This window comes from Nomascus leucogenys, chromosome 8, assembly GCF_006542625.1.
Source record: "Nomascus leucogenys isolate Asia chromosome 8, Asia_NLE_v1, whole genome shotgun sequence".
NCBI classification, from domain to species: Eukaryota; Metazoa; Chordata; class Mammalia; order Primates; family Hylobatidae; genus Nomascus; species Nomascus leucogenys.
The window spans coordinates 111,747,515-111,818,178 of NC_044388.1; the positions used below are offsets into that span (position 1 = coordinate 111,747,515).

At 53.7% G+C, this 70,664-nt stretch overlaps 1 protein-coding gene across 1 annotated transcript; it reads right to left on the bottom strand.

Moving 5' to 3' along the window:
• Positions 1-21,517: 21,517 nt before the first annotated feature.
• On the bottom strand, positions 21,518-50,027 carry UBAC1 (UBA domain containing 1). The gene is made up of 10 exons (XM_003279635.4): positions 49,656-50,027; positions 43,997-44,117; positions 42,369-42,442; positions 36,519-36,626; positions 34,998-35,100; positions 34,624-34,732; positions 33,763-33,985; positions 28,414-28,500; positions 26,482-26,620; positions 21,518-22,066 (listed from the first exon to the last, which is right to left on the bottom strand). The coding sequence occupies exons 1-10, from the start codon at positions 49,791-49,793 to the stop codon at positions 21,951-21,953; spliced, it is 1,218 nt and encodes a 405-aa protein (XP_003279683.1). The 5' UTR covers positions 49,794-50,027; the 3' UTR covers positions 21,518-21,950.
• Between the last annotated feature and the right edge of the window lie 20,637 nt (positions 50,028-70,664).

Here is a 70,664-nt window from a genome sequence, read left to right on the forward strand (position 1 = left end):
CTTCTGCTTCAGCCTCCCGAGTAGCTGGGACTACAGGCACACACTGCCACACCCAGCTAATTTTGTATTTTTAGTAGAGATGGGGTTTTACCATGTTGGCCAGGCTGGTCTTGAACTCCTGACCTCCAGTAATCCACCCCCCTCAGCCTCCCAAAATGCTGGGATTATAGGCGTGAGCTACCACGCCCAGCCGAGGAAGTATCTTCTCTTTCTAGTTTGTTGAGTGTGTTTATCATGAAAAGGTGTCGGATTTGGTTAAATGATTTTTCCACATCCATTGAGATGATCGTGTGTTTTTTTTCCTTGTTCTAGTAATGTGGTGTGTTACATTAATTGACTTTCAGATATTGAAAGGACACTTATCCCCTGCGTTCAGATAAATTCCAGTTGGTCATGAAGTATCTGTCTTCCTGGATTCAGTTTAATACAATTTTGTTGAGTGATTTTTTTAATCCATATTCATCATAGATACTGGTCTGAAGTTTTCTTGTGGTGTCTGTGTCTGGTTTTGGTATCGGTATCAGTGTCCTACTGGCCTCATAAAATGAGTTGGAAGTGTTCCTCTTCTTTTTTTTTTTTAAGATGGGTGTTCACTATATCATCCAGGCTGGTCACCAATTCCTGGCTTCAACTGATCCTCCCACCTCAAGCCTCCTGAGTAGCTGGGATCACAGGCACAAGCCACTGGACCCAGCTTTAATTGTTTAAGTGTTTGATAGAATTCATTATTGAAGCCATTTGGGTCTGGGCTTTTTTGATTACTTATTTTGATTACTAATTCAGTCTCTATTTGTTGTAGGTCTATTCAGATCGTCTGTTTGTGTCTTTAGAGGAATTTGTCCATTTTATTTAAGTTACAGTGTTTTGGGCGTAAGCAATTTTAAGGAGAAAGTTATCCTTAACCAAGATGGGAAAGGTCAGGGCAGGGTGGTGCAGGGATTTTACCCCCCACTGGGTCCTTTCCGCAAACTCCCCCTAATGTAATACCCGTGGAGTTCGGGCTGTGGCTTTGGCTGTGTTGAGTCACCACAGAGAGAGGCTTTAGAGCTGTGAGACAGGAAGAGGCACCAAGGAGCCATTGCTCAGGTGGAGGAGAAGTGGAGGCATGGTGCTTGGGCCTAGGGGCAGCACTTGGGAGTAGCCAGCCTGAAAGGTGAGAAGCCAGGAGAGGGGTCCCCAGCTTATGGCCTGGAAGCTGACTCAGATTTGGCGAGTGCAGGTTTTGTGGAATGGTGGTGTATTAGTCCGTTTTCACGGTGCTAATAAGGATACACCCAAGACTGGGCAATTTACAAAAGAAAGAGGTTTAATGACTTACGCTTCCACATGGCCGGGGAGGCCTCACAATCATGGTGGAAGGCAAGGAGGAGCAAGTCACGTCTTACGTGGATGGCGGCAGGCAAAGAGCGAGATTGGGCAGGGAAACTCCCCCTAATATGATACTGTCAGATCTCATGAGACTTACTCGCTATCACCAGAACAGCATGGGAAAGACCTGCCCCATGATTCAGTTACCTCCCACCAGGTCCCTCCCACAACACGTGGAAATTCAAGATGAGATTTGGGTGGGGACAAAAGACAGGCAGGAGTTCCGAGGATGAGTATTTGCATTCTGTCCCTGAGTTTGCTGTAAAGGAGGGCAGCGAGACAGAGGCATGGGGTGTGGAATGGCGTGTTTAAGATGGGAGTGATGACAGGTGCCCGTTGGAGTGATGCAGTAGACAGGCTCTGATGATGGGGAGCAGGCGTCATGTGCCCTTGAGCAGGAGCCCAGCAGAGAGACCCTTTTTCCTCCTGCAGCAGCAGAAGAGAAGGCAGCAAGGTGCAGGACTGAAGGAGGGCTGGGCTGGATGGGAGCCTGGCTGGTTTTCCCCTGGTGGCCCTATGATTGGTTAAGGGTAGGGCAGAGGCATGGCAGGTTGGAGGCACAGAAGGCCCAGGATAGTTATCTGGGCTGGATGTGGGGCAGTATTCTCGCCTCTCTGGGGACATCCCTTAAGTGGACAGGAAGGCCGGGTGGTTCAGGTGTATGTCCACTCACCAAGAACATAGGATGAAGGTGGGGCCTAGACAGTGGCTGTTTTGACCAGGGCAGAACAGTTGAGGGCATGTGTGAGGGTCCATGCTAATGCCAGACCTCAGTGGGGAGTGGGGAGAGAGGAGAGTCCAGGGACCAGAGGTCCCCCTAGGCCTAAAGAACAAACCACAAGGAGAAGAGGAAGAAGTCTCTATGTCATCAAAGTTTCATTATCAGGGCTGCTATAATGCTTCTCATTGCTTATTAAAACCCAATTCTGCAAGACCAGCCTAGCCAACATGGTGAAACCCTGTCTCTACTAAAAATACAAAAATTAGCTGGGCATGGTGGCACGTGCCTGTAGTCCCAACTACTCAGGAGGCTGAGGCAGGAGAATTGCTTAAACCTGGGAGGCAGAGGTTGCAGTGAGCCAAGATCGTGCCACTGTACTCCAGCCTGGGAGACAGAGGGAGACTCTGTCTCAAAAAAAAAAAAAACCAAAAAAAGAAAAAAAAAAACAACTAATTCTGGCCCAGCATGGTAGTTCACACCTGTAATCCCAGACTTTGGGAGGCCAAGGCAGAAGGATCGCTTGAGCCCAGGCATTCAAGACCATTCTGGGCAACAAAATAAGACCCCACCTCTACAAAAAATAAAAAAATGGAAGAAAGCAATAGTGTGCACCTGGGGTCCCAGCTACTCAGGAGGCTGAGATAGGAGGATCACTTGAGCCCAGAAGGTCAAGGTTGCAGTGAGCCGGGATTGTGCTGCTGCACTCCAGCCTGGGTGACAAAACAAGACCCTCTGACTAAAAAAAAAAGAAAAAGAGAAAAATATTTTTGTTAGAGCAAAACAGGCTGAACTTTTTTTTGTTTTTTTTTTGTTTGTTTTTTTGTTTTTTTTGAGACAGAGTCTCACTCTGTTGCCCAGGCTGGAGTGCAGTGGCACGATTTCGGCTCACTGTAAGCTCTGTCTCCCGAGTTCACGCCATTCTCCTGCCTCAGCCTCCTGAGTAGCTGGGACTACAGGCGCCCACCACCACACCTGGCTAATTTTTTGTATTTTTAGTTGAGACGGGGTTTCACCATGTTAGCCAGGATGGTCTCCATCTCCTGACTTCGTGATCCGCCCGTCTTGGCCTCCCAAAGTGCTGGGATTACAGGCGTGAGCCACTGCGCCCAGCCCTTTTTTTCGTTTTTAATGTTAAGACGAGGTTACAGCATTATTAGATATAATGAAGGTAGATGGAAGGTGCTCAGAACTCTCCTACAAGCATAGCAGCTCCTTAGGCACAGCTCCAGTAACTCCAGGGCCCAGCCTTCTGGGGAGGAGTTGGATGGGCACATTCCTTCAGGGGCTCCCACCTGCCCACAGAGAGCACAAGAGGAGAATTCATCCTGTTTGCCCTGCTTTTCCCCTCTTGTTCCTAGACACATCCTGAGGGTCCCACCAAGTGGACATTGGCTTATTCTACAAGCAACAGGATGAGGCCCCTGGACTCCTCACTGGCGAAATAGTGCAGTGACAGCAACGCCCCCCCTCCCCCAAAGATGTCCACATCTTAATTCCTGGAACCTGTGAATGTGTGACCTTACCTGGTGTCTTAGTTCATTTGTGCCACTATAACAAAATACCACAGACTGGCTAATTTATAAAAAAATGTATTTCTCATGGTTCTGAAGGCTGGAAAGTCCAAGATCAAGGCACTGGCATGTCCTCTGTCTGGTGAGGGCACTTCATTACTGTTTCCTCTGGAGGGAAGAATGCTGTGTCCTCACAAGGTGGGATGGACAGAGGGACAAGAAAAGGCCAAACTCCACAGGAAGCCTCTTTTATAAGAGGAGCCCTCGTGACTTAGTCCTAAGTGGCCCCACCTCTTCTTTCACCACACTGGGGACCAAGTTTGTTGTTAGTTAACCTAAATGACAAACAGAGGAGCTCTCTAAAGAGATATTTATTCAGGAATAGGTCTTTGCAACGGGAACACGCATATTACGGTAACTGCATGTTCAAGGAAGACAAAAGTTTTAAAGGAAAAAAGGAGGAAGATCACATAATCGTTTTGAAATGATTACCCTTGGCTACAAAGATTAATAGCAAGGGAGACACCAGTCCAAGTTTGGAAGGTAGCTGCTGAGCAGGTATCCTTGCAGAAGTATTTTCTTGTGTAAGATTTCAGTGGCCTTGGCCAGGTGTGGTGGCCCATGCCTATAATCCTAGTACTTTGGGAGGCTGAGGTGGGTCAATCACTTGAGGTCAGGAGTTCAAGACCAGCCTGGCTAACATGGTGAAACTCTGTCTTCACTAAAAATACAAAAATTAGCCAGGCATGGTGGTGCACACCTGTAATCCCAGCTACTTGCGAGGCTGAGGCAGGAGAATCACTTGAACCCAGGAGGTGGAGGTTGCAGTGAGCCAAGATTGCACCACTGCACTCCAGCCTGGGTGACAGAGCAAGACTTGGGCTCAAAAAAAAAAATTCAATGGCCTTTGTGCAAGGTTGTGGTTTTTGCAGTCTTTTGTGATAGTTTTTGTTATCAGGCATACAGACCCTCTCTTCATGGCCTTCCCTAGCTCTATTTGTTAGGGTTTTCTTAACATTAGTCACTGTTTTGATTCTGACAACTTTCAGTTTCAACATGAATTTTGGAGGGGATGACATCTTTTAAATCATCATACCTGATAAAAGGGACTTTGGAGATGGGATTAAGTGAAGGGCCTTGAGATGGGGTGTTATCCTGCACTATCCAGGTAGCGCAGTCATAAGAGGAGGCAGGAGCTTCACAGTTGGACAGAAGATGTGACCACAGAAGCAGGGGTCAGAGGAGAGAAGATGCTGGCTTTGAAGGCAGAGGAAGGGGCCACAAGCCAAGGAATGTGGAGACCCCTAGAAGCTGGAAAAGGCAGGGACAGATTCCCCCCTACCCTAGAGCCTCCAGAAGGAGCCAGCCTGCCAACACCTTGACTTTACCTCAGTGAGATAATTTAGACTTCCGACCTCAGAACTGTAAGAGAATAAATGCTTGTGTTTTGACCACTGAATTTGTGGTAATTTGCCACAGCAGCTGCAGGAAACGTATACACATGGTGACTAATTACTGAGTTCCTTCCCCAAACACACTCAGGAGCATGGAACTACCACAGCCTCCTAGTGGAAGCACAGGTCCTGCAGAGAGGCCATGCCTGTGCACCCCAGGAGCCAAGGCCACCCTCCTGCACAGGGCACCACCCCTTGCACCTGCACACTCCAGCCTCCACATAGCCCTTGGTCAGGGCTGGGTACACCAGGGAATGTTTCAAAGTAAAACGTCCCTTACTGTGGTCATTCTCAGCATTTTTTTCCTGGAAAGATATGACAGAATACGTTCATGTGTGACATGGGCCCATGGGGGTGTTTGGGATAGTTACCATATCCAGCACACCGAGAAGGTTGATACTGAGAACTGGGACAGGAAAAAATACCATCTTTATCATCACTGGCCTTTAACCAAAATTTAACATTTTCCTGAATTATGAATCTAGGCAACCAACTGCTGCAGTAGCATCAGCAGTGTCTGGGACTCCCACCTCCTACAGAAGTCGTGGATGTCTCACATCACATCACCATTGCTGCAGATGCCACAGAATACCATTCTGCTCATCACTGCTTCAAAATTACCATAACTCCTAGACCAACTGCTTGATTACATTATTAATGCATTCATAAAGAAGCACATGCAGTATGCAGTACTGTACCACCATTTAAAATTTGTGATGAAAGTATTTTAATTTCATTTTTAATCTTGTAGGCATTTTAAAAGCATTATCTGAATCTCAAAGAAAAGTCCAAGACCTGATGGTTTCCTGGTGAATTCTACCAAACGTGTAAAGAAGAACTAATACCAGCCCTTCTCAAACATTTCCAAAAAACTGAAGAGAAGGGAACACTTCTTAACTCATTCTGTGAGGCCAGCATTACCCTGGTACCAAAGCCAGACATACACATGACAAGAAAAGAAAACTACAGACCAATATTCCTTATGAATACTGATGCAAAAAACCTCAACAAAGTACTGGCAAACTTCAGCAGCATATTGAAAGGATTATACACTATGACCAAGGGGATTTATTCCTGGAATTCAAGGATGGCTCAGCATACAAAAAAAAAATCAGCGTAATACACTATACTAACAGAATGAAGGGAAAAACTACATGATCATCTCAATTGATGCAGAAAAAGCATTTGACAAAACTCAACACCCTTTCATGATAAAACCACTCAACAGATTAGGACTAGACGGAAACTACCTCAACATAATAAAAGCCATTTATGCATAGATGCCCACATCTAACACTGCTCAGTGATGAAAGGCTGAAAACTTTTCCTGTAAAATCAGAAGAGGCTGGGTGTGGTGGCTCACGCCTGTAATCCCAGCACTTCAGGAGGCCAAGGCGAGCAGATCACCTGAGGCTGGGAGTTCAAGACCAGCCTGAGCAACATGGAGAAACCATGTCTCTACTAAAAATAGAAAACTAGCCAGGCGTGGTGGTGCACACCTGTAATCCCAGCTACTCGGGAGGCTGCGACAGGAGAATCGCTTGAACCCAGGAGGCAGAGGTTGTGGTGAGCCAAGATCGCACCATTGCACTCCAGCCTGAGCAACAAGAGCAAAACTCCATCTCAAAAAAATTAAAATCAGGAATAAGGCAAAAATATCCACTTTTGTCCCTTCTATTAAGATCTAGCCAGAGCAATTAGGCAAGAAAAATAAAAGGCATCCAAATGAAAGAGGGAGAAGTAAAATTATCTCTGTTTACAGATTATATAATCCTATATGAAGAAAATCCTAAAGATTCCACAAAAGATCTGTTAGAACTAATGAATTAATTCAGCAAAGCAGTAGGATACAAAGAACAATCTGAAAAGGAAATTATGAAAACAATTCCACGTACAATAGCATAAAAAGAATAAAACAAGAATTAAGGAGGTGAAAGACTGGTACAATGAAAGCTCCAAAACATTGCTGAAAGAAATTAAAGAAGACACAGATAAATGGAGAGACATTTTGTGTTCATGGGCTAGAAGACAATATGGTTAAGATGTCAGTACTACCCAAAGCAATCTACAGATTTAATGCAGTCCCTATAAAATCCCAATGACATTTTTTGCAGGAACAGAAAAACATCTTAAAATTCATTTGGAATCTCAAGGGACCCTGACTAGCCAAAACAGTCTGAAAGAGAAAAAAGTTTAAGGACTTTCACTTCCTGATCTCAAAACTTTCTGCACAGCTGTAGTAAGCAATGTGACACTGGCATAAAGACAGACAGACAAACCAATGGAATAGAATAGCGAGCCCAGAAACAAACCCTTGCATACATGGCCAAATGATTTTTAATAAGGGTGCCAAGACCATTCAGTGGGGAAAGGACAGTCTTTTTCAGCAAATGGTGCTGGGCATACTGGATATCCACACACAGAAAAATAAATAAACTTTGGCCCTTATCTTACCACAGATAGATTCAAAATGGATCCAAGAGCTAAATGTAAGATCCAAAACTATAAAATTCTAAGAAGAAAATAAAGGGCAAAGCCAGGCATAGTGGCTCATGCCTGTAATGCCAGCACTTTGGGAGTCTGAGAAACGAGGACCCACCCCCGAGGCTGGGTGTGGTGGCTCACGCCTATAATCCCAGCACTTTGGGAGGCCGAGGCGGGTGGATCACGAGGTCAAGAGATCGAGACCATCCTGGCCAAAGTGGTGAAACCCCGTCTCTACTAAATATACAAAAATTGGCTGGGCGTGGTGGCATGTGCTGGTAGTCCCAGCTACTCAGGAGGCTGAGGCAGGAGAATCACTTAAACCCAGGAGGTAGGTAGAGGTTGCAGTGAGCCGAGATTGCGCCACTGCACTCCAGCCTGGCAACAGCGAGATTCCATCTCAAAAAATAAGAAGGGAGGACCTCTTGAGCCCAGGAGTTTGAAACCAACCTGAGCAACAGAGAGGGAGACCCCGTCTCTACAATAAATTTTAAAATTAGCCAGGTGTGGTGGTGCACACCTGTAGTCCCAGTTACTCAGGAGGCTGAGGTGGAAGGATCACTTGAGTCCGGGAGTTTGAGGCTGCAGTGAGCCATGATTAAACCACTGCACTCCATCCTGGATGACAGAGCAAGACCCTGTAGCAAAAAAAAAAAGAAAAATACAGGGCGAAAGCTTCGTAACACTGAATTTGACAATGATTTCTTGGATATGACACCAAAGGCCCAGGCAACAAAAGAAACGATAAATTGGACATCATGAAAATCAAAACACTGCTTGCATTAAAAGACACTGTCAGCAGAAGCTGGACATGGTGGCTCATGCCTGTAATCCTAGCACTTTGGGAGGCCGAGGCTGGTGGATCACTTGACCTCAGGAGTTGGAGACCAGCCTGGGCAACATGCTGAAACCCCATCTCTACAAAAAAACACGAAAATTAGCCGGGGGTGGTGGCTCATTCCTATAGTCCCAGCTGCTTGCAGAGCTGAGGCAAGAGGATTGCTTCAGCCCAGGAGACAGAGGTTGCAGTGAGCCAAGATTGTGCCCCTGCACTCCAGCCTGGGTGACAGAGTGAGACTGTCTCAAAAAAAAAAAAAAAAAAAAAAAAATCAGAGTACAAAGACAACCTACAAAATGGGAGAAAATATTTGCAAATATTGTATCTGAAAAGGGATTAATATTCAGAACTCTTAAAACTCAAAAACAGAAAACCAAACAACGTGGTTAAAAAATGAGCAACAGACTTGCATAGATGCTTCTCCAAAAAAGATACACAGGTGGCCAAGAAGCACGTGAAAAGATGCTCAACATCACTAGTCAGTAGGGAAACGCAAACCAAAAACCACGAGAGACCCCCTCCCAGCCACTGGAATGGCTGCTACCAAAAAACTAGAAAATAGCAAGCACCAGGGAGGATGTAGAGAAACGAGAAGCCCTGTGCACTGTTGCTGGGAATGTAAAATGGTGCAGCCACTGTGAAAAACAGCATGGAAGTTCTTCAGACAAACAGAATTACCATGGGACCCTGTAATTGAAAGGGTCCCTAAGGGGTGTTTGGACACCCCGGTTCATGGCAGCTTATTCCACTTGGGTGGAAACAGCTGAAGTGTCTGTGGACAGATAATGGATAAGGAAAATATGGCCTCGCCACACTAGAAAATACTACTCAGCCCTAAAAAGGAAGAAAACTCTGACCCACGCTACAATACAGATGAGCCTTGAGAACATTATGCAGAGTGAAATGAGCCAGTCACGAAAGGACACATCCTGTGGTTCCACTCATTGGCAGTCCCGAGTCATCAGGTTCATAGAGACAAGAAGTAGAAAGGTGGCTGCCAGGCTGGGGAGGGGACGGAAGTGAGTGTTTCATGGGGACAGAGTGGGCAGATGGAGAGAGCTGTGGATGGAGGGAGGTGATGGTCCTGCATTGCTGTGATTGCTTAATGCCACTGACCTGCATACCTGCAATGCACTCCAATCTCTGCACTCCGGCAGGTGCCCCATGGTGCCAGGCCCCCATCATCTTGGAATGCACAGCACAGCGGTGTCTCACCAGGATCGGATCCACTGAGGGTTGGAGCCTCAGCTCAGGCCCTGCACGTGTCTCCACACCATACACACCTCCCCCACTCTTCCCCATTAGCCCCCTTCTCGCTCCACCCATGCTATCTGACCCCTTCTCCCCCAGGTTCTGCAAGAGCGGGTGTGGTGGGCCCACTTGCAGTCCGAGCTTCTGGGGAAGTGGCAGGGGCTGCTGGAACCCAGGAAATCACAGCTCACTGGGCATCTTGAACCTACCAAAAAACACCCTCAGCAGAAAATGAGCAGGAAGGATGTCGGCAGAGCCCCTGTGGACTCTTCCACGAGGAAGGACTCTCATGCTGACTTGCAAGGAGGCGCCCCAGAAACCCCCAGTCCCAGGAGTGACATGGGAAGGGTAGTTCAGAGGCAGGTTTCTGACCCCTCTGGCCTCCATCAGAGCCACCACAAAAACTCCATCTGTTAAATAAAAACGGACTGAAGCCATGGTGCACTCCTGTAATCCCAAAAGGCCGAGGTGGGAGGATCGCTTGAACCAGGAGCTCAAGACCAGTCTGGGCAACATAGCAAGACCCCACCTCTACAAAAAAATTAGCTGGGTGTGGCAGCGTGTGCCCATGGTCCCAGCTACCCAGGAGGCTGAGGCAGGAGGATTGCTTTGGCCCACTGGGATGTTCTGCCAGGAGGGGGTAGTTTAGAGCCTGTGAGCCACGGCAGTGAGCACTGCGAGCAGGAACACTGGGGGGCTGGGGTTGGGGTGGGCTCCACGAGCGCTGAAAGCTGAGCTATCCCAGGGACCTGGGAGGTGCCCCTGCAGCTGCTGAGTTTTTCTCTGGATGCGCACCATGTCTATGAACCCTAAGGATGGGTCCTCACTTTGCTGGGAGCCTCGGAGGCTAGGGGCACCATCCCCAATCCCTCGGGGCAGGCTCAGATCCTGGCACACTGACATTGCCAGCCACTCCTGGGCACTTGCTGTGTGCCGACCCAGGACTAGGAGCTGCACCTGGGCCCCAAGATGTCCCCTACTTTGCAAATGTGAAAACTTGAGTCTCAGAGACTTAGGGACATTGGCCTCTGAATCTCAGGGCTGCTTCTCCTGAGGCCTGAACCAGGCCTGGCACTGTCTGCTGGGTGCGGGCCCAGCCCTGGGAGGACCCAGCAGGGGTGCTCACAGACCTCCCATCCCACGGCTAACCCACCATTGGGGAGGAAACCTGTGGACACTTCCACTGAAAAATGTCACTCTCTACAAGTATGCAAGGGAGTCAGACCATCTCCCATCAGACCTGGATACCCACCGAACATCACAGCCCCTAACACTCCGGCCAGGTCGCTCCAGGCTGGCACAGGTGGCACCCAGCCAGGCACACTTAAAGCAGGGCTTCCTGGCCATAACACATTATCACTCCCCCAAGGAGGAAATGCTAATTTAATTAAGTGAATTAAATGCTAATTTAATTAAGTGAATTAAATTCAATTTCTCCCTTGTGAGAGAAATTAAATAGTAAGGAATGCGATTTTACCAGGTAGGGGTGAGCTTTGAACGACCACGCCATGGGATAGCTAAGAGGTCTGTGCCACCCGAGACCTGGTGAACACCCGAGTTTCAGCCTCACGCACGTTCCTTCCCCAAGAGCAGCTGCGCGCTGTTCTCCCACTGGAGCAGCTGTCTGCTCTTGGTGCTCCCAGACACCTCCTGGGTTTGCCCGTCCACTGGGCTCTGTCCTCTCTCACACTTCTCGGCCGGCCATCGGGCTCCTGGGACAGGCGAGCCCAGGACACCCCTGGGCCTCCCTCCACAGAGGTGCTCTCTGAGGCCGCCTCGGGCTCCCCGGCTCTGGCCCCACTTACCTGTCATGCTGCGTGGATCATCCCCCGGTGTTCCATGACTGCTGGTGGTCAGCGACCTGAGAAGTGGGGCGAGTGGGCGCTGTTTCCTTATGCATCAGGAATCTGGGGGCCCTGCAGAGAGGTGCCATCATCCTCACCAGCCCCAGGTTCCCATCTCCGTGGGGGGAGGTAGAGGGACAAATGGGATACCCTGGTGTGGATTGTGGCACATGGACTCAGTCCCTGTCACCCTAGTCCAACATGGTCAGGTGCCAGCCCTTTCTGGAACCCTGGCCTCTGGTCACCCCACCCTCCTGGGTGACCTGATCCCCAAGCATTTCAGCCCCAGCTGCTGGGGAAGGCAAAATGCACCATCACCCACACATCCCCTCCCCTCCTTCCTAACCCTAACCCTAACCGAACACCTGCCTCCTGGGGCTCTTCCCCCTGAGTCTGCCTGCCTCCCCTTTGCTCCCGTGCCCCCAGCTCACCTTCTGCTCTGGGTGGTGACCCGGGTGAGGCCTTCTGGCCCTCACAGCCTCTGGGCGGCCCCAGACCAGCCTTGCAGATGCCCCTGGGCATGGACAGAGGAGTGGGGAGCGATGAGACACGAAACCCTGGCCCCGTGGCCTGGCTGAGCTCTGCGCCCTTTGCCTCCTCAGTGGCCCCAGGATGGCCCAGCTGGTAGCCCAGATATCCCCAGCGGGCCAGCGCATCAGACCCTCCCTGGGCAACAAGCTCACACAAGCGTCGTAAAGGTGGCAGTGTTCCGCCCTGGACCCAGGCCTTCCAAATCGGGCCCTGCACCCCCTCAGGAGGGGCACAGGACTTTTCCCCACCTGGCCCCCCGCCTAGTTGGAAGTCAGGGCAGGGTGAGCCCATGCTCCTGGGCATCTGGCCTGCAGGCTGACACTTGCTCACCTCACTGTAAGGAGGTCATTTCTTTTATTATTAAAAAAATAATAGAGACAGGGTCTCATGTTGCCCAGCCTGGTCTCGAACTCCTGGACTCAAGCAATCCTGCCACCTCGGTCTCCCAAAGCACTGGGATTACAGGTGTGAGCCTCCGTGCCCAGCCTTTCTTTTTTTTTTTTTTTAATTTTTGTAAAGAGGTAATTTCAACATATTACCATCTCCCCTAATGACAGTGGTTCGTTTTGTTTTTTAGGTTTTTGTTTTTTGTTTTTGAGTCTTGCTCTGTTGCCAGGCTGGAGTGCAGTGGCCCGATCTCGGCTCAGTGCAACCTCCACCTCCGAGGTTCTAGCGATTCTGCTGTCTCAGCCTCCCAAGTAGCTGGGATTATGGGTGCCTGCCACCATGCCCAGCTCATGTTTATATTTTTAGTAGAGACAGTGTTTTACCATGTTGGCCAGGCTGGTCTTAAACTCCTGACCTCAGGTGATCTGCCTGCCTCAGTCTCCCAAAGCGCTGGGATTACAGGCATGAGCCACCCCACACAGACTCTCCTTTTTGAAATGGAGTTTCCCTCTTGTTGCCCAGGTTGAAGTGCAGTGGTGTGATCTTGGCTCACTGCAACCTTCATTTCCTGGGTTCAAGTGATTCTCCTGCCTCAGCCTCTGGAGTAGCTGGGATTACAGGGGCCCGCCAAACTCCTGACCTCGTGATCTGCCTGCCTCGGCCTCCCAAAGTGCTGAGATTACAGGCATGAGCCACCAATCCCGGCCTTTTTTTTTTTTTTAGACGAGTCTGGCTCTGTTGTCCAGGCTGGAGTGCAGTGGCGTGATCTCCGCTCACTGCAGCCTCTGCCTCCCAGGTTCAAGCGATTCTCCTGCCTCAGCCTCCCGAGTAGCTGGGATTACAGGAGCACGCCACCACACCTGGCTAATTTATTTTTTTTTTTATTTTTTATTTTTTTGTATTTTTAGTAGATGCGGGGTTTCACCATGTTGGCCAGGATGGTCTCCATCTCCTGACCTTGTGATCTGCCTGCCTCGGCCTCCCAAAGTGATGGGATTACAGGCGTGAGCCACTGCACCCGGCCAACTTTCTTTTTTTTATTTTTGTAAAGGTAATTTCAACATATTACCACTTCTCCTAATAATAGTGTTTTAACAAATATTAGGCAGTTTCATTTTTGCTTTGAGTTGTGCTTTTAAAAGTACTAAATTAGGTCGCTGGAGATCAAAACATTTACCATTTAGCAGGCAGGGCCTGTCCAGAGCGCCAGTCGGGAAAACAGGCTAAACAGCTGGCTTTAGGACTTCCCTCGTTCCCTCCTCTCCCTCCAGTCCTGGGGACGGAGGTCTGGCGTGGGGGTCAGGGTGGCCTCCGCCCACTCCTGCATGGGAGTGCTGCACAGCCCACTCCCCTGCGACCCCCAGGCTGGGCTCCAGGAGTCAGAGGGGAGCCCCGGATGGGGGATCTCCACGCCCCAGCCCTTCCGGGTCAGGCTAGTTACCTCCCGCGGCGCAGCATGCATCCCTGTCTCCACTGACTTGCAAGGCTAAAAATGTGCAGAACCCAAACCAAAATGTGCCTGCCCATTATGTTTAAGATACCACTGTTACAGATGCATTACTGTCTGGCACGGTGGCTCACACCTGTAATTCCAGCACTTTGGGAGGCTGAGGCGGGTGGATCACGAGGTCAGGAGATCGAGACCAACATGGTGAAACACCCCCACCCCGTCTCTACTAAAAATACAAAAATAAGCTGGGTGCGGTGGCTCACACCTGTAATCCCAGCACTTTAGGAGGCCGAGGCAGGCAGATCACGAGGTCAGGAGATCGAGACCATCCTGGCTAACACAGTGAAACCCCATCTCCGCTGAAAATACAAAAAATTAGCCGGGCGTGGTGGCCGGCACCTGTAGTCCCAGCTACTTGGGAGGCTGAGGCAGGAGAATGGTGGGAACCCAGGAGGCGGAGCTTGCAGTGAGCAGAGATCGCGCCACTGCACTCCAAGCTGGGCAACAGAGTGAGACTCCATCTCAAAAAAAAAAAAAAAAAAAAAAAATTAGCTGGGCATGGTGGCGTGCATGCCTGTAATCTCACCTACTCAGGCGGCTGAGGCAGGAGAATCGCTTGAACCCGGGTGGCAGAGGTTGCGGTGAGCCGAGATCACGCCATTGCACTCCAGCCTGGGTGACAGAACAAGAGACTCTGTCTCAAAAAACAAACAGAAAAAACAAATGTATTACCATATGGAAATTATTTTATGACAAAACATGCATATTGGTTTGCTTCAATAAACCATTCTGACTCTAACAGTACTTCAGGCCCAGCATGGAAATTTTGAAAAATCACAGATGATAAAAAACATGAGACTAGCTTGGGTCTCAAGTTTTTCTTCCTTGGAGTTTTGGTTTTTCATGAACTTTCTGGGAAATGAAATTTAGTAGTTTGGGGGCATCGATTTAGTTCATAGAGGATGTAAAACGGAGGGATTGGGTTCGACACCTTAAAAATCACAAAAGTTACAGCTGGAAAGAAAGTTGGAGGCAATTTTTTTTGTTTTTTTGTATTGAGGTGAAATTCACATAACAAACTCAGCCATGTTAAAGTGGACAATTCAGTGCCGTTTGATTCATTCTCGACGCGTCACAACCACCACCTCCATCTAGTTCCAGAACATTGTCATGCCCCCCGGAAGGAAACGCCCTCCCATCAGCACTCACTCCCCATTCCTCCCTCCCCCAGCCCCTGGCAACCACCCATCTTTGTGTCTCTATGGATTCGCCTGTTGTGGACGTTTCATAGAAATGAAATCAAGACAATATGTGGACCTTCGTGCCTGGCTTGTCCTGCTCAGCATGATGCCTTCAAGGTTCGTGCGTGTCGCTGCATCAGGACTCACCTCCTGGCGTGCAGAACACCCTGTTGTCTGAGCAACCACACGTGGCCCCCTCACTCCTCCACCAATGGGCTTCGTGTTGTCGCCACCTCTTGGCTGCTGTGAACCCCTTTGACTTTTTGAACTAACTTTCAGATTCACTCTTGTAGTTTCAAGGTGTGAAACACCAAGCCATGTCGAATCTACAGAGGGTGAAAGAAACCCGCAGGCTCAGGAATTGCACAACCAGTGGCCTGGCGGCTGCAGGTCCCCCCTGCTGGGGGTCTTGACTGTGATGCTTTCCCAGGTGCTCACTTGTGTCAGCAGCCTCCAACCTGTGAACCTCAAACACACAGCCTGGTGCATGTCAGGTACAGCCCAGTAGAGCTGTTTTTTTTTGGGGGGGGGGTGGGGGTGGAGTTTCACTCTTGTTGCCCAGGCTGGAGTGCAATGGCGTGATCTCGGCTCACTGCAACTTCCGTCTCCCGGCTTTAAGCAATTAATGATGAGAGCAGCCGCATCATGGATGTGGTGGGGACGGCCTGGATAGGAGGGAAGCAGCCAGAGCATCCGCTGTCTGCGAGGGTCACCTTGGCCCCGGACTCACTCCTGGGTAGGGCCTGTGGGGTCAGATCCCCTCCCTCAGCATGGAAAGGAAGCATGGGGTCCGACCGCCTCCATCCTGGGACTGAGTTTGGAGGCCTCAGTGCTTGGCTGGCAAGAGCAGCCACCTGGGGACACGGTGATTAATTCAGCATCAAAATGCAAGCGTGGGAGTTTCCAGGAACACTGAGGTTCAGGTCTGGGGGCGGAAGAGAAAAGCAGCTCATTCTCAAAAAGCACTGAGAGGCTGGGCCCTGTGGCTCATTCCTGTAATCCCAGTGCTTTGGGAGGCTGAGGCAGGATTGCTTGAGGCCAGAAGTTCAAGACCAGCATGGTCAACACACCAAGACCCCGTCTCTAGAGAACATTTAAAAACTAGCTGTGCACAGTGGTGCATACCTGCAGTCCCGGCTACCCTGGAGGCCGAGGCGGGAGGATTGCTTGAGCCCAGGAGTTCTGGGCTGCAATGAGCCGTGATGGCTCCACTGCACTCCAGCCTGGGTGACAGAACGAGACCTCGTCTCTAAAGTAAATACATAAAACCTAAAAACAACGGCCGGTTGTGGTGGCTCATGCCTATAATCCCAGCACTGTGGGAGGCTGAGGCGGGCGGATCATGAGATGAGGAGTTCGAGACCAGCCTGGCCAACATGGTGAAACCCCATCTCTACTAAAAATAAAAAAATTAGCTGGGTGTGGTGGTGGGCGCCTGTAGTCCCAGCTACTCAGGAGGCTGAGGCAGGAGAATGGCGTGAACCCAGGACATGGAAGTTGCAATGAGCCGAGATCCTGCCACTGCACTCCAGCCTGGGCGACAGAGTGAGACTCCTCCTCAAAAAAAAAAAAAAAAAACCAGGAGAGCCCTGCAGGCCCCTCCTTAGGCTGGCCTTAGAGGTCTTCAGTGGCCTGAGGGTGCAAGGAACTGCGGGACGTGCTGATTGGGGCAGCCCCCAATGAGCCTGCAGCCACAGGCTCCTCCAGGACTCGAGCACTGGGGCCGCACAGAGAGCCCTTTCTCTCCTGGGCAGGCCAGGCGGGGATCCCCCAGCGCCCTAACCTGCTCTGTGACCACGGCAATGTGGCCTTGGGGATGTGCCTTGCCTCTCTGGTTTCCAGTGCAGGACTCAGGGCTGGCCACCTGAGAAGCATCTCTAGGACATTCCGAAGCCTGGAACAGAGACAGCATTGTGGCCCTGCTCTGGAAGGCTGCGTGGAAGCCAAGAAGTTGTCCTGGCCTGTCCTGGAGGTGCCTTTGGCCTTGCTTCCTGTCCTTGTCCCCAGGGGCTGCACCCATCCTACTGCCTCCACCAGCAGTGCCAGCCTGGTCCCAGGCACCCTGGAGCTGCTCCATCCCCGTCGGGGGCCAAGAGCTGCCGGTCCACACCAGAGGCCCCGGTCACACAGGAGCCACGGGACAGCCGGAAGGGAAGCCAGGAGGCCTTGTTTGGGGAGCTGGGCACACGCCTGGCCTCCCCGTGATGCTCCCCTGGATGACACACGCACACACATACACGCCTGTGCATGCAGAGCACACATGCACACCTGTGCGTGCACAACACACACACACATGCACGCCTGTGCATGCAGAGCACACACGCACACCACACCACCACACACACACCTCAAAAACCACATACAGGCGACGCCACAGGCAGAGTACACCACAGCCCCGTAGCCGCCACCCCTGCCCTCTGGGCGAGTCCGCTTCCGAGCTCACTTCGAGGAGGATCTTTCTGGTGACAGCGCCAGTGCTGTGGGTGGGAAGGCCCCAGGCTCTGGGGCCAAGGCCCCACCTGACCACACCTCCTGCTCTGTGGCACCTGTGTCCCCCCACCCCCCAGCCCGAGTAAAATCGTTTCTCTAGACTCTGCGGCTGGGCCCTGGAAGTCAGGCTCGCCCCAACCTGCCACGGCAGTGCCTGCTGTGGCGGAGCCTGGACGCCGGGTCTCCTGTCTCCATCCATCTCCACTGAAGGACAGGGGTGCAGGTCCCAGAGCTTTTGTCAGGACTCTGCCAGCTTGCAGAGCCGCTGCGGCCACAGGGCTCATGGTCCCATGCCTGCTCCACCACGGCCCTCAGCAGTGGCCCTGACCCCTGGCTGTGGCCCTGGTGCTCGAGGCTCACACCAGGGCAGGAGCGTGCTCTTGGGTGTGGGTGGGGTCCACTCTGACAGGGACCTGGAAGGGCCCTCACAAGTCTGGGATCCAGGCCCTTGTCATTCAGGAGCCCACAAGGGGTCAGCCAGGTCCCCAGAGGGGAAGGGGACGTGCCCCGGGCTGTGCAGTCCACAGCCTCTGGGTGAAGCAGAGGCCAGCCCAGGATGGGGCCCACAGTTCTCGGGAGCCCGGGAGGTGGCACTGGGAGGGTGGGCATCCCCACGCACCCACCCCAGAGAGGCCAAGCGCAGGGCAGGAGTGGTGCCACACGGCCCAGGGGGTGCGTGGCTGCTGAGAGGAAGAGCGCAGTTGCCTCAGGGAGGCTGGGCACGATGCAGGGCAGATAGAGATCCCACTGCTGGGGGAGAGCCAGGCTCATGCCCCGCTGGCGCCAGAGCCTGCCCACAGCCCGGGGACTGCCTGGGAGGCGTGGGATGACCACACCTGGGGCCCTACACAGGCTGGGACTCATTTTGAGCTCCTAAGGACAGGTTGCGGGTGAAGGGAGCCCCTCTTGGGAATGTGGAGAAGAGAGTGGGGCACCTGCTGACCAAAGAAAGCCCTGGGCCCACGCCCAGTTGTATGGGCAGTGACAGTTGGGGAAAGGGCACTCAGCCATGCTCCCCGGCGACTGCTGGGTGATGAGCAGCCCAACCGCAGGCCCCGGCCCTGCCAGCCCTGGGCTTAGGCTGAACCCATCAAAAAGGCCCTGCCTGGCCTCGGAGAGCCCACAGCGCCCTGCAGGGTATGAGGCTGGCAGGCCCTTGAGGACCAAGCCAGGAGACATCCCTGGCGGAGACTGGATCCCAGGATCCACCCGGCGCCTACAGTTGGCACAGCAATGTCCTGAGCACACGATCTCAGGGGAAGTCACCCCTCCAGCGGCTGACCCACGCTGTCCTGGAATCTCAGCATGATCCCACTCTGCAAAGAAACACGTGTGTCATCGCCGAGCTCGGCCACCGGAGCAAGGGGGAACGCTGGCCAAGTGAGCGATCTAACTCCCTCCACCTTCCCTGGCACACACGCGACCTGCCTCAGCGTCACCCCCTGGTCTAGAGCCCTGAGCATGGCCATGGGGGCCTGCCCAGGGGTCCTGCTCCACGGGACCCCAAAAGAAGAAAAACGGCTTAGCAGAAGCTCACAATGACACAGATGGCCCTTATCTCAACAGAACGATGTGCACCGACACATCTGTGTGGAAGCCAGTGTCCCCGACCCAGCACCCACGCCCCCCAGCGCCGGGCAGCCTGGCCCAATGGGCTGAGAAGCCACTTGGCCCTCAGCAGCTGGAACACAACTGCGCTCAGAGCCAGGCTCAGGCAGCTGCCTGCCCCCTAGTTCATGGGCCACTGTGGCAAAGGCACACGCGGACAGCGGCGTTACTGGTCATGGAACTGAAGTCCACGGAAAGGAAGAATTTCTAGAGTCTGCCGGCCATTTCATTTCACCTTCTAAGATACAACCTCAGCCCTAAAATACGCGTGCCGGACACAGGCTGTGTTCACAGGGATGGTCCCTCGCCCATGTGTGTGCTGATGGCCTGGCCCAGAGAAGCGGCAGGACTGCGACCAGGCCCAGAGCGCTCCCCACCCGCCCCCAGCAGCCGGTGCAGGAGCAGAAACCACATTCACCAGGGCAGCTGTGACGTGCTCCAGAACCCACCTGCACACGGCCCGCAGCCCCTGGGAAGGCCTCGGCGGCACGTGGTGTTTCCTCACCCGGAACTCCACAACTGCATGCAAACCGTGACCAGGTTAAAATGCGGATCCACGCTCACCAGAGGGCAGGGCTGGGTGAGAACGCGCATCCCCGCCAGGGCCTCCGGGGGCTGAAAGGCGGGTGCGGCAGAACACGGGGCTAGCGGAGGAGGCGCACCTGGACAAGCTGCATGTGCAGGACCAGCCAACGGGAGCGAACTCGGCATCTCCGAGGAAAGGCACCGGCACACGCTTCCCTCCTCATGGCCACATCAGGCAGGTGTTGGTGTGGCCCCTTGCCCACCTCGTGGACGCTCAGGCCACAGCAAGATGAGCCGGGCAGCCAGCGAACCCGTGGAAAGCACGGCTCCACAGCCCGCAGTACCGGGAGTCGCCCTGAGGACACACCTGTCCAGAGGTTCCTCGGAAGGAATTTCCCAACCTCGACTCAAACCCGCTGAGGAGAACGTTCTCTTCCGACTCGCAAGTTTGCCAAAAGAGGATGGCAGGCAAGGGGGGCACTGTGGCTGGCTAGACCCTGCTGGCGTGGGGCGGGCCAAGGGCCTGTGGCCTGGCAGCAGGGTAGGGGACAGGCATCTTTCTCTTTTGAGACACGGTCTCAAAAAAAAGAAGTGAGATTCGCTACTTTTTCTTTTTGAGATGGAGTCTCGCTCTGTCACCCAGGCGGGAGTGCAGTGGCGCGATCTCGGCTCACTGCAAGCTCCGCCTCCCGGGTTCACGCCATTCTCCTGCCTCAGCCTCCCGAGTAGCCGGGACTACAGGCGCCCGCCACCATACCTGGCTAATTTTTTGTATTTTTAGTAGAGACAGGGTTTCACCGTGTTAGCCAGGATGGTCTCGATCTCCTGACCTCGGGATCCACCTGCCTCGGCCTCCCAAAGTGCTGGGATTACAGGTGTGAGCCACTGCGCCCGGCCGAGATTCATTACTTTTGAAAAGCATTTTTAATATTTCTGCCCAAAGAGTTTAAATTAACTTTAGTTTTACATCTAAACCTCAAAAACAATGAAAAGACCTAGATGTGTGGAGAGAAACATTTTCCGAAAACATTCTTACTCAGCTAAAATGCAACTAGAGTTCAGCTAAGGTTCCCACACCAGTGGGCAGGGAAGGGAAGGAGAGGGCCTGGTTCAGAAGAGAAGTTCAAAACAAACAGCTCGGAGCTGACTGCTTCCAACAACAATAATGAGCAGAGTTCACAAAAAACAAAATTCATTTTCTCGGCCGGGCGCGGTGGCTCAAGCCTGTAATCCCAGCACTTTGGGAGGCCGAGGCGGGCAGATCATGAGGTCAAGAGATCGCAACCTTCCTGGCTAACACGGTGAAACCCCGTCTCTACTAAAAATACAAAAAATCAGCCGGGCGTGGTGGCGGGCACCTGTAGACCCAACTACCCAGGAGGCTGAGGCAGGAGAATGGCGTGAACCCCGGAGGCGGAGCCTGCAGTGAGCTGAGATCGTGCCACTGCACTCCAGCCTGGGCGACAGAGCGAGACTCCATCTCGGGAAAAAAAAAAAACAATTCATTTTCTCATTTTAAGACACAGGTCGTGTTTTTTAAAACGAAAAAAAGGAGGAAGAGGCCAAAGGTAGGTGGGGGCTGCCGTGCTTGGGCCCGGGACCTGTGTCCCGGGAATACGGGCTCAGCTCCAGTCCCTTAAACCCAATACAACACGAGGCTCTGCCAACCAAACATGGCCACAAGGCCTCCCACATGCTGTGGTGGCCCCGGCGCCCGGCCCGGGTCAGAGCAGCCAGCACGGAGCTGCGGGGATGCAGACTCTCAGGGACGCACGGGTTTCCTGTGCGGCACCAAGACAAGACCAAGACAGGAAATAGGAAAAGGGACTTTATTAAAGAAAAGTCATCTGTGAGTAACTAGTTAAATTAGCATGCTTGACATTAACACTCTGGGTTGAAACCTACCTCCGTCAAATAATAAGTGGATTCTCCAAGCAAATGTCTACGGGGCAATTCAAGCAGCAACTCGAGAGCCCAGAGGAGCACTGGAGAGGAGGCCATCACTCCACTTCCCAGTGCGACAACCACTTTTTTGTAAACACCTGTCAGATGCTAAAAATACAGCCTTGCACACTACCGTCACCGGAGTTTATAAGCAATAGATCAGAGAGCGGGAGCAGCTGCGGCACCTCTAACAGTCCAGGGCTGAGGCGCTGAAGGTGAGTTTCTAGGTGAGGTCCACTCTGCATGGTCTCAGGCCGCGCCAGGGGGCTGCTGTGGCCTGACAGCCGAGTGGAACGGCGCCACCTACGTGCGATTTAGTGTCTGGAAGATTCTAGAGATCTGCAGCATGACAGGCCCCGTTTCTGGATCATTCATCCACTGGGTGCTGTTCAGCGGGTTCTCCAGCATGTCTTCAAATGCTGCAGGGAAAACAGAGCCAGCCTGAGTGCCCACGCCCCCACTCAGCCCACAGGCACAGGTGTGACTTTCCTCTTCGGCAGCTTCCTAATGAAGAGGGTGAGTCTCCAATACAAAGGCCACACAGAGCTCACTGCTAAGTGTGCACTCTCAGGCTGAAATCCATCCAACTCCATTGGAGGCGCCCATCAAATCAGATCTGATCACAGAGAATCATGCACTCAATTCTGGCAGGTAGGCAGTGTGCCTGTGCGTGCTCATGGCACCCCCACTCTGGGCAGCTGTCTGGCAGCCGCCAGGGCTCAAAAATCATCTTCCCCAACAACTCCACTTCCAATCCCACCCCGAGAAGGTCAGCAGATGCAGAAAGGACACACACAGACACTGTTGCAAAGTTAACAACAAACTGGAAAAGCATAATGCTCAGCCTTCAGAAAATTACTTCTTTAAAAAACCAGCACATTAAAAATGCAACACAGCACTTCTTCAAAATGAAAACTTGGGTTTTAACAGCTTTACAAAACTCTCCCTCAAACAGGTGGCTTTTAGCAAACAGCTCTCCGCTCCACCCACTGTGAAGGAGCACGCGTTCTGCCGGCTGCCAGCCCCTCTGCCAAGATGGATGGCTCCATGCTGACCTGACACACACGGACGCGCTTCAACATAAGTGGCCTCAGGTCTACAGGCTCCAGGGACAGTGCTCACTACAGAGCTCACAGCCATTCACTGCCCAGTAGCCCGTGGCTTGAGCGCAGAGCTCAAAGTGAACCCGACTTGGCTCTGTTCATCATTGGACAACCCCCAGGCCCTAAAACAATCCTCTGGTGTTCTGATTAAAAGTCTCCAAAAAACGCTTTAAAATCTCAGAAAAAGCCGGGCACGGTGGCTCACATCTGTAATCCCAGCACTTTGGGAGGCGGAGGCAGGTGGATCACAAGGTCAGGAGATCGAGACCATCCTGGCTAACACGGTGAAACCCCATCTCTACTAAAAATATAAAAAATTAGCCGGGCATGGTGGGAGGCGCCTATAGTCCCAGCTACTCGGGAGACTGAGGAAAGAGAATAGCGTGAACCCGGGAGGCGGAGCTGGCAGTGAGCCGAGATCATGCCACTGCACTCCAGCCTGGGCAACAAAGCGAGACTCCGTCTCAAAAAATAAAAATAAAAATAAAAATAAAAATCTCAGAAAAAGACCCAGAAAGAACAAACTATAAGGTACGAAACAGCTGTTTCACACACAGGGCAGGGAACTTAATTTCCCATTTCCTCTCAATAAACAGCAAAATAAATTCTGGAAGGATGAAAGAGTTGAACAAAAAGATAAAGAGTTAAATATGAAAAACCACACAGATGATTATTTATCTGAGGAAGGACTTTCCTTTTTGAATTTAATTTTTTTTTTTTTTTGAGACAGCAACTTGCTTTGTTGCCCAGGCTGGAGTGCAGTGGAGTGATCATGGCTCACTGCAGCCTTGAACTCCCAGACTCAATGATCCTCCCACTTCAGTCCCCCGAGTAACAGGGACTACAGGCACGTGTACCATCACGCCTGGCTGATTTTGTTTTTTTGTTTGTTTGCTTTTTTTAGTAGAGAGGAGGTCCTGCTATGTTACCCAGGCTGGTCTTGATCTTGAACTCCTGAGCTCAAGCAATCCTCTTGCCTCAACCTCCCAAAGTGCTACGATTACAGGCATGAGCCACCATGCTCAACCTGAGGAAGGACTGCCTTCTGTATATCCTAACTTCTGTATGTCAGAAAGTGCCACACAAAATTAGAGAGCAAAAAGTTTACAAAACGCAACAAAGGCAGATGTGCCTAACATCCAAGAAGCTATTAAGGAGGCTCTAGAATTAATATTGCAATTGAAAAACAGATGTGCCGGGCGCAATGGCTCTTGCCTATAATCCCAGCACTCTAGAAGGCAGAGGTGGGAGGCTTGCTTGAAGCCAGGAGTTCAAGACTAGCCTGAGCAAAAAAAACGAGACCCCATAACAACAAAAAAATTAGCTGGGCATGGTCGTGTGTGCCTGTAGTCATAACTACCCATGAGGATGACTTGAGCCCAGGAGGTCAAGGCTGCAGTGAGCTGTGATTGCACCACTGCACTCCAGCCTGGGTGACAGAGCAAGACCCTGTCTCCATAAAAAGAAAGAAAACAAATAGATGACATGCATAGACAATATGTAAAAGAAGAAATGCAATGGCCAAAGAAAGGTATTCAACATTGCTAATAACCAAAAGGAATACAAGTTAAAATAATGGAGGTCTTGTCTATGATACGGAGGTGGGCAAGTGTGTGTGCTGGGGGCAGATCTTGCATGGACAGTGGCGCCATCACTGCACTCTAGCCTGGGTGACAGAGAAAGAGCCTATTTCTATTAGGGAAAAAAAGAAAAAGGAAAAAGTTATTGGACAGACCCCAAGGCAGCACACACTAACATCCTAAGGTATACAAACAGCTGGAGAGCTAGGAGGAATATGCTTTCAGTGTGAAATGAGTCACTAAGAATAAAAATAAACTCACAAAAGTCCATTCTCAAGTTTTAGAATTTGGGTACAAAGAAGATCCCTACTTCACACCACACACATACTTCTAGGTAGATTATGGACTTAAATAAGAGAAACTTTTAACATTTTTGGAAAAAAATTTAAAAAAGGAAAACGTGTTTCTGACTTTGGGATAGGAGGGTTTTCTTTTTTCTTTTTTTTTGAGGTGGAGTCTTGCTTTGTTGCCAAGGCTGGAGTGCAGTGGCGCGATCTCAGCTCACTGCAACCTCCGCCCCCCAGGTTTAAGCAATTCTCTGCCTCAGCTCTGGAGTAGCTGGGATTACAGGTACATACCACCACGCCCAACTAATTTTTTGTATTTTTAGTAGAGATAGGGTTTCACCATCCTGGCCAGGCTGGTCTTGAACTCCTGACCTCGTGATCCACCTGCCTCAGCCTCCCAAAGTGCTGGGATTACAGGCGTGAGTCACCACACCCAGCCATAGAGGGTTTTCTTTAAAGGTTCACAACCTAAAATGAAAACAGACACACTGAAGGACACCAAAACATGGGATTCTCCCCATCAGCATGAGGAAATAAGCCAGAAACTGAACAACGGCATCTGCAACACACATAACGGGAAAAGGGTCAGCATCCAGGAGGTGAGGACCTTTCTGAATGAATAAAAAAGCAATCCAAGAGAAAAGCAGGCCAAACACTGAGCGGAAGGTCTCTCACGGCCGAGGTTCTACAGGCGGCCAATATGCTTCTGAAAGAAGGCCAGCCTTCAAGATCAGGGCACGGCCATCACAGCTGCAGAGACACTTCCAGCCTGCTAGGGTGGCAAAGGCCCTCCCAACATCCAGGAACTCAGCTCCTGGGGACCAACAGGTCTGTAATCCCAGCACTTTGGGAGGCTGAGGTGGGTAGATCACGAGGTCAGGAGTTCGAGACCAGCCTGGCCAACATGGTGGAAGCCGTCTCTACTAAAATACGAAAAATTAGCCAGGCATGGTAGTGCACGCCTGTAATCCCAGGTACTCAGGAGGCTGAGGCAGGAGAATTGCTTGAACCTGGGAGGCAGAGGCTGCAGTGAGCCGAGATCGTGCCATTGCACTCCAGCCTGGGTGACAAGGCGAGACTCTGTCTCAAAAAAAAAAAAAAAAAAAGGGACATCAGGAGTGGCACCACATGCAGACAACGAGCGCTGGGTTCCCGGTGCCTTCCATCAACAAAATACTCCACAAGCCCCACAGAGAACGCAGTCAGTCGCAGAGGCCTGCTTAAAACCTGATTCTACTTACACAAAGGCGGCAACAAATGAGATTGTTTGAGGAGACACAAATATGGCAAAACTCTACAGGGAAGCAGAGAGGTAAGCCGAGGCCACAGCGACGGCCACACTGGAGGGAGGGATGAGGTGCGCAGAAGAGGGGCACCCCAGGCCCAGAGCTGAATGGTACATAGGTGGCTATTAGTTTTATTCTTCTTTAAAGTTATAACATCATATACACTTTTGTATGTAGGTATCTCATAATAAAAGTAAACAATTGCCATCAAAGACCCTGACGAATAGTAAGAGCAAAAGCCCAAACCACACCTTGTCCTCCGTGAGTTCCTAAGCTGCTGGCGCAGTCTCCACCCCGCTGGCCCTCGGAACGCCACTGGCACTGGTTTTCTGAAGCCTGTGTCAGAGTCATCATGCAGGAGACAGTCACACCATGATCAGAACCTCAACTGCGGGCCCCACAGTGACGTAGCAGAGCTACACCCACAGGATGCCAACCTGCATGGCAGGACATGCTGCCAGCGCACAGCGATCCTCAGCACTGGATCCTCCGTGTAACCTCTGCAGCATCTACATGTCCTGCAAGGGAACCAGCCAGCCTCCCCGACCCGCGACGTAGCGTAAAGAAGGCGCACATACCTAGCAATGTTTTCGGGTTGGTCAGGCCCAGCTGCACCACCGGGTTATCCAGGATGGCCTGAAAGAGAGGACTGTCGGGGTCGATGCCCTTGTCCAGCTCCTCCGGAGAGGGCTTCCGGTCCCCCAGCAGCCACTCGCACTGCAAAGCCAAGAGCACCAATGCCACCGTTAGCGCCTTCAGTGCCTCCGCAAGACGCCACCAGCAGCAGGCATGACAGCTCCTGCACCTTTCTGTGAGTTCCTGTTGAGCCCCCAAGGCTGATCTCACTGGAAGGGACCCTACCATGAAGACAAACTCAGTCTGGATTCACTGCTGTGCACATCAGACCAGGCCAGAGAAGGAAGAGCTTAGTCTGCTTTTCTCTGCAGACCCTGGCGTTGCAGAGATCACTGACTGCTGCCGCTTGCCGGGTTACCTGGGCCAGCATGGCCCACCCAGGAGTGTTGGGAAGGTAATAACAAATGTACCAAGTGCCCAGCTTGCCTGTGGTCCTGCTATGGGCAGTCAGTAGTGCTGGAGCCATGAGGACACAGGCTCCCCATCTCTGTCTTGGAGGTGTGAGCCACCAACTCCACTGGCATGGGGGATGGTGGGGGGGGGGGGGTGGGCCACCACAGGGCCCTTCCCAGGCACAGCTCCATCAGCCCAGCTGGCACACGGGCATAGGATGGGAATCATTCTTAAGAGTCAGTTTAATCAGAAAAATGGGCTGAGTGTGGTGGCTCATGCATGTAATCCCAGCACTATGGAAGCCAAAGCAGGAGGATCAATTGAAGCCAGGAGTTCAAGATCAGCCTGGGCAACAAAGGCAGCTCTCGTCTCTAAAAAACTAATCTAGCCGGGCATGGTGGTGCATGCCTGTGGTCCCAGCTACTCAGGAGGCTGAGGCAGGAGGATCACTTGGGCCCAGGAGGTCGAGGCTACAGTGAGTGTGATCACACCAGTGCACTCCAGCCTGGGGGACAGAGTGAGACCCTGACTCCAAAAAAATTAAAAAAAAAAAAAAAAAAAAAATTACCCATCCATAAAATATGTACATATAAGGCACCCTTCTAAAAAGACAAAGCCTAGAATTCTGTATTTTTAAATTTTTATACTGTTGGAGCCATCTATCCTATTGTCTCACTTTAAGAGCCACATAGCCGGCTGCATGTCAAAGTAGGCAAACACACGGCCCCCACCATGCACGGGGCACTCATGAGTGAGGCTCCCAGCACTCACCGCAGCCCGACACTCGCTCACCGCAGCCCGACACTCCTCACCAGCCGCCTCACCCAGCCCGACACTCACTCACCACAGCCCGACACTCACTCACCACAGCCCGACACTCACTCACCACAGCCCGACACTCACCCCACAGCCCGACACCCTCACCACCCCGACACTCCCCCCCCCCCCCCCCCCCCCCCACCCCCCCCCCCACCCCCCCCCCCCCCCCCCCCCCCCCCCCCCCCCCCCACCCCCCCCAGCCCGACACTCCTCACCACAGCCCGACACTCACTCACCACAGCCCGACACTCACTCACCACAGCCCGACACTCACTCACCACAGCCCGACACTCACTCACCACAGCCCGACACTCACCACCACACCCGCCCACTCACCACAGCCCGACACTCACTCACCACAGCCCGACACTCACTCACCACAGCCCGACACTCGCTCCCAGCCCGACACTCGCTCCCACAGCCCGACACTCGCTCGCCGCAGCCCGACACTCGCTCGCCGCAGCCCGACACTCCTCACCACAGCCCGACACTCACTCACCGCAGCCCGACACTCACTCCCCAGCCCGACACTCCCCCCCCCCCCCCCCCCCCCCACCCCCCCCTCCCCCCAGCCCGACACTCACTCCCCAGCCCGACACTCACTCCAGCCCGACACTCACTCACCACAGCCCGACACTCACTCACCACAGCCCGACACTCACTGCAGCGTTCTGCTGGTTGTTGTTCACTCTGAGGGCGTCTATCACCTCCTTCTCATCGAACCCCATCTCCATCAGGGAAATGACGGCCTAGAGGACAGCACAGCCGTTAGCTCGCTGGAGGCGGCAGGAGGCCGAGGAACCAGCGCCCTGCGTGCAGAGAGGGGCCCTGCTCCCCGGCGCCCTAGCGGAGGGTGCTCCCAACAGCACTGCAGATGCTGTCCGTCCACGTTCTGTCCTCACAGCTCTAGTGAAACAGATCTTGGTTTTCAGCATCCTAAAGCCGCGGAAGCGCAGGGATGACTGTAGTTAGCAGAGCCAGGGGGGCAGTGCGGCTCCCAGGCTTGTCTTCAGGGAGCCACAGGTTGTGACAGGTAGAAACGCATCACTTATGTGGACACGAGGCAGTCAGGCCAACTTCAGACCCTTTCAGGTTTGTCCCGATGACTGTGTGGATAAGACTGTCTCAGCAGCCACTGCAGGTTTACCCCAGAGGGCCTTGTTACCCAAGAAGCAGTGGCATTAGAGAAAGGCCACGTCAGTAAGTGCAATCTCAATGCAAACAAAAATGCCATTGTAATCTGTGAAAAAAGGTTTTATTCAGATTTTATCCTAGAAAAAAAAATCCTAGGGCCGGGCGCGGTGGCTCACGCCTGTAATCCCCGCACTTTGGGAGGCCGAGGCAGGTGGATCACGAGGTCAGGAGATCGAGACCATCCTGGCTAACACGGTGAAACCCCGTCTCCACGAAAAATACAAAAAATTAGCTGGGCATGGCGGTGGGCACCTGTGGTCCCAGTTACTTGGGAGGCTGAGGCAGGAGAATGGCACGAACCCGGGAGGAGGAGCTTGCAGTGAGCCAAGATTGCGCCACTGCACTCCAGCCTGGGCAACAGAGTGAGACTCTGTCTCAAAAAAAAAAAAAAAATCCTAAAATTAATTTTTTAACTTTTAATATTAAACAAAACTTAAGCTACAACTAAACATAAGCTAATTCGTTTTTGAGGAAGGACGTACATTTTCTGGACACAATTCATGTAAGAAGATAATACATCCTCTACTCTGGAGATTTATAACACAATGTTTAAACGGGTCTAATTTGAAAAAATATAAATAAATAAGATGAAGCCTTCATCAAAATTTCAAGGGCCTCTCCTAATCCCTGAAAGGTCAGATCCCACTCTCTTGAAGCCCCCAGAGTCCTCTCCTTCATTGGCAGTTTTCCGGTCACCATAAGGCGGTCTAGGGGTGCCAGCCCCACACAGCTCCCAGCACCACCCAGGCTGACCTCATGCAGCACTGCACCCCGCGGACCGTGCACGTCCACAGCCAGCCTGGACTGCACTGTCAGATGCTTCCAAGAGAACCTGGCAGAAAAAGACTTCAGCTGGGGTGGAGCTCAGGAAGGATGCTGGCTGGAGCTAAACTGTGTGCATGATCAGGTCAAAAGTCCCAGCCGGGAGCAGTGGCTCATGCTTGTAATCCCAGCACTTTGGGAGGCCGGGGCGGGAGGATCACTTGAGGTCAGGAGTTTAAGACCAGCCTGGCCAACATGGGAAAACCCCGTCTCTACTAAAAACACAAAAAGTAGCTGGGCGTGGTGGCAGGCGCCTGTAATCCCAGCTACTTGGGAGGCTGAGGCAGGAGAATCGCTTGAACCTGGGAAGTGGAGGCTGCAGTGAGCCGAGATCGCACCACTGTACTCCAGCCTGGGCAACACAGCGAGATTCCATCTCAAAAAAGAAAAAAACTCCGTATCTTCTATTTATGGTCCATCACAATTGCCTTCCTGAGCCACATCCTAATCCAGGAGCTCCAACAATGAACTCTGGAAGAACCCACCGTACAATATTTTGATATCAAAGTCATACAGAATAGCCTGGAATCTACTGAATTCAAGGATGGGATGCCCTTCTCACTAGCTTCAATAGGAAGCACTGTCCCTCATTTCTACCTCAGCCCAGGAAATGATGCCCCATTACTCCTGAGGCAACACCTGGCAGCCCCCACCCTCCCTCCCAGCCCATGGGGGCAAAGACTTGCTTGTGGGCAAGCAATGGGAGAGGGGCCTTGCACTCACAGGCTGCAGGACCTTGGGCCCTGCCAGCTCTGCCCCCGGAGAGCAGGCATCCTGTCCACCAGTGAGAAGGCAGGGGCAGCAGGAAATCTGTTTTGGCTCAAGTCAGAGCTCTCCAATCCTTTCTCGGTAACGAAGCTAATATCTCCATCCCTACTGGACGACTGCCTGATCTCATGACTCGTACAGAAACCAAAGGCTAGCAGGACTGAAGGGCTGGCCCCTCAAGCCTTGACCGCCTTGTGATGATTTTCATCAAAGAAGACATTCTACGGAATGTTCTGACACAGAGAGATGACAGGAGGGAACGGCAATGGGGAAGATCGTAGGAAAACGAGCACGTTAAGATTGTTAAGAATGAGCATCTATATTTAACAAAAAGGCTTAGGATGGCAAGAAAGAATATGACTAACAACCTCTAAGAGACTGTGCAGGACCTCAACACAGGAGAGTGCAAAGTCCAACCTCAGTGCACAAGGGACCCAGCTGGAGAGTGACCACTCCGCTCAGACAGGCTTCCAGGATCCGATGTGAACTTGGCTCCCTAGGAGACAAGCACAACGAGACAAACTTCCTGCTAAACCTAGAAATGCTAGATGAAAATAAAACAAAAATGCTTTTAGGTTGGGCACAATGGCTCATGCCTGTAATTCCAGCACTTTGGAAGGCCAAGGCAGGAGGATCACTTGAGGCCAGGAGTTCAAGAACAGCCTGGACAACACAGGGAGATCCTTATCTGTACAAAATTTAAAAAAAATAAAAAATTAGCCCAGGGTGGTGGTGCGTGCCTGTAAGAGCTACTCAGGAGGCTGAAGTAGCATCATTTGAGCCCAGGAGGTCAAGGTTGCAGTGAGTCATGATTGTGCCACCGCACTCCAGCCTGGGTGACAGAGTGAAACTGTCTCAAAAAAAGAGAAACTTTTAAATGCATAGCTAAACTCACAAGAAAGGGATATCCACAAGTGATAAAAACCAAGAAGGAAGAGACAGAAAGCTAGCCCTGTGAGAGGGTGTGCGCAGGGGCTGCCCTGGGAGGGCGGGGTCTGATGTCCACACACAGACAGAACGTGTGCCTTGGGCCCATGGGAGGTAGGGACTGGGAACTGAGACCCTTACTTAAAACCAGGACCCTGAAAAGATGGGAAGATAGACTAGAAAAGCATTTGTCTCAATGTGATCTAACTAAAGAGCTTCTGCACAGCAAAAGAAACTACCCTCAGAGTGAACAGACAACCTACAGAAGGGAACATTTTTGCAATCTATTCACCTGACAAAGGTCTAATATCCAGAATCTACATGGAATAAACAAATTTACAAGGAAAAGACAACCCCATTAAAAAGTGGGCAAAGGACATGATCAGACACTTCTCAAAAGAAGACAGTTGGCCGGGCATGGTGGCTCAAACCTGTAATCCCAGCACTTTGGGAGGCCGAGGCGGGCAGATCGCTTGAGGTCAGGAGTTTGAGACCAGCCTGGCCAACATGGTGAAACCCTGTCTCCACTAAAAATACAAAAATTAGCTGGGCGTGGTGGGCGTGTGCCTGTAGTCCCAGCTACTCAGGAGGCTGAGGCAGGAAGAATCCAGCCTGGGCGACAGAGCAAGGCTCAACATCACTGATCATTAGAGAAATGCAAATCAAAACCACAATGAGATACCATCTCATGCCAATCAGAATGATGATTATTAAAAAGTCAAGAAACAACAGCTGCTGGTGAGGCTGTGGAGAAATAGGAACGCTTTTACATTGTTGGTGGGAATGTAAATTAGTTCAACCACTGTGGAAGACATGTGGTGATTCCTCAAAGACCTAGAAACAGAAATACCATTTGACCCTGCAACTCCATTACTGGGTATATACCCAAAGGAACAGAAATCATTCTATTACAAAGATACGTGCACACATATGTTCACTGCAGCACTACTCACAATAGCAAAGACATAGAATCAACTCAAATGCCCACAGATAAGAAAAGAAACTGGTTAGACTGAATAAAGAAAATGTGGGACATATACACCACGGAATACTATGCAGCCATAAAAAGGAACAAGATCACGTCCTTTGCAGGGTCATGGATGAAGCTGGAAGCCATTGTCCTCGGCAAACTAACACAGGTACAAAAAACCAAGCCCCTCATGTTCTCACTTATAAGTGAGAGCTGAAAAATGAGAACACATGGACACAGGGAGGGGAACATCACACACTGGGGCCCATCGGGGGGTCTGCGGGAGGGAGAGCATCATGAAAAATAGCTCATGCATGCTGGGCTTCATACCTAGGTGATGGGCTGACACGTGCAGCAAACCACCATGGCACATATTTGCCTATGTAACAAACCTGCACATCCTGCATATGTATCCCAGAACTTTACATTACATTAAATTTTAAAAGAAACAAAGAAAAGCATTTGTCTCCACGGAACCCTGTGCAAGGAAGACCTGAGCTGTGAAGCCTAGGGTTACACTGCAGGACATGGCGGGGCAGGGGCCCCACTCATCACCGACAGAAGCAAACTCAGAATCACCCCAGGTGGATGTCTACAGCCCGGCCACATGGAACTCCATGGAAAACACGAGCTCCGCAGGTGAGGCCACAGCACAGTGTCACACACCCCAAGGAAACGATCAGTGCCACATGTGAGACGAGAGCGTGCAGATGGAGCAGATCTGCCATCTGAGCATGTCGGAGACAGACAGAAACCTCCAAGGAGGAAGTAAAACCCGAATCAAAGAACAGGAAAAAGCAGCAAGAACGGGGAGATGAGGCGCGGGCGAGGAAGGTCCACACACACAGGCGCAGGGACCCTTCAGCCCTGCAGACTGTGCCATGGAGGCGGCTGGCAGCCTGAGCAGCCCCTCGCTCACGGACACCCCCCACAGCAAATGACCCTCCCAGTCTCTGGGCAGGGCCCCCACCCTGCAGAGAGGCCGCCGAACAGGGGAGGCTTGTGGATGAGTGGTCAGCAGGAACTGTAAAATATCAAGTTTTTCAAAAGGTGACGAACGTGGCAACACAGAGGAAACTGGGGCGCCTGGACTCAAGCCAGGATAACTTACAGGTGTGCTCAGAAACTCGGGCCACGGTCCCCAGGCCCACCGCCCCCAGGCTCGCCATTTCCCAGGCCCCCCTGTAAACCCCTTCCCCAGCTTCTTTCTCTCCTGGGACAGGAGCCGGCTCAGCCCAACGGCAGCCACACAGCCCCAGCTTCCTTTCCATGGCGCCACCTCAAGGGAAGACACGGCGACTCTGCCTGGGATAGGTCTAGTAACACATACCCGAGCATCAGCCCGAAACTCCCTTTTCCTCCGGATCTTCTTGAAGATTTCCGTTAGCTCATCTCTGGCCTCCTCATCGGTGGTGCTGGCTCCTGCGGCAGCCTCGGAGGCGGCTGCTGTGGCCCCCTCGGCCCCTGGGGGAGCTTGGCCTGGAAGAGGCGTGTCTATGGTCGGGTCTTCTGCGTGTTCAATTAGCCACTCCATGGCCTGAGGCACCGACATGCTGCAAGGCAAGAGACTCTTTCCAACACTCCAGACTAACGGACCAGGGCCTTCGCCTCCTGTCCATTCCCAAGAAGAGCCTCTGCTATGGTAGTGACTTCTCCAGCATCAGCTGGTGACCCTTGTAACAAGCACCTGAATGAACACAGGGGCGACTGAAGCTCTGGTCCTTGCCTCAGACTACCTTGAGACCCTGGGCAGAAACAGAAGCCCATGTCTAAGGAGAGGCAAGCGGACCCAGACGTCTCTGCTGAGGGCTTAGATAGGGAGCACAGGGGGAACTGCCCCCGGCTGCCCCTGGATCTCGGATCATTCATTTTAGATCTGAACACAGAAGCAGGGCAAGTAACTCACATGGGAATCCTGAGAAGACTGTTAGAGGCCGTGTCCCTGCTACGAACGGGATTCACCTTGAGTTCTCACACAACGGCCCAAAGAGAATTTACACAACGACTGTTCTGTCACGTTCACCCCAAAAACACTTTGGAGGCACATATTTAAGGTACCTCTTCAAAACCCCACACGTTAGAAATGATTCAGTCAAAGAGTTTAGGGTAGAAGGACGTCACCCACGGTGGGAGCCCCCCAAGACCAGGCCCCACATGTCTCTGGCAAGGGAAGGAGGTGGCCCCCACGCACTGGTTCAGCTGAAGGGCCTTGGTGGCTCTGTTCTCGGGAAAGCCCATCTCCGTGAGCTGCCGCAGGGCGGCCTCGTCCACACGCTCATCCTCGTCCTCGTCCAGCATTGCTGCAGGGAGACGACAGGGCCATGAGGGCTCCAGCCTCAGGCTCAGGGGCCTTATCTGAGCACAAACATTTGCAGCAATTATCTGTCTGAGCTCTGCCTGCCCGCCCTCAGGTGTATCAACAGGAGTTGCCAGTGAGGCAGGCCCCAGGCCCTCATCAGCGCTTCCATAAAGCACTGAGGTTCCGGTCAGTGCGTGGAGCTGCAGACGCTCCCCAAGGCCGGCAGTGAACTGCGCCTGGAATGCAGCATCGGGGTTGACTCATACCATTCGCCTTCTTAAACAATTCCACCGCATCTGGGTTCAGCGCTAACAGCTTCTGCGCCACCTCGATGAGAGACACCAGTATCTTCCGGAGTTCTGTCTGGAACTGTGGTGAAAAAAAAGGAGATCAATTCTCTAAATGTCCAGCAAACCTACTTGGATCTATGACTTGCTCCCCTGTCCTAGAACTCTGATTCTGAGAGTCGAGATGACACTGCTTTCCTGCAAGACAGCAGGAGCAGCTGAGGGCAAGGCAGGGGAGTGGCAGGGCCAAGGGCCTCCCTGCAGGTGGGAGTGAAGCCAGTGGAAAGGGACAGGAATGCCTGGTGATGGTCGCTCAGTGCTGGCCTGATACTTAGCCTGTGCCCAGTGAGGAAACCATCGGCCCAGCTGGCACAGGTGCGGGGCAAGCTGAAGACCCTCTCTGGCTTCACTGAAGAAAACAGAATCATCTGAGGCTCCACGCCCACGAGTCTGCCAGCCCCCAGTGGAGGCATGGCTGCCACACAGCATCTGCAGCAGCCATCACTGTCCTCCCCAGGCAGGAGGAGCCGTGGGATGGACCGGAGATGCCCTCCAGAACACCTCCTGGCTACAGGGCCTAGAGGTCAGGCGTCAGCTGTCCCTACTCTCACACAAGTGTGAGCCTTGGTGTAGACACCACACTAGACAAATACCTCTGAGCTGGACACACACAGGATGGGAGACACACATGCTGGCTGCTGGGGAAAAGCCACCATGCCCTGGTCAGCACAGAATTCTCTGGAAGAGACCCCAAGAGGTTCATTCCTAAAATGAAACAGGGCTTATGGCAGTGCCCTTAGGTCGGACTGGCATCGGATGAAGTTGGAAGCCAGCCGTCCTCCCACCCTGGCACAGCACGTGCCTCCCCTGCCTGCTGTGGCATCCACGTGAGCACTGCAAACACTTTTCTTTTTTAACTCAGAATGTTCTGACCCAAAATAACTCACGGGTTTTTGTTTTTTTTTTTCTTGAGACGGAGTTTCGCTCTTGCTGCCCAGGCTAGAGTACAATGATGCGATCTCGGCTCACTGCAACCTCCGCCTCCCGGGTTCAAGTGATTCTCCTGTCTCAGCCTCCTGAATAGCTGGGATTACAGGTGCCTGCCACTACGCCCAGCTGATTTTTAGTATTTTTAATAGAGACGGAGTTTCATCATGTTGGCCAGGCTGGTCTCGAACTTCTGACCTCAGATGATCCACCCGCTTCGGGTTCAGAATTCTATCTAAACGGTTTTGCCAAACTCAGGGCCGGACTGACGTTTTCCCAGGGATATCTATCTTTTCAGTCCTGCCTTCAGATGGCTTTCCAACTCTTACTTGGAAATAATTTTTGATTTACAGAAAAAATGCAAAATAGTGCAGTCCTATAGACCCACCCACCGGCTTCCCCACACACTCCCAGAGAATCTCCTCTTGCTGCCCCGCCCCACAGGAACCCCCCGACGGCAATCCCCTACACGGGGACCCCACGCGCCCGCCGCCGCTCTGGGCTAACACTCACGTCTCTCATGTTGGTCTGGACCGCGGCCCGGTCCATGTTGTAGGAGGGCAGGTTGGCGGTGGCCCGGACTATGGCCTCTTTATCTGGAGCTTTCTGGTCTTGTTTTTTCTACACAGAAAAGTAATCAGAAAGTCCGAGATGAACGTAAGAGCAGCAAAAAGATGATGAAAACTGAATCAGCAGAGCTCTGCCCAGGAAAGACTCCATCTCCTTTAGGAGCCAGAGGTGTAAACTCCTTGATGAGCTGGGGGAGCCTGGAGAATTCTGTGCAAGGCCCAGGGACAGCAGACATGTCCTCAGCCTCTGCTCCGCCGTAAATAAGAGTGAAGCAGTAGGTGAGGGGCAGAGCAAGAGCAAGGGTCACAGAATGACAACCACACGGGGGCTGTGGCAGGGCTGGGGCAAGGGAGGTGACTCCAGAAGAACCACCCAGGCTGCAGCTGAGCCCTGAGGCCAAAACCACGAACTCATCTCTGCTCCTTCTGGGAAGCTCCTGACGGGCAGTTATGGCAGTAGAAACTCATGAGAACAAAAGTGATGGGAGAGAGACAGAACCGGAAGAGTGACAGCACATTCTCAGAAGACGGCAGAGGACGAGGATGGAGGCATCAGTGGAGCTACAAAGGCTCAGGCCAAGAGCAGAGCATGGACGCAAGACCATTCCAGCCTCCTAGAACTGCATCAGTGGCAAGGGACAGGGAGTGAGCCTCAGGAGCTAGCGCTCCACCCGCTGCCGCCCTGCCCTGTGCTCCCCTGCCATCCAGTCCTGCCGGCAGCTCCCAGAGAGCTGGGCTTGAGACCCCGGGCCAGGAGCCCTAGGCTCATGAGAGGGAAAGCGGCACCCCCAGCACCCTAAACAGGGAGACCCAGCAGCAGGGGAGCGGGGCAGACACAGCCAAGAGGTGGGAGGGGGCAAAATGGCAGGGTCTGCACCCAAAGGGCAGTGCCCCAGCCAGCCACCCAGTCCCAAAGCGCTGCTAACAAGATCCAGGGCCTCTGGAAGATGGCACATGCCTGTAATCCCAGCACTTTGCAAGGCCGAGGTGGGTGAATTATTTGAGGTCAGGAGTTCGAGACCAGCATGGCCAACATGGTGAAACCCCATCTCTACTAAAAATACAAAAATAAGCCCGGTGTCCTGGTGCACACCTGTAATCCCAGCTACCCGGGAGGCTGAGGCAGGAGAATCGCTTGAACCTGGGAGGTGAGCTGAGATCACACCACTGCACTCAAGCCTGGGTGAGTGACAGTGAGACTCCATCTCAAAAAAAAAGAAGAGGAACAACAGAAAGCAACACAAAGTGAGGAGCCAGCAGGGAAGAGGATAGTGCTTATGAGCCAGGACACACGGCCCGCAGAGGAATACACCGGAATGCTAGAAGACATCATCTGAGGAGGAGAACCGGCTTAGGAATTTAAACATGTTACAGCCAGATCAAAAAGGCTACAGAATGTTTAGAAGATAAAGTCAAGGAATCCCTCAGAAAACAGGCCTACCAGTCAACTCATAAGAGTTACAGAAAGAGAAAAGAAAACAAGGAGATCAAAAAACCAATTCAGAACATTTTCCAGGACTAAATTTCCCAGAACTCAAACATCTGCATCTCCAGAGTCAATGTGCCGGGCATAGCAAAGAGAAAAAGACCTGCAGCAGAGACACCATGGAATATTCCAGAACACTAAAGCACACCAGATGGCAGAAGGTTCCAGAAGGAGCAGAGGAAGGGGAGGCGGTTGGTGCAGGGAGGAACGGCTCAGAGCTGCCTTGCGTACCGCACACGGCTGGCGCCCCCTCCACAGCTCCTGCGCTGGAATACAAGGCCTCAAGATGGTTTCCCCTCCCGGGCACTAGAGGAAGTCAGGCTCCACCAGACCAAGGGACAGATTGAGAAGAACAAGACACCTGGTCCTGCGGCAGGCAGAACTCGAGGACGGCTGCATGCTCCCCGGGCCTGGCAGTTGCCCGTGCGTGGCTGCAGAGCATGAGCAGGACACATTCCACTCTGGGGTCAGTTATATCACGCAGCACAGCCGACTCTGGGGAAAGAACATGATCCTTGGTGGGCCTCACCTAATCAGGCAGGTCCTTAAAAGGGATGGGTCTCTTTCTGGAAAGAGAGATTCAACACTTCAGAAATCCTGTTGCTGGCTCTGAAGGAGGAAGAGGCTGTGTGGGTAGGAATGCAGACCGTGCCCAGGCCCTGAGAGCAGCCCCCAGCTGGCCACCAGCAAGAAAATGGGTCAGAACTGGACTCGCCAACTGCCGGAAGACCTCAGAAGCAGAATCTTTCCCAGCCTCGGAAAGGAAAGCAGCCCTTCAGCACCCTGAACGCAGCCCTTCAGCACCCTGATTTCAGCTCGAGACCCTGAGCACAGAAACCAGCTGAGCTCACCCAGCCAGACTTCTGCCCTACAGAACTGCGAGCTACAAGCCAAGTGCTGTTTTAAGCGGCTACGTGTGTGGCAATTTGTTAGGTGGCAACGGAAAACTTGCATAGGCTTAGCAAACTCTAACACAGGAAAGAGGCAGGAAAGCCAGGCTGTGCAGCAGGCCTGGAAGGCAGCGACTCAGACAGATGCGCAGGCCAGAGGGATGTGGAGGGAGGGAACGCCCCAGTGACCTAACATCTGTGACCATGTTTCCAGAAGCTTTATTGGCTCTGTGGAAGAGCATGAAAAAATCAGCGATAAGCCTATAAGAAACTCAACAAGCAAACGAAAGGAAGAGGCAAATATTAATTCCAGGAAAAATATAGTTGTGTAAGAAGGATGGATAATCTTAATCAATTTTGCTCACAGCTGAAAACTACACTTCAATTATACTAGTAATGAAAACCCTGAGATCTTCAACATTATGATCTAACCCTCGAGGGAGGGGAGAGGGAGGTACTGTAGCCTCTTCCTTAAGAAGTCAATAGAGACTAAAGTTGGTCATTCAAGGAATAATAATATACACATATTATTTATAAATCAGGAAGAGAATTGTTAAAGATAACAAGAGTTATGAGTGGTTGGGCCGGGCACAGTGATTCACGCCTGTAATCCCAACACTTGGGGAGACCAAGGTGAACAGACCACCTGAGCCCAGGAGTTCAAGACCAGCCTGGGCAACATGGTGAGACTCCGTGTCTACAAAAAATACAAAAATTAGTCAGGTGTGGTGGCACACACCTATAGTACCAGCTGCTTTACTCCTGGTGCTGAGGGAGAAGGATCGCTTAAGCCCAGGAGACAGAGGTTGCAGTGAGGTGGGATCGTACCACACACTCCAGCCTGGTGTGCACTGCCTGGCTTGTGCCAACAGGCCCAACTAATGTTTTATATTTTTTGCAGAGACAGGGTTTCATCGTGCTGCCCAGGCTGGTCTCAAATTCCTGGGCTCAACTGATCCTCCCACTTCAGCCTCCCAAAGTGCTGGGACTACAGGGGTGGGCCACCACACCTAGCAAAGACTACTAATTTTTATTAAAAGATTTGTAGTATTATTTGACCTTTTAAAAACATACGTCACTTTGACTTAAAAATTAATTCATAAATACAAAAATTAGCTGGATGTGGTGGCACACACCTGTGGTCCCAGCTACTCGGGAGGCTGAGGCAGAAGGACTGCTTGAGCCCAGGAGGTCAAGGTTGCAGTGAGTTATGATTGTACCACTGCACTGTGGCCTGGGCAACAGAGTGAGATCCTGTCTCTAAAACAAAAACTAAATTAAAAATTAATTTAGGCCAGGAGCAATGGCTCATGCCTATAATCCTAGCATTTTGGGAGGCCGAGGCAGGTGGATCACCTGAGGTCAGGAGTTCGAGACCAGCCTGGCCAACACGGTGAAACCCCGTCTCTACTAAAAATACAAAAAATTAGCCGGGCGTGGTGGCGCGCACCTGTAATCCCAGCTACTTGGGAGGCTGAGGCAGGAGAATGGTTTGAACCTGGAAGGCAGAGGTTTCAGTGAGCCGAGATCGCGCCACTGCACTCTAGCTTGGGTAACAACAGCGAAACTCTGTCTCAATAATAATAATAATAATAATTAATTCATAAAAATATGAATTGACATCTTACAATGTTTCGGTTTGCAAATATTTGAAAAGAAAAGGTAAGCTCCTCAGGTTAGCTGCAAGCTACCCACCCAAGAGGCTGTGGGGCAATGGCTGTATGGTCAGACCCTGCTGTTTATATTATTTACAGGCCTGTAAGTCTGAACACCAACGGTCAAACTGTAATCTGAGAACTGTGAATGCTGCCTGCAGCAGTTCCCAGAAACAGGCCTGACTCGGGGACAGGCGGAGGCAGGCCCAGATCTGTCCACTGCAGATGGGTGGGGCGGCAGCCTGTGTGTCACTCATGCGTGGCCAGGTGTGACTGAAGATAAGGAGGGGACCCAAGCCCAGGGCGCTCTTCCTGGGGACCCGTGGTCCCAGATGAAACCCAAAAATAGCTTATGCACTACCAGGCATGAGCCTAGCCCAGAAGAGTTTGACCCGCTCTTTCTCTGGGGTGAACACTCTCCTTAGCCTCTCAAAGCACAAGCAAGAACCTCTACCCTTGAGATGAGTAATGCAAAGACAGCAGAGGAAAAGTGGCTGCCCTTCTAGCCAGCAGGCTCCATGCTGGGCGCGGGCGCGGGCCCTGCTGTGGGGTAGGACACGCACTCCCAGAACGCATCTTCCTCTGCTCAGTGAGCTTCCCAAAGCATGAGCTTCTGGGGCAGCCAGTAAACACCACAATGCACGGCGTTCCTAAGGTACACGCGCAAGTGGACTGCACAGACCATGAATCAGTAACATGTGAGTGAATGTAAACACCAATGACATCCAGTTCTGTTTTGCAAGAAACAGACAAGGCAGGCAGAACTCAGCCTTTCTCAGCATTAACAGTGCAGGCTGAGTATCCCTCATCTGAAATGCCTGGGACCACAACTGTTTCGGATTTCGGGTTTTTTCAGATTTGGGAATATTTGTATTCCAAATAATAAACTCAAAAAGCACCAATGAGCACTTCTATTAAGTGTCATTTCGGCACTCAAAAAGTTTCAGACTGCAGTGCGTTTCCGCGTTTGGATTTTTGGATGGGGATGCTGAGCCTGTGCGGTGCGAGGCGGAGCTTGTTACGAGTGCTCCCTCACCGGCCGCTCTCTGCATGCGCAGCCCTTATTCTGTGTGGTGGTTGGTTACCCACTTTCCTCCGTTTTTCTGTCAGGACTGACTTGGCTGCTTGGGAAGAGGAGGGAACGGGAGCACACACAGGTGAAGGTGGACAGCAGTGCGGGAGTGAACCGTCACGCAGGACGTGTCCCTACTCTCCTCTCTGTCTCAGAAAACTCAGAGGCAGGTTTTCTGTGCTGGTCCCGTGAGCAGGGACCAGGACTGACACGGATTAAACAGGCTCTGCCGGGAGAGAGAACCCCTTATAACCACATCTACTGTAAATGGCGAAATGTGTGGGTTGGTGAACAACTAGTATAGAGAACTTCTTAATTCTTTTTTTTTTAAGTTTTTATTTAATTTTGAGATGCAGTCTCACTCTGTCGCCAGGCTGGAGTGCAGTGGCACGATCTCGGCTCACTGCAACCTCCGTCTCCCAGGTTCAAGAGATTCTCCTGCCTCAGCCTCCTGAGTAGCTGGGATTACAGGCATGCGCCACCAGGCCCAGCTAATTTTTTTTGTATTTTTAGTAGAGACGGGGTTTCACCATATTGGCTAGGATGGTCCTGATCTCTTGACCTTGTGATCCACCCGCCTCAGCCTCCCAAAGTGCTGGGATTACAGGCATGAGGCACTGTGCCCAGCCTATAATTCTTAAATGTAGACTTCCACCAATCAAGGTCCCCAACTGCAAACTTTGAAATTTACCTTTTCTTCTGCTGAGACATCAGCCATCTTGGGAAGTGGTGATGGAGCACGCTTTTTTATCAATAATAGGACATCTAGAAAAAACAACACGTATATCCATCACACTGGTTATCGTTTCATATCCACAGAATGGCATAAAGGGTGCTGGATGCCCTGAGAACAGAACGGCAGGGGTTCGGCTGGGCGTGGTGGCTCCCGTCTGTAATCCTAGCACTTTGGGAGGCTGAGGCGGACGAATCACCTGAGGTCAGGCGTTCAAGACCCACCTGGCCAACATGGTGAAACCCCGTCTCTACTAAAAATACAAAAATTAGCCAGGCGTGGTGGCACACGCCTGTAATACCAGCTACTCGGGAGGCTGAGGCAGGAGAATCACTTGAACCCGGGAGGCAGAGATTGCAGTGAACCGAGATTGTACCACTGCACTCCAGCCTGGGCAACAGAGCAAGACTTCATCTTAAAAAAAAAAAAAAAAAGAAGAGGAGCAGGGCTTCAGCTGGGTGCAGTGGCTCACTCCTGTAATCCCAGCACTCTGAGAGGACGAGGCAGGTGGATCACTTGAGCCCAGCAGTTCAAGACCAGCCTGGACAACATGGCGAGACCCCATCTCTAGGAAAATACAAAAAATAGTTGCGCATGGTGGCACACGCCCGTAGTCCCAGCCACTTGGGAGACTGAGGTGGGAGGATTGCTTGAGCCCAGGAGGTCAAGGCAGCGGTGAGCCTGACTGTACCTCTGCACTCCAGCCTGGGTGACTGAGCGACACCCTGTCTCAAAAGAGGACCAGGCTTGGTGCCCCCCTAAACCAAGCATCTACACCAGCCTTCCCTCACTTTTGCGTGATGTCTGCATGGCCCTAGCTGAGGTACAAGCTCCCAGGCCTGGCACGAACCCCCAGGTGACCCGTGGCCCAGGAGGCGTGCACAGCACGGCCCCAATAATTGTGCAAAGAATTGGTGACAATCCTGCAAAGGGCATTTTAACCGGCTCAGTTCTGAGAAAGTCTGTGAGGCTGGAGAGTTTAGTCTTAACCCTCAGAGGTCAAAACCTGAGATGTGGCTCATCCTCAGCCCACGACAGTGGCCATCCCCCACTGGCTTGGAGCTTGATGGTCATCTCAGTGGGTATCTGTTAGCAATACTTCCAGGATTTTCAAAACAGCTTACTTCAAGGAATTCCATAATTAAACGCATTATTTGAATGACACAGACAAAACTGATGTCTGCTCTTCAAGTGCCTCCAGACACAAAACCATAAGCAATTAAATGGATGTGTGTGTCTAACATTGCACTGGAATGCCAACAACAATCGCCACAATGAAGGTGAAACCTGCAGAACCCCTGGAGTCTCTGGCTTTGCTCTGAAACAGAACTAAAAGCGAAATTCACCTTTGGCTTCTCAAATGTCTGCTGCTTGTTCAATTTCAATTTCTGTTGTTTTTCACAAATATTCTATAATGGAACTCTTTTTAATAAAGGAAAAACAGAATGCTTTTAGTTGATCTCGTTTTTGTGCTCGTGTCCAGCTCAGAACACTGACTCCTGTGGGTGGACCACCCCCTCCTGGCTCCAGCACCCCCAGCAGCGCACGATGCCTGATGCCAACCCGCCCGCCCACAGTAGCCTTACCTTGGTCCTGGATATTCTCTTCCAGGATGGTCCTAGCATCACTCAGCACCCTCTCTGAGGCAGCGTGGATTAATTTATGATGGGTTATACTTTTGGGATCTTCTAAGCTCCCATGAGCACACTGGGGAAAAATAGATATTTCAAGATAGAAAATAAGTAAATCGTAATTCTAATAATATACGACCTGGCATCCCAAGCCACACCAGGAATTTACTGGGTTTTCTTATGAGCTAAGAAATTACACCATGGATAAAATTAAAGAATTCCCACTAACGGTAGATGCCAAATGAAGCATCATAGCGCCAGATCCCCTGGGCCAGTGAGCTGATCCCCAGCCCACGGAGTACTCCTGAAACAAGCTCCCAGCTCTGATATACCACACCCTACTGACAATTCGCAGCCACCAGAATTGCTTCTTTGGTCTAGAAAGATCTGGAAAATAATTTTAAATGAAAATAGCAGATCCATTGTTTCCTGATGACCTAAAGATCTACCTAAGTTTTGGGCAGTTGTTTTTCTTTTTTCCACAGACACATGAAAGGGGCCAGAAAGGCTGCCCAGAAAGAAGACTGGCTTGCAGACAGCCCGAGATCAGGATAAGAGGAGCGCTTGGCATGATTGCTCTCAGCCTGGCCAGCTCACTAAGCAACAGCCATGTTGCAGCCCGAGATTGGGATAAGAGGGCCACTTAGCATGACTGCTGTCGGCGTGGCCCAGCTCACGAAGCAACAGCCATGCTGCACCCCGGGCTGCTCAAAGGTGGACCAATGGGCACGCAGGCACCAGGGCCCCGGAAACCCTGCAACACCAGGGCAGGGAACAGGAGGCAACACATGGGCAGCAGTGAGGAGATCCCCCTCACACACACCACAGCCACCTCCGACCAGCGCTCACGGGGGACCTGGGAAGCCATCTTGACAGCTACTGACTGCAAACTCCAAGAGGAAGTTGGAGCAGATGGCCGTGACCCCTTCCAACCCTGCCATTACGAAGACCTCACAGCCAACTGCTGGCAGGGGTAGATCCTGCTCCTCAATTCAGCCAGCATCCTCTCTGCAAAACAGCACACAGCTGTCCCTGACTCATGCACATGGCACTGGCTTGCGGGAGTCCTGCTTTCCTTTGGACACGGGGGCTATGCATGTTGGCTCACCATTTTGTGAAGAACGGCAAACACTGATGGTGCCGTGTGATGAAGACCGAGGTCGGCACATGTGCCTGCATGTTCGTGCCCAAGTTGGTCCAGAGCTCCACGACTCCACCCTATTATCTGCCTCAGCACCACACGGCCCGACACACCACACCACAGCACAGCACACCGCACCAAACAGTGCCCACCTAACCAAATATGGCGCCTCCCCAGCCGGAATCGTGGGGTGAGAGGAGAGGGGCTGCGCTTCTGTGTTTCACAAAATACCCACGTTCCACAGCCTGGCCTGAAAGCCCTTCAGAACTCAGAGCTGGGCGGAGAGGAGGCTGACTATTTTCTTGCTCTTACAGATCCCCTGAGGTTAGATGGTAGAATTACCTGAAGATCAGAAAAGGATGAAACCCTCACTGGGCACTTTCTAAACCTGGTAGCGGGCTCGGCCTGTGCGTCAGGAGCGTGGCCCAGCCTGGAGCGGGGCCGGGACACCACCCCAGGACAGGCCGTCCTCGGACGTCTCAGGTGGCTGGGCAGACGCCCCGCTGTCAGCTCACTTTCCACCTCCCTTTGCTGCCACAGAGGCTCTGAAACACCCAGCACACACAACTGCTTGCTGGGAAAGAAAATCTAAGCACACACTTCACCTCTCAACACTGGCATTTTAAGAGTAACTGGAATTTTCTGTTGCTCTCAAGACTGAAAACGGTTTTGAAAAAGGGATTGACGGCCTCAGGGGCTGTCACTCCTTCACACAAAACTGGCCAGGCTGAGGGGATGTTGGGGGGACGCAGCTACAGGGAAGACACACTCCTGCCATTTACGACAGGGCAGAGAACCCCTCACGTGCCTCTGGATTTGACAATGGCTCTGCTCCCTGAAATACTGGGGGTGCTTCTTCATGATCCTAAAGTTTGCAGACTAGTTCATTTGCCAAGTTCAGAACACAGACTATGAAATGCAATTTTCCAAAATAATTCTCATACTGATTCCCAAAAAACCCACAGTCCACGTGTCACCAGCACACCAGGAACAACACGGAAGCACCAGGACGACCATGTCACTCTGCTTCTTTGTTCTCGGCAGAAGCTGGGGTACGGCAGCAAAAAAGCCCCAACCAAGGCCACTGGAGTAGGGAGGCCCTCACACCCCCACCCCACTACATCCTGCTCCTCCCCAGAAGAGTACTGACTTCGTTTCTGCTTGTACCTGATGCAATCTGTTATCTGAGGACCCATCTTCATGCGATCTAGGAAATGGAAAATTTAACAGCTATACGAGCAGGTACTGTGTTCTATTCTGGCAATTTCATGAACTCCCCTTTTTTTTTTTTAAAGACAGGGTCTCATTCTGTCACCCAGGCTGGAGTGCAGTGGCGCGATCTCCACTTATTGCAACCTCCGCTTCCCAGGTTCAAGTGATTCTTGTGCGTCAGCCTCCTGAGTAGGTGGGATTACAGGAGTCCGCTACCATGCCAGGCTATTTTTTACATTTTTAGTAGAGAAGGGGTATTGCCATGTGGGTCAGGCTAGAATTTCATGAATGTTTATGACACATACCAAAAACTCTACTGCACCACAGGTATAATTCTCTTTTTTTTTTTGAGACAGGGTCTCGCTCTGTCGCCCAGGCTGGAGTGCAGTGGCTTGATCTCGGCTCACTGCAAGCTCCGCCTCCCAGGTTCACGCCATTCTCCTGTCTCAGCCTCCCAAGTAGCTGGGACTACAGGCGCCCGCCACCATGCCCGGTTAATTTTTTTGTATTTTTAGGAGAGATGGGGTTTCACCGTGTTAGCCAGAATGGTCTCGATCTCCTGACCTTGTGATCTGCCTGTCTTGGCCTCCCAAAGTGCTGGGATTACAGGCATGAGCCACCGTGCCCAGCCAGGTATAATTTTCTTAAACTAATTAACTACCTGTTGTACAAGACAGGTTCCTCTGCCCCCTTCTCCACTCCAGGGCAATGGAAGCTACAGGCCACCACGGTGATCCCAATTTGCATAAAACAGAAAAGGGAAAGGCAACAGCAAGAGTTGTGATCATAAAACCCCTCCTTGATTCAGGAGTGCACACCCAGGAGCACAGCGGGGAGAAGCCAACATCGTTCCCCTCCAGGCAGATGGAAAAGAGGAAGGAAAAATCATGCCAGCGTCAGCATGCACTGGGGACCTGGCGAGGAGGAACGAAGCTGAAACAGACACCAGACCTCACTGCCTACAGCAGGATGACATCCAGTGACCGGCTTCCAGAGAGACATTCAAATACACAACTTGAGGATTCTCTTTTCTGACTAATGCATTCTGGCCCTGCCTGCAGAACCACGCTGGGATGTGGTGGTGGAGAGCCTTTCTGACGCTCAGCTCTAGAGTCCTGAAATTTATGTCGGCTCTTGTGGTGTGAAAATCCCCTGCTAGTCAGATCCTCCACACCTGTGGAAACCGCAGAGTGGAATACAGTCTCAATTTAAAGTAGAATGACAAAAAAAATCCCAAATGATACATCTCAACACCAAATGGAATAATATATATCAGGAATATAATAATTAGCATCACATCGGAACTGGCTGCCTAACTGACCCCCAGTACTCCTGAAATTCATAAGTAAGTATCTGTGGATCAAACAGCTCTCATTTCCTATTTCCTTTCATAAAATAATGTCATGATGGCCATGTACATCGCACCCTGAGTTAAACTAAACGCTGTGGCAACGCAGGGGACATCCCATGTCGATGCAGTGTGGGGTCCACAGGATATTTTTGTCTATTCCATTAACCCACAAGTTTGTTTTGGTGCCACTCTGAGCCTGGCCCCTGAGGAGCTTCTGTACTGGCTCAGGGAGGACACAGCACCTCAGAGAAGTTTGTGGTTTTTTTGTCTGTTTTTTCTTTTTTTTTCTGAGATGGAGTCTTGCTCTGTCGCCAGGCTGGAGTGCAGTGGCGCGATCTCATCTCACTGCAACCTCCGCCTCCCGGGTTCAAGCGATTCCCCTGCCTCAGCCTCCCAAGTAGCTGGGATTACAGGCGCACACCACCAGGCCCGGCTAATTTTTTGTATTTTAGTTGAGACAGGGTTTCACCATGTTGGCCAAGATGGTCTTAATCTCCTGACTTCATGATCCGCCCACCTCGGCCTCCCAAAGTGCTGGGATTACAGGTGTGAGCCACCGTGCCCGGCCCAGAAAAGTTTTTTAAAACACACCCAACTAGACAAGCAACAACACCTGGCTCAAACAGCCTGGATGCCCAGGAGTTACCGGCACTGGAGCTTAGTGCTGCCCCGATGGTTGTTCAGACGGCGAAATCACGCGGACTGAGGCAGAAGAAAAGCAAGAAAGCAGCCAAAACATACCGGCCCTTGAACGCAGGAGGCTCAGCCCCCTCCCTGGTGTGAATCCTGAGGCCAGCACCTCCCAGTTATTCACAGCCACTGCGTTCCAGAAGGGGGCTTGCCAAGCTTGCCTCTGACAGTTCCAGAACTCCACAGAACCATGCTCCCAAAAGCAACTCGAAAGTACTCTATGCGAGCAGCTGCTATGGTAAGAACTGAAGTTTATCCTCAGAGACCACACTTAGCTGAAGTCTAACGCGCTCAACCTGTCAACACAGATATGTAACTTATCACATGGAGTTGCCACTAGAAAGCTGCAGCCTCCTTCAGCCTAAATTCTGCCAAGCCCTCAGATCATGTCAAGTACAGACAGGAGGTCAGTCTGACACACGGACAGGCTTCTTGGTTGACCTTACTGAGTCCTTTCGAGAACTAGTTCCAAAAATCAGCAACCTAAGGAACTAAATACACAGGAGTATTTCAGGTGAATAAACTTTAAACAGTGTCTCAGCGAGGAGACCCTACTCCTGGGCCTTCCCTCTTGACCAATTTTACCTCTGCAGAAAAGCAGGGGCGCAGGGCCTTGTCCCGCAGCGGCACTATTTCAGGGACTCCAGCTAAAAGGCACAGTGGCCTGGGGTCAGCCAGGAAAAGAGCTCCAAGCAGCCGGCTCTGCGGGAAGGGGAGAGGAAGGAGAAGGGGCCTCTTAATGAAGGAGCCTACGTTAATTCTCAGCTCTCAGAGATGCTGCTGAAAAAAGCCTCACCCCAACAGCAAAAAGGTACAACTGCTGGAAAGTCATGAGGCCCTGCTCCGTCGGCGATTTCACTCTCCAGGCCCCGGTTTCCCGATCTGCCCTTACCTCCCTGCGTAGCTGCAGAGTTAACTGAGAGGCTGGCGTGTACAGGGCTCGGCCGGGCGGCTGGCACCGGGCGAGCGCTTAGTGACCGGTGTCCGCCGGCCGGCCGGCCGGCCAGGCCCGGGACGAGCGTCCAGAGATGTGGGATCCGAAAGGGGGAGAGTCGGGCAAAAGGGCAGGAGGCGCTGCCTCCACCCCCGGAGGAGAGGGCCTGGAAGCTGCAGACTGGGCGGCGGAACCCAGGTCGGGGCGGTTCGGGGACTGAGGCGGGGTCCGCAGTCGGAGGGGTCCGGGGCGGGTGTTGGGGGCAGGGGACGGGGCCCGGCCTTACGTGCTTGAGGCAGCTCTCCTTGAGCTTCTCCACCGAGGTGTCCTCGGTGGCCTCCTCCAGCCACTCGGCGCCGTCGGACGCGCAGATGTGCAGCCGCAGCACCTTGCCCGCGAAGATCTTCTCCTCTTGCACGAACATCCCGCCGCCGCCGCAGGGGTCTGCGCCCGCCGCCCGGGCCCCTGAAGGTCACCGGGCAGGCGGGCGGGGCGGGGGCGGGGCCAGACCGCCCGCGCTCTCCTTCGCTGGGCCGCCGCCGCCCCGCCCCGGCTCCCGTCGGCCCGGCCGCCGTCACTCGCCGCGGCCTGAGCGGTCGCCTCGCTCCCGCCGCCGTAGCCGCCGGGGGCGCGCTGTAGCCGCCGCACCGGAAGTGCGTCACGGGAGCGCCTGGCGCATGCCGGGAGATGTGGTTCTCGGACAGGCGCCTCGCTCCCGCCGCCGGGGGCGCGCTGTGGCTACCGTAAAGGCAGAGCGTCACGGGCGCGCCCAGAGCATGCCGGGAGCTGCAGTTCTCCGGTCGCTTCGTTCCTCCCCCACACCATTTTGCACACACGTCCTCATTTTTCTCCTATGATAATTCCAACCTCGTCCAGATTCCATGTGTCCAGTTCAGCACTTACTAATTGCCTCTCACTAGTGGGAGCCTCTGCTACTCAATGAAAATATGGTAGTGATTAAGACCAGACACCAGGATACAGTCCTGGAATGGGGCATTTCTAACGCAGGAAGCAGAAGTACTGACTGTTAGAGACCCTAGTGGAGGCAGCAGTAGTATCGTGGAAGCTGGTGGGGGAGGAAGGGGAGGAACACCAAGGTGGCGAGCGGAGAGTGGGGGAAGCCAGAGGGCTTGGGGGGGCCAGGTCGGAGCATTTGGACTTTGCTGTGAAAGCCACTAAAGGTGTGCCCAGGTGGCAGAATGAATGGTGGTGACTGAGGAGGGGACAGGGAAGAGGGCAGGGCATCCTTGCAGAGCAATGCGGAGGGAGAGGAAGAGGAGAAGGGGGCTTCCAGTGGCCTGTGGGAGGGGAGGCCAGCAGGATTGGAGGGTGTGGACCCAAGAGTGAAATCAAGGATGACTTGAAGACTTCCAGTGTGGGTGGCAGAGTGTAGGGCAGTGCCACCCTTTGAAGTAGGAGGCAGGAGGAGGAGGAGGAGCCACTGGCCAGGAAGGTGTTGGGTAGTTTTGGACACGGGGACCTGGATGTGCTGGGAGCATTCACACGGAGGTGGCCTGGAGGCAGCTGGACCTACAGGACTGAAGTTGAGGAGAGAGGCCTGGGCTGGAGACAAACACTGGGCAGTCAGCCTGGGCCACATAACAAGACCCTCTACAAAAAATTTTAAAAAATTAATTAGCTGGGAGTGGTGGTGCACACCTGTGGTCCCAGCTACTCAGAAGGCTGAGGTGGGAGGATCACCTGAGCCCAGGAGGTCCAGGCTGCAGTGAGCCGTGATGGCACCACTGCACTCCAGCCTGGGCAACACAGCAAGACACTGTCTCAGAAAAAAAAAAAAAAAGGCCAGTCATGAGCACATCAGTGGCAGCTGGAACTAAGGGGATGCCCACCCCCCTTCACATGTAGAGGAGCCCATGAAGAAAACGGAAAAGTATGGTACTAGGAAAGTTCCAGGAGTGTGGCTCCATGAAACACAAGGGGGAGAAGATATTGAGGAGAAAATGGGGCCTGTAAGAGAAGAACAAGAAATATCGCGTCATCTCAGGGAGCGACTCCAGGGACTGGAAGGGGACTGGGGCCCAAGCCTGCCTGGCTGCGGATCTGGTATCTGCAGCCACGGTGATGCCGCATAACAAAACCATCCTAAAACTCAACGGTTAAAACAACCAACAACTCTCCGTCACTTCTCACAAGTCCACGGCTGCCTGGGTGGTGCTGCTGACCAGGCCAGGCTGGGCCACACTCACGGGGCGCCCGCCGTCAGCTGGCAGGTGGGCTGGGCGGGATCCCCAGGCCTTCAGCTTCAGTCTCATGTTCCCCAGTGAGTTCCCACGGGAGTGTCTGGGATCCACCGCAGCAGGTTTTTCAGCCTTTGCTTGAGCCATGTTTGTTGATGTCCTCTGGACCAAAGTCAAAGAGGGAGGGGATGAAGTGACAGGGAAAGGATGGGGCCATGGGAAAGCCACCAAGAGGCCACAGATGCACCTGTTCCACCTTCCAAGAAGGCTGGGGGAACAGAGAGAGGAGGGCACCAGCCACGGGGTGCCCAGCGGCACGTTTAGATTAGAGAGGCTGGGCGAGTTTCTGGGCTGAGCGTGAGAGCAGGCAGAGGGGAGGCTGGGGCTGGAGGAAGGAGGAGGGATGGGGTGGCTGGGGAGGGGGCTGAGGCTGCGGCCTCAGAGGCGTCCCGCTTGCTTCTGACAGGAAACATCTGAAACCCCCATCTTGGCATCAAACCTTCCCAGTCTCCCTGCTTCCTCCTGGCCACGGGCTTTACAGCGGGGGGACAGTGCCATCACCAGGACCCTGCAAGGGTCCAGAAAGTCCACGCTGGCAAAGACTCCAGCCAAAGCCGACCCGAGTCCTGGAGGAATGCCCGTGCCCTCCCGTGGAAGGATAGGAGGTTCGTGGTACTCTGAGACCACTCCAGCCCCCACCCCGCTTCACCCACGAGGCTGTCAACTGACGGGTTCTCATTGTCTCCCCTCCTCTCATGGGTCTGAGGCTGTTTCCTATAACAAATTGCCACAAACTGGGGCCGGGGGTGGTGGTGCTTAAAACAACAGAAATGGGCCGGGCGCGGTGGCTCACGCCTGTAATCCCAGCACTTTGGGAGGCCGAGGCGGGCAGATCACGAGGTCAGGAGATCAAGATCATCCTGGCTAACACAGTGAAACCCCGTCTCTACTAAAAATACAAAAAATTAGCCGGGCGAGATGGTGGGCGCCTGTAGTCCCAGCTACTCGGGAGGCTGAGGCAGGAGAATGGCGTGAACCCCGGGGGGCGGAGCCTGCAGTGAGCCGAGATTGCGCCACTGCACTCCAGCCTGGGCGACAGCGAGACTCTGTCTCAAAAAAAAATAAATAAATAAAATAAATAAAACAACAGAAATGTATTTTCGCCCAGTTCTGAAGACCGGAAGTCTGAAATCCAGGTGTTCACGGGCCATGCTCCCTCTGGAGCCACAGGGGAGGGTCCTTCCTGCCTCCTTTAGCTCTTGGGAACTCCAGGGTTCCTTGGCCTGTGGCCGCATGGCTGCAGCCTCTGCCTCCGTCTTCATGCAGCCTCTCCTCTTCGCATGCCTCTCCTCCGTGTGCCTCCCATGAGGACACTTGTCATTGGATTTGGGGCCACCCTAATCTAGGATGAGCTTACCTGGAGATCCTGAACTTAATTACATCCGCAAAAACCCTTCTCCTCAAATAAAGCTCCCACTACAGTTCCGGGGTTGGGACACAGATGTTGTTCAGCAGGGCCACCAACCAGCCACCAGAGAGGCTTCGGGCCCGACCCCTGGGGACAGCTGGAGCCCAGCAGGGGCTCCTCAGTGGCAGGCAGTTCCCACCCTGCCGGAGTCGTCGGCCTCTGCCATTCTGATGCTGTCCTTTTTGGACAAGGGCTTATGATCCTGCTCCCTCATTGTCTATATCAGAAGTGGCTTCTTGTGTCTTGCGCAGCCAAAGCACTCAGGCTGGCCTGGCCTGGCCTGGCCCCTCACCCTCCATCCCGAGTCTCAGTGAAGCCCCTCCCTCCCTCACCCCTGGGTTGCTCACGGCCACACCAGCGCTCCTGCTTCTCTCCCTACCTCGAAGCCTGTGCCAACCCAGCCCATTCCTCAGAGCCCGTTCCTCAGGCTCAGGCCCTCCTCCTCCAGGAAGCCCGCCCTGGCTGCACCTCCTCTGGGACACCACTCGGCACACCAAGTGTGTCAGCCAGGAGCCTGGAAGTTGCTGGAAGCCGCCTCCCTATTGGTGGCAGCTCTGCCCCAGGCTGAGGTCAGCTGGCAGTACCTCCCCCCAGCCCCTGAACACAGGAGAGGAACAGCAAATACCAGAGAGGTCTGGGGGGAGTCCCTCACCAGTGGCCAGGCTGTCCTGAGGCCTCCCCGGCCCCACTCTGTGGGACTCCCTGGGGTGAGGGGCCAGCATGAAGGGAAGATCCCAGAGTCAAATGGCCCAGTCTGGCATCCACACTCTGTCTCTTCCCAGTCGAAAGGCCTAGGCAGGTCCTTTCCTTTCCTTTCCTTTTTCCTTTCCTTTCCTCCCTCCCTCCCTCCCTCCCTCCCTCCCTCCCTCTCTCCCTCTCTCTCTCTCTCTTTCTTTCTTTCTTTCTTTCTTTCTTTTTCTTTCTTACAGAATTTTACTCTGTCACCAAGGCTGGAGTGCAGTGGCGCGATCTCAGCTCATTACAACCTCTGCCTCTTGGGTTCAAGTGATTCTCATGTCTAGGCCTCCTGAGTAGCTGCAATTACAGGTGCCGCCCGCACACCCTGCTAGTTTTTGTATTTTTAGTAGAGACAAGGTTTCGCCATGTTGGCCAGGTTGGTATCAAACTCCTGACCTCGGGTGGTCCACCCGCCTTGGCCTCCCGAAGTGCTGGGATGACAGGCAGGAGCCACCGCACCCGGCCGGTTCTTTTCTTTCTGAGCCTCCGTTTCCCCTTCCAGGAGGGTTAGGTTTTGGTGTGGACATGGAGACACGACCCAGGGCCCCCTCTGAAAGAGGACTTGCTGCCCGCATCCCTCAGCCTCAGCCTCGGAGGCCACCTTTGAGGTCACACCCCTCCCTGCATGGCAGAGCTGAGTGGGGTGGCAAGACCCAGCCATTTCAGAGGGTCTCCCGGCAGGGAGCCCTCCCCCAGGCCCTCCGCCCCTGCCCCCCGCCCCCGGCTTGCCAAGGCCTGCGTGAAGGTTCAGCTTCTCCCTGTGCCCAACGCTGCCTTCCTGGGCTGACCCAGCAGGTGTGGTCCCCAGTGCACCCCAAACTCCATCTCAGCCTCTGCTTCCAGGGAACCCCCCAGGCAGGACCCCCTTGGTGCATTGGTCCATTGTGTGTTTAGTGCCTACTGTGTGCTGGGTGCTGCTTTAGGCCTGGGGGTGCAGCAGGAAGAAGATAGAGGAGGCTTCCCGTCTGGTGGAGGGTGAGCCCTGTGCTCCCAGGGTGGGGGAGGGGCCGCTTCGGGGGCCTCTTAGTTGCAGCAACAGACCCTAGCTCTGACCAGTTCAGGCAGAAAAGGAATTCACGGAGGGGTTTCTGGGGTGCTCTCAGAACCTCCTGTGGCCAGGAGGACCAGGCTGGGCCCTAAGACCATGCTGCAGAGGGGTCTCCAGGAGAGCCCACCTCCATGGCCACGCCGGGCGCCCTACCCCAGCCCCAACCACAGCTACAGGGGTAGGCGCCGAGGCGGCAGTGTCAGCCCTCGGAACTCCCTGCAGTTCTCAGGAAGGGGCAGGCCAGGTGCGTTCTCCTGGAGCTGCCTGCCAGCTGCCCCTGCCTCATTTGGTCTGGGCGTAGCTGCCCAAGGCCCTGCAGGGAGTCAGCGAGGGCCCAGGGGACAGATTCCCTGCGTCTGCAGGGACAGAGCCAGTCCTGGCCTGAGGCCTGGAGTGAGGCCTCCCCAGCCTGCCCTGGCTCCTGCCGTGGCCCTGAGAGTTCCCTGGAGGAGCCCCAGCTGCCCTGGGTGGTGGCAGCTAAGGACATGGCCGTCCTGCCCACGGTCTCCCCAGCCCCTGCCTCGACTTAGCTCCCTGGGCAGATGTGGCTAGAGCCCCCAGCCCCCATATGGTGTCAGCACCTGGCTGGGCAGGCCAAGCAGTGTCTCCTGGCAAAGGGGGCTCCAAGTGTGACTGAGGTGGATGGAGTGTGCCGCTCTCATCCACTGCACCCCCGGGTGGCCTGGACCCAACCGGAAACTCAACAAGCAGCAGCCTGGCCGTGGTGCCTCAAGCCAGCCACTAGAGGGTGCAGGTGAACTGTCAGCCTGCCTGGAGGGGCGAGGTGGTGGGGGGTGAGTGTGCAGGCGTGTGTGTGTGTGTGTGTGTGTGTCCGTGCGCGCACGTGCGCACACCTGTGTGTGGGCGTGTATGCATGTGTGCATATGTGTGCAGTGTATATGTGCCATGTGTATGCGTGCATGTGTCTGTGTGTGCATGCATGTGCGTGTGCATGTGTGCCATGTATGCATATGTGTGCATGTTCATGTGTGCGGGGGGGGGGTGCGCCTGTGTGTGGGCGTGTTGTTTGCATGTGTGCACTGTGCATATGTGCTGTGTGTGTGCGTGCATGTGTCTGTGCATGCATGTGTGTGCCCTGTATGCATATGTGTGCATGTTTATGTGTGGGGGTGTGTACATGTTGCTGTGTATGGATGTATGGGTGCACGTGTGCCCGTGTGTGTGAATGACTCAGGGCCTCGGGGCCTGGGATTGCCACTTCTGATCCACAAACCCTGCAGGGGGCCATGCCAGAGCCTGGGCTGGGAGCAGGAGCTGGCCTACAGGGGTGGGGGATGCGTGGAACTCTGAGGACCCAGATAGCTCAGGCCAGCACCCCCAGAGAGGGGCACTGGAAATGGGCCGTAAAGGATGACTAAGAGTTCTCTAGGCAGCAGGAGGGAGGAGGTTGGAGGGGTGGCGCTGAGGCGTTCTGGATCCCAGGCCCCTATGGGTGTGCTGGGGAACCCAGCTTGAAAAGCACAGCTCTGGTTCAACCCCCTGCAGCGGGAGACGCTCAGGAGCAGAGAGAGGAGTGGATGAGCATCTAGTCACTGGTCCTGCTCACTGAAAAAGCAGCATCAGGCCCCGCACAGTCAGTCCCTGGGGACTCCAGGGTTCTTGGGACATGGGTCCCCCACCCTGCCCACAAGGCCTCCCTCCGTTGCTCTCCAGCAGCCCCCAAAAGGGACAGCCACTGTAGGAGGGTCCTGGGGCTGCCGGAACAAGGCCCTGCAAACCAGGGTTCTTAAAACAATAGAAACGCATCCTCCCATTTGGAGGTCAGAAGTCCTAAGCCAAGGCCCTGGCTGGCTGGCTCCTTTCGAGGCTCTGAAGGGGGAGGTCTGTCCCAGCTTTCATGGCACTCCCTGGCCTGTGGTCGCATCACTCCAATCCCAGCCTCTGTCCTACATGGCCTCTTCTCTGTGTCCTCTTCTTATACAGATACCAGTCGTTGACTTCAGGGTCCACTCTAAATCCAGGACAATCTCATCTTGAGATTCTTAACTAATGATATTTGCAAAGACTCTGCTTCCAAATAAAGCCACATTCAGAGGCTACAGGTAGACATGAGTTTTGGGGCCCCCTACTCAACTCACTGCACCAACGAAGAGGTTATGGGCATTCGCTAGGGCAGGGCATGTCCTCGTCACCCTGCCCTGCCTCAACAGCCCCTCCCCGTCCTTGCCCAGGGCAGGCCAAACCCATCTTCACCAGACAAGTCTCCCATGAGCTTTGGCCTCGGCCTCTCAGCCAAGGTCTCAGGCCTCGTGACTTCAGAGGGGGGTCAGTTCCGAGTGTCCCTGCATGCAGAATGGGAATGGGATCAGGGGGCTGGGGGGCAGGAAGGTGGCTACACCCCCACCCTCTAGGAGCCAAGGCATTGGGAGCTTGTGAAATATGAGTGATCCCAAGGTTAATTAATTATTACATTAAAAATGCGCCCGTTAAGGGGCCCTGCAAACAGGAAAGTATTAATCACCCGTTTCCTCAGACTGACAGGTGCATTTCCCTAAATTCCTTGGCTGCTGACTTAACCGAATGATAATCTCCCTGCTGCTGCCATTTCCCATGAAGTCACAGCTCATGAATATTCTAGCATCGCAATTTGCTTTTTAAAAGGACGGACTTATTATTTCATTTTTAAGTCTGCTGTCATGAATAGTAATTTTCCAGCCCCTAAATAATGAAATGGAGGTGACCACTCTGGCCAGCCGGGACCCAGGAACTCAATGACACAACAGGGCTAGTCCCTGCCATGTGGGGGACAGGGGATGCCAGGTCGCCCTGCACCAGTTTCCAACTGCAGTCAGCCCATGGAAACAGTAGTTAATGGGTGGCCCTCCGCTTGGCACTTAACAGTTTATAAGCTGGTCCCCCTCCAGTTCCTATGTCTTTGCAGCCACTCTGTTCATTGGGCCACAGCAGTTTTGCCATAGGTAACTGAGGTTGGGAAGTGTAGCCATGGAGTCAGACAGATGCCAAGTTCAAATCCTGACACTGCTGTTTGCCTGCTGTGTGATCTTGAGCAAAGCACTTAACTTCTCTGGGCCTTGATGTCCTCATCTGTACGATGGAATTGCAAACCAGGATGGGACCCCACGCTCACCCAGTGCCAGGGCTGGTGTTTCTTCACCGTCTCTGCTGCCTCGGATCTGGAGAGACCAAGGACCAGGCCCCACTGTCCTGAAGTTTAGATATTCTATTTTGATGGAGCAGAAATGATGGCACTGAGGGCTGGACTGAGGAACAGCCACCACAGCTTCCCTGGGAGCAGCTTCCAGGGTGGTTTCTATTACTTAATGCAATTCCAGGCTCTCCCAAGTTCCCAGGAAGCCGTGGCAGCTCACTGCACACGTTTAAGTGGAAAATCCGATTTCACAACTCCTTTCCATAACTACTCGTGTAAGGAGGAGCTCCCCCTGGCCCCCTTTCCAGAGATGGGTGGTGGCAAGTGGGAAGGGCCCTCCTCACGCCATCCCTCCTCTGGGACTTGGCACCATCACCATGGCTGGCCTCCCTGTGCCCTGGCTGTTGCCAGAAGGAGCTTCCCTCCTGAAACCCCAAAGGCTCCCAGCATGTCAGCCCCTCAGGATGGGAGCACGTCCCCAGCTGGTCCCCAAGAAGACCGGCTCCAGGCCACTGTGGGCTTCCATGCTTTTTGCACCCACGAAGCTTCTCCCCAGGCATCTACAGCCCAGCCCCTTCAGCCCGGCCCTCTCCCCTTCCCCCATCACCTGGCAGGAAGCCCCCACCAGGCTTGAGTTAGGACCCCCGTGTCGTGGTCCCCCACATGCAGGTCCTCTGGGATCAGTGCATTGAGCACCCCAGATCCCCTTGTCTACCTCTGCCCTTTCTTGCCCCTGACAGAACAAGCCCAGGTCTTACCATTTCCCGCACTGCGCTTGCCTGGGTGCAGGTAACAGCTCTGCCTGCGTTTGCGCTGGATTGCTCTGAGTGAGTGAATGAATGAATGAACTCCTATCGGAGGGGCCAGCGATGCAGGTTTCCCCTGAAAATGATACGTGTTTATGGGGTGTGAGCCACTCACACATGGCTCTGTGAATTATGTTTTTATTTGCATGGCCTCTGTCACAACTCACTTTTCAGAGCAATGGTAAGAAATGTGACTTTGACCCATAGGGACCCACAGGGCCACTCCCAGCAACCAGGGTATTGTCATGCAGGTCCCGGGGTTGGGGTAAACCTCCAGCATGCAATTAGTTGATAGGACTGTGTGAACGTAAAGCATCGGCAACCCTTGGGTGAACCCTGTTGACTCAGGACCGGGTTTTACTGTAACCGGATGTCTTTACCATCCCTGGGAATCGTGTCACAGAGTCTGAGCGGGCCTACTTTCCGGAAGGCTGCATGCTCTGGGCTGAAATGGCATTCGTGGAACTTGCAGTAATTTGTCACAGGGGCCAGGTGGGTGGAGGATGCTGGGGGGCAGGGCTGTCTCACACGAGTGATGTTTGGCATCCTAGTTCCCGGGCACTAAACGCCAAGAGCGCAACTCCTTGCCTCCCTGTGACAAGAACAACAACAGACTCTCCTAGAGGGGAGGGGATGACATCACCCCAGCCGAGAATGTGGTACCAGGAGGTTGCAGGCCAGAGGCACTCAAGAAAAGAAACCGGAGCTTCTGTCCTCCCTGTGCTGGCTTCGCCTGGGCCCTTCCTGCCGTGGCTGGGCTGGGAAACCCTGGGCCCCAGAAAGCCCTCGTGGGGTGGGGTTAAGAGGTCCAGAGAGGGCAGGAGCTTTCTCAAGGCCATCAGGGTAGGCAGTGCAGAGCAGGGTGGGACTCGGGCTTCCGAAGCCCCTTCTGGGGCACTGTTGCCTGCTGGGACCTTTCACTGCATCCCTCCCTCTCTTCTGGGCTGGGGCACTCCTCAAGTGCACAGCCTCCGGGAGGAATGTCCGCCTGGCCAGGGGAGTGCTACGAGCATCAGGCCAGAGGGGCAGGGTTCTAGGAAGTCTCCCCAAGCACCTTCCCTGCTTCAGCCAGAGGAAAAGAGCAGGCAGAGAGCTCACAGAGTCTCCCAGGACCTCCTGCTCCTGCACCCAGGTCCAGAGGCACCGCCCAGGCAATCCAGGTGTGGCGGTGTCTCTCTCCAAGGTGCTGAAATGTCCCTTGCCTGGCCACCCTCCTGGCTGGAGTCCTTTCAGCCACAGGTCGCTGTGAGTTCCTGTCTCACCAACACTCCCCCGACATGCCAGGGCCCTTCACCAACACTCCTCACCATCCACATCTTCTTATTTAAAAATTCTATTAAAATACGCATAACATAAAATTTACCATTTTAACCAGTTTTTAAGTGTGTAGTTCATTGATTTATTTACCCACTTTTTTTTCTTTTTAGATGGAGTCTCACTCTGTCGCCCAGGCTGGAGTGCAGTGGCGCGATCTCGGCTCATTACAACCTCTGCCTCCCGGGTTCAAGCGAAATTCTGTCCCCATTAACACTGACTCTCCATTCCTCCCAGCCCCTGGCACCTACCTTTCTACTTTCTGTCTGTATGCAATTGACTACTCTAGGGACCTTATGTAAATGGAAGCATATAGTGTTTGTTCTTTTGCAACTGGTTGATGTCACTTAGCACAATGTGCCCAAGGTTCATCATCCACATTGTAGCCTGTGTCAGAATTTCCTTCTTTTTTTTTTTTTTTTTTTTTTTTTTTTTTGGTGGAGTCTCACTTTGTCACCCAGGCTGGAGTGCAGTGGCACGATCTCAGCTCACCGTAACCTCCACCTCCCAGGTTCAAGTGATTCTCCTGCCTTGGCCTCCTGAGTAGCTGGGATTACAGGCGTGCGCCACCATGCCTGGCTAGTTTTTGTATTTTTAGTAGAGATGGGGTTTCACCATGTTGATAAGGCTGGTCTCGAACTCCTGACCTCGTGATCCGCCCGCCTCGGCCTCCCAAAGTGCTGGGATTACAGGCGTGAGCCACCGTGCCCGGCCCTTCCTTTTTAAGGCTGAGTAATATTCCATTGTATGAGTGGGCCACAGTGGTTTATCCACTTATTTATCGATGGACACCTGGGTTGCTTCCATCTCTTGGCCATTGTGGCTGCTGCTATGAACACGAGTGTGCAAATATTTCTTCAGGTCCCTGGTTTCAATTCTTTTGGGTGTAGACCCAGCAGTGGAACTGCTGGACTATACGGTAATTCTATCTTGAATTTTGTTGTTGTTGTTGCTGTTGTTGTTACTTTCTGGTTTGGGTCGTGCACCGTCTTAACTGGTGCGTCATCACCTTCTTTTCTGACTGCGTTTGCTTTGCTTCGCTTTGTGTTTTTGCAGTGGGAGCTGCTAGAGGCAGGCAGGATGGTGGTGGAGAGCACAGTTTTGGAGCCAAACAGAGCTGGACCCAAAGCGTTGCCTCACCGCTCAGCCACACGTGACCTGAGACCGTCCTCAGAGGGAAGGAGGAAATGCATGTGGGGCGTGGAGCACAGCGCAGACGGAAACACAGGGCAGCTGTTTTCATCGTCCTCGTGGCAGGCAGGACTTTGTGTTGAAGGGAAGACTTTCACGCGGAGGGCTGTGCACACAGGTGACTGTCCCACCTGGCTCACCCAGGGGAGGCGGTGGCTGCTGCCTGTAGAGGCTTCTCTTTTCCTCGCCTGCTTGTCAGCTAAGCTGCAGGAGGCCCACCGTCTGCGGTGATGATCTAATGCTTCCAGTTCTGTGATAATGGCCTCTGAAGATGCACAAAATAGCTGATGTTTGGGCGCCCCCGATGCAGGAAGCATTCGGCACCGTTTCTGGGAACACGAGACATTTAAGTGACTTCCTTGCTGAATATTTCATGATTCACATTAATGGCTTTCTGGTGTTTTTCATAACAAAACTGTCCACATGATGATGGGTTAAAGTGTGGTTATTCCACCCACTCTCGCTGTAAAACACCATCCCCAGCGCCAGTCCCTGCGGTCCTCCTGCTGGCCCTGTCTCCCCAAGGGCCCACCTCCTCCTAAACGAGGCTCCCTTCCTCTGGGACAGGTGTTACCCATGCACCCGGCAGGCACCTGCATGCAGTAGGGGCTCCGACATGGGGATGGAGGCATTTGTGACAGCTCCGTGCCACAGGGGAGGATCAAGGCCGGGGACCTGCCACACCAGCCAGCCTGCAAAGTGGCCTGGGGTCTGGGGCTGGAGGGACCCTCCCAAGCCCTGGTCCAGATGTCCCGGTTTTTGAAGCACATGACTTGCACATATCATGACCTTGACGGGTTTGTTTGTGTTTGTTTGTTTGCTTGTTTGTTTGTTTGTTTGCTTTTTGAGATGGAGTCTCGATCTGTCGCCAGGCTGGAGTGCAATGGCGCCATCTTGGCTCACTGCAGCCTCTGCCTCCCAGGTTAAAGCAATTCTCCTGCCTCGGCCTCCCAAGTAGCTGGGATTACAGGTGCACATCACCATGCCTGGCTAATTTTTGTATTTTTAGTAGAGACAAGGTTTCGTCATGTTGGCCATGCTGGTCTCGAACTCGTGACCTCAGGTGATCTGCCCTCCCGTCCTTTGCCTCCCAAAGTGCTGGGATTACAGGCATGAGCCTGGCCTAGTGTTTGTATTTGTAGTAGAGACGGAGTTTCACCATGTTGGCCAGGCTGGTCTCAAACTCCTGACCTCAGGTGATCTGCCCACTTTGGCCTCCCAAAGTGCTGGGATTACAGGCGTGAGCCACCGCGCCCAGCTAACCATGACAGTTTTGAGAATTGCTGCTCAGGTGTTTGTCAGGCGTCCCTCAATTGGGCTCTGTCTTTGGTGTTCCTCACGGTTGGACTGGGTGATGGGTTTGGCAGGAAGAGCATGGAGGTGACACACCCTCCCACCACACCGCATGGGGGGACGCCGCCAGCACGGCCTTCACTGCCAGTGTTGACCTCGGTCACCTGGCCGAGGAGGGTTTGCTGGTATTTGCTCTGTCATCAGCAACTGCCCCCCAATACTGTCGTCTCTGGAAGATGCCACTAAGAACAGGCCACACTTCAGGGGTGGGGACTCAGGTCCATGTCGTTGGGGGGTATCTACATACATTATTTGGAATTCCGCATGAGAGATGCGTCCATTATCTCCCACTACTTGCTTATTTAATCTTTAATTTACAGCAGAACGGACGCATGTGTCCTTATGTTACACGGTGGGTTGTGACCTGGGGTTATGCTATTTTGTCACTCAAGTTGTCCCAGCATTGGCCACCGGGAGCTCTTTCAGGTTGGCTCCTGGGTCCAACAGATTGACATATCCCCATCTGTGTTTCCCTCCAATAAATTTTTAAATACATATTTCTAAAGTTTTTAATTGTGGTCGAGAGCACATAACATGAAATTTACCTTTTTTTTTTTTGAGGAGCAGTCTCACTCTGTTGCTCAGGCTGCAGTGCAGCAGTGCGATCTCGGCTCACTGCAACCTCCACCTCCCAGGTTCAAGCGATTCTCCTGCCTCAGCCTCCTGAGTAGCTGGGATCACAGGCACCTGCCACCATGCCCAGCTAATTTCTGTATTTTTAGTAGAGATGGGGTTTCATCAGGTTGGCCGGGCTGGTCTCGAACTCCTGACCTCAGGTGATCTGCCCACCTCGGCCTCCCAAAGCGCTGGGTTTACAGGCGTGAGCCACCATACTCAGCCCATCTTCACCATTCTCAGGCACACACTTCAGCGGCATTAAGCACACTCACACTGCTGTGCAAGCATCCCCATCGTCCATCTCCAGAACTTCCCATCTTGCAAAACGAAAACTCTGTCCCCATGAAACACTAACTCCCTGTTCCCTGTTCCCGCTTCCCGGCCCCTGGCACCCAGCATTCTACTTTCTGTCGCTAGGGACTTGATGACCCTAGGGACCTCAAATACAGTATTTGTCCTTTTGACAGGCTCCCTTCCCTCAGCATAACCTCTTCCAGGTTCATCCATGGACCTTGGAGTATTGTGTAGGCTGGAGTGTGTGCCAGAATTTCCTACCTTTTTAAAGCTGAATGCCCCCACGAATTCTTAAATAGTGTGATAATAAGTAATATCTATTCCATCTTTGTCCAGGATTCCTGGCGCAGATTCCTAAAACCCTTGGAATCCCTGAGTGACAAGCTTGCCTTTGGGATGCTGATGAGATGGCTGGTGGCTGGGAGCCCCTAGACAGCTTCAGGGTGGGGGTGGTGCCCTGAAGGACCAACCGCTGGTTAGAGGGTTAGGATCTTCAACCCCACCCTCTGACCCTGGGGAGGGGGAAGGGACTTGAGGTTGAGTCAGTGCCTGGTGGTTGATGGTTTGATCGGTCATGCCTATTTAATAGAACCTCCATAAAGGCCCCTAAATGATGGGGTCCAGGGAGCTTCCGGACTGATGAGCACATCCAGGTGCTAGGAGCGCATGCCCAGAGAGGACCCGGAGGCCCTGGCCACCCCACACCTCACCCTGGACATCTCTTCCATCTGGCTGTTTCGGAGCTGAGCCTTTGTAATAAACTGGGAGCAGTAAGTAAACTGTTTCCTGAGTTTTGTGAGTCATTCTAGCAAATGAGGAGGAGGTTGTGGGAACCCTCGATTTATAGCCAGTCGGTCAGAAGCAGCGGTGGCCCCAACGGGGGACTGGCAGCTGAGGTGAGGGCAGTCCTGTGGGACTGAGCCTGCCTTTGGGGTCTGCACAAACTCTGGGTAGTTGGTGCCGGCATTGAACTGAGTTGTTGAACACCCCGTTTGTGTCTACTGGAGAATTGGTTGGTGTGGAAAATCCACACATTTGGTGTCAGGGTGTGGTGGTGTACAAACACCCCTGCAGCCCTTTTATGGAGCACCCCAGAGCCTGCTAGTTCCCGGGAAGTCACCACTAGAGAGGCAGAGGGCAGCAGATGGTGGCAGATGCAGGCACAGGGGCTTCCTACCCAACCCCCGCTCCCCTGTGCAGCCAGCTGGGCCGGGAGGGCGAGGTCCTCCTTGGCTGGAGTATTTCTCTGCACACAGCTGTCATCAGCTCAGTACAACATCACTGAGAGCTGGGAGAACCTGGGCCCCGGGATGAGGAGGGGTCCCAGAGAGATCTTGCACCTTCTCCCTGGTGCAGGGTGGGGGTGGTGGGCAAAGGTGGGACACAGCAGTGGGGAAACCAGCCAGCCAGGGCCCAGGTCACAGGCTCTGGGGCCTCCATCCCAGCCTTGGGCCCCTCTCACTCTGCAATGGGTTGGCGTCCAGCCCCCATGGTGCCTTAGAGCCTCTGAATATTCCATAAGTCAAGTTGTAAAATCATAAAAACCAGAACTATCGTGCAGTGCAGGCTGGACTCGAAGAACACAAAATTCACCCTTTCATGGAATGCATAGCCTTTCTGGAGGGTCCTCACCTGTGCCGGCTGCTGGCCCTTCTCGGAAAACATTTGCTGACTACCTGAGAGCAGCCCTGGGACACCCCCATCCTCCTAGGGGTACCCCCCAGACCCCCCCCACCAGCAGCCCTGGGACACCCCCATTCCCCCTCAGCAACCCTGGGACACCTCCCTAGACCTCCACCCCCAGCAGCCCTGGGACACCCCCAGGCCCCCCACCAGCAGCCCTGGGACACCCCCAGACCCCCCCACCAGCAGCCCTGGGACACCCCCCCTAGACCTCCACCCTCAGCAGCTCTGGGACATCGTGCCTGGCACACCCCCCGGAACCCCTCAGCAGCCCTGGGACACCCCCCATCCCCCTCTCAGCCCTAGGACATCCCCCATCCACCCCCCTCAGCAGCCCTGGACACCCCCCACCCCCCCTCAGCAGCCCTGGGACACCCTCAATCCCCCCTCAGCAGCCCTGGGACAGCCCCCATCCCCTCCTCAGCAGCCCTGGGACAGCCCCATCTCCCCCTCAGCAGCCCTGGGACAGCCCCATCCCCCCCTCAGCAGCCCTGGGACAGCCCCTATCCACTCCTCAGCAGCCCTGGGACACCCTCCGTCCCCCTCTCAGCAGCCCTGGGACACCCTCAATCCCTGGTCAGCAGCCCTGAGGCAGCCCCCATCCCCCACTCAGTAGCCCTGGACACCCTATTAGGGCCACAGCTTCTCTACCTCCCCAGGGGCTCTCCTCTCAGACCCCAGCGACCCCAGGTGAGGGCCTGGGGGTAAGTCCAGGTGTTGGGCCTCCCCATGTCTACCTCACTCTCTGTGCTTCTCCAGGCATCAGCCCCTCTGCAGGGTCAGGGGACAGGAGCCAGCGGAGGCAGAACCCTGGGCCAGGAGTCAGTTCCCCATCCCAACACACTGGGCACCGGGGGCAAACTGCTGTCTCCACCTAGACTCCATCTCCTGTCTATCAACCAGGACTAGCCCTTTGTGGGCTTCCAGCTCCAGCCTGGCACCCGCTTGCGGTTGTCAGGACAGACACCTCCGAGCCTGAGGGCAGAGGCTCCGGGTGGCTCTGGGTGGGGGGGTGCATGGGGCAGGGTGTGGCAGCTGGGGGCCCTGCCACACGTCACTGAACTCTAGCAGAGGGAGGCCAAGAAGCCCAGACACCAGAACCACCCCAGAGCCCTTTGAAGGCATGACAATCGGGGAGGAAAATGAGTCCCCAGACACGGGGGCAGAGCCGAGCTGCCGGGAACCAGCAACAGCAGCGTGGCCAGGGAGGCTGCCAGCCAAGCCCAGGAAACGGGACCGGGTGGGGGCAGCAGCCAGGCAGAGAGCATGGGCCCCTCCCAGGGCCCTCACCCCACTGTCCCGGGGGACTCGGCTGCAGGGAGGAGGAGAGGGGGTGGCCTTCCTTCCTCAGCCAGACCCTGCCAGAGCCTCCCCCACCCCCTTCCCCTGTTCCCTGTCCCCTCCTCTCTCCCACCAGAAGGCTGGTCTGGCATAAGGACACCATTTAATTGTTGGAAACAGGAGTGTGGAATATGAACTACGAGGACACTGGGTTTCAATCTGGCTGCAGGATCCAGGCACACAGCGCTTCGAGCCCGGTCCCCATCTGTGGCATGGGCCTCCTGTTAGGGCGCCTGGGAGAACCTAGACCCTGGGGGCCGGCAGGGACTCAGCTGCAGGCAGTAGTGGCCTGTCCCAACCTTGGGCCATGTGGAGGGAAGTCCTGGGTCTGCAGACCACCCCAGGCAGGGGTAGACATACCTGCCCTTCCTCCAGGGACGCCCAGGGAGGCCCAGTGCCCAGGGAATACCCATGGCTGAACCAGCGTAGCCGGAGCCTCCCAGCAGGCAATGCAGGACCACGGCCCTCACTGCCTCCTTCTCCGGCCCCAAAGCCCAGCTAGTGATGGGGGTCATCCCCATCTGCATCTCCACGGCCAGCCCCCGTGCTGAGGCTGCGCAGGCCTGGCCCAGGAGGGTGGACGTTCTCTTTGTGTTTTTTTGAGACAGAGTCTTGTTCTGTCGCCCAGGCTGGAGTGCAGTGGCGCGATCCCTCACTGCAACCTCTGCCTCCCGGGTTCAAGCGATTCTCCTGCCTCAGCCTCCAGAGTAGCTGGGATTACAGGCTCCTGCCACCACATCCAGCTAATATTTTGTGTATTTTTAGTAGAGATGGGGTTTTGCTGTTGGCCAGGCTGGCCTCCAACTCCTGGCCTCAAGTGATCCGCCTGCCCAGGCTCCCAAAGTGCTGGGATTATAGGGGTAAGCCCCCGCATCAGGCCAGGGTGGGTGTTTCCATCTGCGTTTGTGGGTGAGGACTGTCCCGGTCACGCAGTTCCCGTGTCATGGAGGCAGGACGCGCACCCGGGTCCCGCACCCCTCTTTAGACAGCATATGGGGCAACCGAGCAAGGCTGGGAAGAGGAGTGGGCTGCAGACTCGGGGAGGGTGCTGGGGGGCGTCCCTAGAGCTGTGGGTGGCCTCACTCCCACAGTGGCTGCAGCACCCGCCCACCTGGCTGTGCTGGCCACTGGGATCCCGCCTCTGGCTGGCAGCACAAGCTCTAGGTAGTCACCACTCCTGCTAAGAGATGGGGAAACTGAGGCTCAGAGAAGGCTGGTGACTGGCTGTGCTGGGTGGTTCCTGGAAATTAATCGGCTCCCTCCTCCCACCTCTACCCCTACCCCCATCCCTCCAGCAAGACCAGAACTTTCCTGAGGAGTAGGGTCTGAGAGGCACCCCTCAGTCAGCTGACTTTGCTGTGCAGGGCCCCCCAGCACAGTTTTGGGGCTCAGGTTGGGGGTGGTCCTTGAGCCTAGTGCCTCACTCCCACTCCTCCTCTGGCCTCTCCCCTCCCCCCATGGCCAGGCTGGCATCAGCGGCCTGGGCACCACGGCTGGGCCTGGACACACGAGCTGCATTCAGATCTGGTCCCTGACGAGGAGGCGGCGGGAACACAGCGTTCTCTTGGTGCCTGGCCAGACAGCCTGGCCCCTACCCTCCTCCACTCAGGCACTTTCAGCAGTGACAGCGGAGTCTCAGGCCCTGCCCACTCCCAGACACACACTGTCCGCAGCCCAGGGCCGATGGGTGCCCCCTGCCAGCCTGAGGGACAGTGACACAGGTGAGGGAGGTAATGGGGGAGCCCTGCTGTCCTGGGCGAGGGGACAAGGACCCCACAGGGGCCAGGCCTGGCCACCACTTGCCCCAGGCTGGAAAACCAGGACACGACCCTCCCCCACCCTGCTCGCAGGTTGTCGTAGGACACGCGTCCATGCCCATGCGCTGGGAAGGGTCTGGCGGTGCTCCTCTCAGCGCAGGTCCCGAGGAGCTACAGGCACGACGCTGCCTTGAGAACTCCCCACAGCCCGCTCCTTCCCAGCCTCAGCTCCTGAGGCTCCTCCGAGGACCACTGGCCTTCCACGGCACAGCCCTGCCATGAAGCCTCCCCATGCCTTGCCTCCAGCATCACCTGGCCGAGATGGACCTAGGGCGTCCTTCTAGGGCCGAGGTCATGGCCACATAGCCCCCAGCCAGGAGAGATGACGCCCCCTCCCAGAGGCCAGCAAGGTGGACATGGAGACCCCACTCTCTGTAGGAGAAAACAGTGTTGGATGAGGGTCAGAGCTCGTCCAGGGTCACCAAACCTAGGACGCCAGAGTCAGGATCTGACCCAACTCTCCAGCGGGTGCCTGACCATCGGTTCAGCTGTCCCACCTCTGTGAGGATTCGGGGAGCAGGAGGAGAGAGCCCCTGAAGTGAGGAGACAGTGGGGCCTTGTCATTGAAAGGGCAGGCAGGTGGTGAGAGCCAGTGATGGGAGCATGGCCTGGACTGGCCAGGAAGCGATAGGCCAGGGGAGTGGAGGTAATGGGGCCCACGGATAACAGGGCGTCTTCTCCAGGGCCTCATTTAGTCTCAGACCAAGTTTATACATCATTTCTCCTATTGACAATTGATCAGCCACCCAAGGATGCCTCAGGGCCACCAGCACGGATGGCCGTCAGCTGGGAGGAGCTGGGGGTCCTGGGGGTCTGCACTATTGTGCTGTCATCTCAGAGCTGGAACAGCCAGGGAAGTGAAAAGAAAGATATTTGGGGGCACGGCTGGCTGCCACCGCCCGCTAAGGTGGGTCTACGGCAGGGGCAGGAAAGAGAAAGTTCCAGCAAGAAGCAGAACCCCACTGTTGGACCCAGCCTGCCCCCTCACCCACCTGTCCCCCATCTCGGTGAGGACAGCAGGCGTGTTCTGCCACCTTGTTCCTGCCTCTGTCCCGGCTGACCCTCCCCGCTGCTGTAGGCGGGCCCCACGTCACACCTGGTGGCCTCTTGCTGCTCCGTGGCCTCTGAGGCCCCAGGCACACTCTGGGTCCTGTCCAGCCCTCCCCTCTCCTGCGCTCCAGGGGACCCCTCCCTGCCCAGAGGCCAAGGGGGCTGCGTTTCCCAGCTGGCGCCCGAGAGTGGCGCCCGAGTAGTAATTCCTAATTAAATAGAACACAAAACAGGGGATCGTCTAGCGATTAGCCAAACCGATTGGATTTTGAAGAACAAATATCCCGTTAGCACCACTTCTGCCGAGTCCACATGGCCATGAAGCAGAGACATACGGGAGCTCGGTAATGAATATGGAAACCTTCTTTTCTGGTATTGCTCACTCATAAATGAAGCCGCTTTATGGAGCACGAGCAGAGGGAAAATGACTGCGCCCAGCCTGATTTATCTGCTCAGATGCTTTGTAGTGCTTCAGATTAATAAAAATATTTAATAAAGAATCAAGATGGTTTATCTGTAATGCAAAGAGAATCACATTGCCTATATTTTTATTACTGAAAAATTGGAAGCAGGAAGAAATAATGATATAAGCTACTGTATAAATGACAAAAATACCCATTCTGGTTATGTGCTTTGCGCTACAATCCCGCGCCGCCCTATAAACGTAATCTATTCGCGTGCCTCTTTCAGCTGATTCCAGAGCCTGCTCTGCACTGTGGAGTTTAATATCACCCTGTTCTCAACTGCACAGGGAAGTGATTAAATAAGAAATAAATTCGGCTGTCATTGCATTTAAAATCAAATCAAGGATCATTTGTTACTCCAAATGAAGCAGTTCTCCTTCCCTGCCCGTAAGTAGGCTGCTGTTCGCTGAACCATTTAGGAATGTATATATAGTAAACTCGCCGCATAATGGCTTGTACTCTGATATGGTCTTTATGGAGCTGCCGCTCCGAGTGCCGGGAGCGCCCATAAGCAGCACATGGCTTTTTTAATTTAAAGTTATAGGTACGAGACTTCGCAGTCCATCCGAGTCTTATTGGAGGGGGCCCATGTGAGATGTGGGGGCCACTGCCCGGGACCCCTCCCCCTGCACCCCTGCTCAGCTACAACCAGCCCTCCTGTCCTCAGAGGAGGACAGGGGAGGGGAAGGAGCCAAGTCAGGTCCTCAGTGATGCACCCCTAACCCCAACCCTACCCTAAAGGGCAGGAGGGGCCGGGAAGCCGCTCAGAGGCAGGAACTGGA

What these genes read in the sequence shown, in the direction of transcription:
- UBAC1 (XM_003279635.4), bottom strand. Translation starts at nt 49,793, where the DNA reads ATGTTCGTGCAAGAGGAGAAGATCTTCGCGGGCAAGGTGCTGCGGCTG. An exon ending in AGGAGAGCTGCCTCAAGCAC is followed by an intron (nt 44,118 to 49,655) that starts GTAAGGCCGGGC and finishes ATTTTTCCCCAG; the next exon opens with TGTGCTCATGGGAGCTTAGA. An exon ending in AAGGCCCTTCAGCTGAACCA is followed by an intron (nt 33,986 to 34,623) that starts GTGCGTGGGGGC and finishes CTTGCCTTGCAG; the next exon opens with CATGTCGGTGCCTCAGGCCA.